The sequence below is a fragment of the Chenopodium album genome, chromosome 18 (assembly GCF_948465745.1).
Source record: "Chenopodium album chromosome 18, dcCheAlbu1.1, whole genome shotgun sequence".
Taxonomy (NCBI): domain Eukaryota; kingdom Viridiplantae; phylum Streptophyta; class Magnoliopsida; order Caryophyllales; family Amaranthaceae; genus Chenopodium; species Chenopodium album.
The window spans coordinates 29901142-29973230 of NC_137851.1; the positions used below are offsets into that span (position 1 = coordinate 29901142).

The window sequence follows — 72089 nt, forward strand, 5'->3', positions numbered from 1 at the left end:
CTCGCAGTTTAAATCCTTCGGGGAGTTTTATGTAAATATCATTATCCAGTGTAAGTCGTGACTACATCCATCAGGCGTAAATCAAGTCCTTCTCTTATCGCCAAACCGATTAGAAATCTAAAAGTAGTTGCATCCACCACAAGAGAGTATGTCTACTTATAATCAATGTCGGGTCTTTGTGAGAATTGTTGTGGAACTAATCGGGCCTTATATCTTACAATATCACCATTTTCATTTCTTTTTCATGCAAAGACCCATTTATATCCCACTGGTATTACACCTTCAGGTGTAGGGGTGTAGGGACACTACAAGTCCGAATACTTCTCTTTTTTTGAGAGATTTCAATTCAATTTCAATTGTTTCTTTCCATTTGGCCAATTGCTTATTTGTCTACATTCATCAATGGATTTTGGCTCATCATTCATGACATCTGATGCCACATTGCATGCAAAAACATCATCGATATGTCAATTTGGTTTCAGTTCCATATAATTTGTTGAAATTTCTTCATTGTCAAGTACCTGAATATCTTTTTCCATCATGTCTAAGGTCTCTTCTGGAGATCCTTCAATATTAATAGCTTCCTCGGTCGGCCGTCGTCAATTGTTGCTCCTTTTCTTTTCCGAGGATTTTTTATCTCTAGAACCAATGGGTCAACTATGTTTCAAGTGTGCTTTAGAATTATTTGCAACTTGGGCTTGTCCTTCTGGGACATCAGTTTCAATCGAAGCATTTTCAACTGGTATATGTGACTTTGTCACTTTCCGAGGTTAGTAAATGAGTCTGGCAATTGATTTGCTAAGATTTGTAAATAAATTACCTTTTGGCCTTTCAATTCACATTGTTTAGTACAAGGATCTAAGTGAGACAATGATAATTCATTCCAACTAATTTCCTTTTCTAGTTGTTTGTTTTCTCCCCCTAATGTTGGAAAAACTAACTCATCAAAATGACAGTCTATAAAACGAGTCGTAAATATATATCATGTATCTGGCTCTAAATACTTAATTATCAATGGAGATTCATATCCAATATATATCCATAGTCTACTTAGAGGGCCCATTTTAGTGCATTGTGGTGGAGAAATTGGAACATATACTGCACATCCAAATATTTAAATGGGATAAATTTGGTTCTTAGCACTACATAAAAAATGAGAATAGGCAACACTTAAGATTGCAACACTTACAAAAATGTTACTCTTAATAATCTAACGCAACAATATTTATTTGTTACCTTGAACTAAAGTTACAAGAAAAAAAAAAGTGTTGCTCTAGACTATATAAAGCAACAGTCGCTTAAAGTGTTACCTTTTTCTTATCTAAGACAACAAACATAATAATTGTTGCATGAAAAGATAATAATAACAAAACTATTGTTTGAAAATGTAACATTAATATCTTTGTTGCCATCTATGGTAACATTTATATTAAAAAGTCAACATAATTTAAGATGTTGCTTTTATGGCGAATATATATATATATATATATATATATATATATATATATATATATATATATATATATATATATATATATATATATATATATATATAAGTTTGGTGGAGTTGGTGGGAGTGGCAACATTTTGAAACATTTTTGAATTGTCTCCTTAGATGGCAACATTTTCATTTGTTGTCTTTGTAAAAGTATTGCCTTATGTATCATTTTACCTTGGCTTTCAAAATTGTTTCCTTTGAATAAAAATGTGTTACCTTATGAATAGACAACGGGGGCATATACTACGCCTCATATGTGTTGCCTTAGCTACAAGGCAACACTTTTTTTATATTAGGCAATGGTTTTGCACTATTACCTTTGCTTTATTTTGTTGTAGTGTGGCTAAAAACCAACTGTGATGGGGAGAACTTATGATAACTTGTTGGCCTGATGCGAATTAGTGCTACTGCGTGTAGTATAGCATGTCCCTAAGCAGAAATTAGGAGCTTGGATTTCATAAGCAATGATCTAGCAATCAACTGTAAACGTTTAATTAATGATTCTACAAGACTATTTTGTGTATGAACATGTGCTACTTGATGTTTAACACTAATCCTAATTGACATACAATATTCATTGAAGGCCTAGAATGTGAATTCACCAGCATTATGAAGACGAATAGCCTTGATAGGAAAATCTAGAAATATGCTCTTAATCTGATCAAATGAGCAAGTAGTCTCGCAAATACTAGCTAGGTTGCGGGTCGACTTAATGATACGTGTGACTATCTAGCTGATGCATCTATTAAAACCATGAAATATCTAAATGGCCTACATGAGAGATTAATTGGTCCACATATATCTCCTTGTATACGTTCCAGAAAAGTAATTAATTCATAATTTATTTTGGCTAGTGAAGGCCGGAGTATTAACTTGCCTATTGAGCAAGCAGCACATGAAAAATTATTATGAAGAATCTGTTGGCTCTCCATTGAATGTCCACATGAATTTTCAATTGTTTTTTGCATCATTATTGAACCGAGATGTCCAAACCATTCATGCCGAACTTTGAAGTCATTAGTAAACGTACTTCTGGTGTACTATAGCATGTGATTCAATTGTGTTGATTTTTGTATAGTACAAAACAGTGGAGAATGTAGGTAATTTCTCCATAATAAGTTTATTGCCTTGAGTTATACTCGTTATTTGAAGGAATTCATTATTTCTTTCACTAATTGTCTCAATATGGTATCCGTTTTGTCGAATATGTTTAAAACTTAGTAAATTTCTTGAGACATAATGTATCAATAATTTCCAATTTTGTTTCCCTTGGCAACAAAACATTTGCTCTTACGGAACCTTTTATTTTGTACTGGCTGATATAGTACTCACTAAAGGTGGGCATGGGCCGTGCCAGCACGGGCCCGGCACAATTCGGGCACGGCACGGCGGCCCACTAGTGGGCCGTGGGCCGTTCCGTGAACAAAGAAATTGAAATTCAGCATGGACACGGCGGGCGGCACAGTCGTTGGCCCGTGAGTCGACATGCCGGCACGGCCCACCAGCCCGGCACGTGGCACGACCCATGCCCACCTTCATTTATATAAACTTATTTAATTAAGTTTATTTATATAAAATTATTTAATTAAATAAACTTATTTAATTAATAAATAAATAAGTTTATTTATATAAACTTATTTAATTAAGTTTATATAAACTTAAACATAAATTATTTATATAAACTTAATTAAATTAAAGTTGTTCAAAAAAAATATATTAACATAAACATAAATTAATAACATTATTTATATAAACTTAAGTTGTTCAAAAAAAAATATATATCGATTTTTTTATATACATATATATTTAAAAAAAAATATACGGGTTGGCCCGCTGCCCGACACGGCACAGCCCGCCAGACACGTGGGCCGCGCCGTGCCGTGGGCTGGGGTGTGCCAAAATTTGGCACGGCATAGCACGGCCCGCCGCGAAGCCGGCACGGCTCGATGCCCATGTTTAGTACTCACACTAATCTCTTTCATCATCAATTGTGAAAAATATTTCTTATTCTTAATTATGGTGTGAGTGGTTGCACTATCAACTAGACATAAATTTTCATCATTAGTTGATAATTGAACTCCAAAGGGATTCAAATTCTACTTGAAATAAAGGAACTAAAATATGATTCACAAAATCAAATAACTTAAATTAATAAACGGATTTTTCACCATATATCCCTGAATTTTTTGTTTATGCACCATATACCCATGAACTTTTTAAATTTCATCATATACCTTTGTGTTTTCACAAAAATACACCATATATCCTTGATGACTAATGATTGTTAACTTTGTTAATCATTAGGGTTAATTATGACCCGAAACCCCCCTAAATGTATTCTCCTTCCTCCGAAATCACCCACATTTCTTTTTCCACCCCAAAATCATCCCAAATTTTCTTTTCTTATCCTCAAAATTAATTATACAGATATAGTTACGGATATTTGTAGTGGTTTCAGGAATTGGACAAAGGAGAGGAGTGGTTTCGGGGATGGGGGGAGAGATCTAAGTGGTTTCGATGCATAATTAATCAAATTCCACTCATCTTGTTGTCATTAGGGATATATGAAGAATTTTTATAACAACTCAGGGGTATATGGTGAATTTGATAATTTGCATGGGTATATGGTTAATAAACAAAAAATCAGGGGTATATGGTGCAAAAACCGATGACTATTAATGATACTCCCTCCGTCCCGTAATACTTGGGATGTTGGGAAGACACGTAGTTTAAGAAAATACAAGTGGGTTTATTTAAAATATTTGTTTATTATATAAAAGATTCTCTTTTCTGTTTTTATATTATAAGAAAATAAGAAGTGGGGGTGGGAATAGGGTAGGTAAGGAGAGAGAAAATGTGGGAAAATATCTTTTTATTAATGGTCTCATCCCATATTTAGTAACGTGTCAAGTATTGTAGGACAGACGAAAATGGGAACTGTGTCAAGTAATTATGGGACAGAGGAGTAATAATGAAATATCTGAAAACGTAAAATTGTCCAAAAACAATGTGGGATGGGAATAGGGTAGGTAAGGAAAGAGAAAAATGTAGGAAAATATCTTTTTATTAGTGGTCTCATTTCATATTTAGTAACGTGTCAAGTATTGTGGGACGGATGAAAATGGGAACTGTGTCAAGTAATTATGGGATGGAAGGAGTAATAATGAAATATCTGAAAACGTAAAATTGTCCAAAACAATGTCCCATAAAGCGTAAAGTCATAGTACTACGATAAAATTATATAATAAAATAAATGCAAGCTAATATATTTTCTAGGTAAGCTGTAAAGAAATCAGTTGTTTCTAGGTAAGCTGTAAAGAAATCAGTCGTTTCTAGGTGAGTTGTATCACCGTAATCGAAATCACCTTCGCCATCCTCGTACACCAAATTTGTTTCCACTTTCTTTCCTTTATGTTTGATTGATTGTTGATAAAGGTCTACATGATGTTTTAGTGTGCGACACACACGAGACCAATGGCCTTTTACTCCACAACACTATGGTAGCATATATATATATTTTCATTTTTATCCTTCTCATTCTTATTTCCATCTATATTGTCTCAAATCTGGTGAGCGTGGTCTCTAGCCTTTTGCTCTTTCCCACTATGGGATGTCACATTCACTTCAGGGAAAGGAATAGAGCCAGTTGGGCGTGATTTGTGATCTTTCATTAATAGTTCATTATTTTGCTTAGCCACAAGGAGACAAGATATCAATTCATAATTTTTTTGAAACCCTTTTCACGGTATTGTGTTTGCATGATAACATTGTTTGCATGAAAAGTAGTGTATGTTTTTTCTAGCATTTCTGCATCCGTGATTTTCTCTCCATATAATTTAAATTCTGATGTAATTCTAAGAATGGATGAGTTGTATTCACTAACAGACTTAAAGTCTTGTAATCTTAAATGTAACCAATCATTATGAGCCTTTGGTAATATCACAGTTTTTTGGTAGTTATACATTTCCTTCCTCAAAAAGACTTGTGGGTCTTTAACAGTCAAATACTCATTCTTAAGGCCTTCATGAAGGTGATGGCGAAGGAATATCATAGCTTTAGCCTTGTCTTGGCTTGTTGTTGTATTATTTTCTTTGATAGTATTACCAAGTCATTTTGCATCTAGATATATTTCAGCATCTAACACCCAAGACATATGGTCTTTTTCCAGTAATATATATCAAGAGCAACAAATTCGAGTTTTGCAAGGTTTGACATGTTTCACTGATATATAAAACGATATTATAAATTAGGAACTAAGATATAAAATGATATTAAAAATTAGGAACTAAATGGAATAATAAATATATATACATTCCAAGTTTCAATTAAGACAACTAATATCAAGTAATTTATTATAACAAGATTTCCATATTGAAACTTAAGAAGATTACTGTTCATGAGACCACAATTAAGTCCGCTAATCAATTATCATAACAAAACATGGAAAATATTGTGAAACTTTGACTCTAAAACTCGATACTAATATTTTGCCTAACTTTAGCTGATGTTAAAGTCTTTGACTTAAAATAAACCAATCTGACTTGTTTGGTAATTCATTTTTAATAAATCAAACCCAAGATTAATGGGTAATTGATACAACTATACAAATATTTATAACTATACAAACCTTTGATCAAACAACAAGGTAATGAATGAAGTGTAAAATAAAATATACAAATTGTAATATAATTGGGCTAGTAACGTAATGCATTGACACAAAAATATAATATTATTTATTTATATATTTATTTTCAATCATAAAAGATAATTATGGGTTAATCTATAAAAGATATGCAATCAAACAACCGAAACATGCTAAGTGCCTACATATACACAATCGATACTTAACCGAAACATGCTAAGAGCCTATATTTGAGGATTACAACTAGCAATTAGTAGCATGTGTTCAGACTAACTATAAGGAGCTAAATCTTAGCTTTCCTAATATACATAACAATAATATATAAAAAGATATTTACACATATATTTAACACAAAGTATATAGTAATAACATGCAAGTACAGTGGATATCAAATACATACATGATGACACGTGGTATATGATCATGAATATACAATCTGATTATGGATTGGTAAAGTAAATAAAGAGACAAAATAGCCATGAATGATCAAAAGTAAATCCTATGAGGTTATGACACACACATATAGTGAATGGGTTAAACAGACCATCAAGTAATAGTATATAAGGCCAATAATTATTTCATTTATTTGATTAATCATAAAAGTAAGCGATATGATTCAAAATCATAGATCTAATCAATTCAATTAACCAAATAAATAATGTACATATGAAACAAATACGAGTTAAATAATAGTGACACTATTAAGTTATTGCAATCAAGTAGTTAATACAAGTTAGGCAGATTGAATTATATAGTGCATCAAAAATCTTATATGAATTATCGGTTGTCGTATATTGTACATACGTTCCAATTTGCATACATGTTTATATATCAAGAATAATTACAATATGATGAAATAATCAACAAATGTGCGGCAATCTTGTTTATTACTATAGCTTCAAAATTCATATTTTCAGAGAAATAGAACAGGCATTTAGGGTACCTTTTCTAGCGGAGGAACTGTAAACTTGCTAATATTAATATGGTTGAATTCCTTTGTACGTTTGTTTAGTCGGCTATGATGCTATCGTGCTGATAACGTATTAAATATTGAAAAGAAACATAGAGAGATATGAGGGAAATGTTGTTACGTATATTATTCCATCTAATACGGGATATGTATGTTTGTGTATATATATATATAAATATATATATATATATATATATATATATATATATATATATATATATATATATATATATATATATATATATTTATATATATATATATATATCGGTTACCAACTCTAGGATATTCTAGATAGTACATATGGAATAAGTAATTTGAGCAAATTTTATTCTAGACATATAGTAATGGAATTGCCACCAGAGTAACAATATCTTTTTACGTAGACAAATATACGTCGAAAATTAAATAAAGTGGAAATATTGTAATATTACGCATCGTATGCATAATGTGAATGGATTAAGAATACCGCCTAATATCACTGCTAAGCTTCCCATGCTAAAGTAAATATTGCCGCTCAGAACCTCATACTCGAGACATTTCACTACATGTTCAATATATCGAGCAAACACTATTTATGTAGGGTACTATATATCCCAACATAAATTTGAGAAAATTATACACAAAAACTATTGGAGTATCTAAAAGCTTTTTTTATATCTCTTGGAAATCCTTTATTGTAGAACACGTTATCAACACTAATTTGCTCAAATACTTAAAAGGTAGCTTTGCTTTTTCAAACTTGTAAATTTAAATTTGAATATCAAATTATTCATTACTAAAAATTGGAACACCAATATAATGACTTCAATACATTTTTGAATAATGTATCATTCTCAAATATATATTTCATAGTAGAGCGTAATGCCATACTTTGTGGTACAATACAACCAGCCCAAAGGAGTACAAATCAAGCCCGAACCACTAACCCCTCCGAAGCCGTCGAAATTCCCCAAGATGTTCTTAACCTCAACGACAATCCCCCGTACCACCAACCGAAACCGAAGCCCCTCCTCTAGACACTAATAAGAGAGGAAAAGATGATAAAGATACCGATACCACCGCTACTAGTAAACATCGTCACGACGACTATTTGGCCACTTCAAAGCAAATCAGCCACCTTTATGGAGAGAATATTGTATTTTAAGTCGCCTATATGGACGAAAAAAATTCACAAAAATATTCTCGATGGTCGGCTTACGTTTTATTTTTGAGAACAAGGCTACCAAAAATGGTAGGCAATTTATGGCCGGGAGTACAACGATAAATTTTTTTTATTACATAAATTTAATTTGCCTATTATTCTTTTATGAAGCTAATTTATTAAAGGCAAATGTTATACAAAGCCCTTTAGGGCTATGTATAACCATTAATAAGTCCAGATTCTTTTATATTTTCCATAAAAATAATAATCTACAGGTTTAATATTTCTTGGGAAGAATAAAAAAGAACAAGCTAGTAAATAATACATACCCGCACAAAAATGTTAATTCCCCATGAAACTAACGGTTGGCGCCTAAATTGGAATAAGATTTTTCATCTTGCTTATACCATGAAAATATATGAAAAAAAAAATCAGAAGTCTCCATCAAACCAACTTACAGTATTTCCTATTCGTCATTCGCATCTTTTCTATCTATACTAGTGAAAGAAAAAACAAGTGAGCAAGAGTCTTTCGAATTTTCTATTCTAAAACGGGAAATACAAGTTACTCATCCTGAGTAACAACAAATGTAACTCAAGGGGCACAGATGTAATTTCGTGCTTTTAAATTGGGGGTAAAAATGTCCACAGCCTATTTCACAGAAATGGATGAGTTTTTTGCCGTTAACGTTATTTTGAGGAAAATAAGAAAAGTTAGGGTTTGGTTTTGCTTATCGAATTCAAGAAAGAGGATAGTGGTGTCGCTGGTTATGTGAGGTTGAATTCGGGTGGGGGTGTGCAGTGTAACAGTGGTTTCGTCAGGGATGACAGTGTGAATTCGAGTGGGAGGTTGGTGTAAGGTTTGGCGAGGTCCAGATCGTAGGTGTTGGCCAATTTTCGGCTTTGCGAGCTCCGAATCGTTGTTTTTGAAGGTAAGTTGTTCGTGTACCTGTGTTGGTGTTTAGTTAATTTGATAAAGTGTAAATTTTCTACGATTTAACAATGTTATGAATGTTTAGTTAATTTGATCAAATTGATATGGTTATGCGATTTATGAATGTTTAGTTAATTTAGCTGGGAGCTCCAATATGATAAAGTGTTTAGTTAATTTGATCAAATTGATATGGTTATGTAATCTAGATTCGTTAAAGTGTTCATTTTCTAAGATTTATCAATTTTATGAATGTGTTATTGTTATTTTGTATATTTGTATACTGTAGTGAAAATCGTAATGTGTAAGGTAAATAAATGAAGTTAGTAAGTTCATTCATTACCTGAATTTGTAAATTGTTGGCCATTGAAGACCTAAAGTGTTTTGTTATCTTAAAAACTCATTGCCAATGGAATATGCATCTCCGTTATAGGGTTGTGTTCTCATTGATTCCATTTGATTGTTTGCCATTGAAGATGGAATATACATCTTTGTGGTGATAGGGTTGTGTTCATTGATTCCTTGTGATAGGTTGCTGAATACCCTTTAATAAGTTTTTGAATACCCTTTGGTATGTTGTTGAATACTGTGCTGATGAAGGATCGACACCCATTGGTCCCTGAAATGTTTCAGGTATTGTGTGAAAACTTGGTAACTGTTTCTGATACATTAGGAATCCTTTTTCATATAAGCATGCATTATTATTAACACGATGATAATTCGACAATTGGTGGAGTTGTAAAAGGCAGAGGCAAAGTTCTTAAGGAATTGACTAAGCCTGGGAGGAGGGTAAGAAACTTGTTTGATCCTTTTTTATGTTCTAATGAGTATGGTGATGCAACCTAAGGTTGATGTTTTATTAACAGGCACCCAATATCAATTGTCAGGTTGAGAGTTTTGGACGGATATGTCAAACATTTGATGAGCAACGGCAGCAGTAGGTTAGGGAAATGGGGTTCGGGAGCCTATTAAATCTTGTTGAGATGTATCTGCCTAGGTAGTTGGCATACTGGCTAATGACACGAGTTGATCCGTTAGGTAATGTACTAATTGCTCCTGATGGGATGCGTATGAAGTTGTCTCCTAATCAAGTTCATTTGGTTTTGGGGATTCCCAACGGTGGGAAGGAAATACCAACTTGGAAAACATTAAATAGAGAAATGAAGGACAAGGTGATGCAAATTCAGAAACAGTATGGGAAGACATGGGTGACTAAATCAAACCATGGTGGTAGGATGTACACATTAAATGGTATTCCAGTGACTTCAAAAGTATTGGATCGGTTAGAAGGCCGGTGGGAGGTACATGAGGAGGAAGAGTTCAAGACGTTGTTTCTGTTAGTTGTTTTGGAGATGATATTAACTCCAACGCAGTCTCCTCGGTTGTCTTCTAATCTAGTTCCTACGCTTTGTTGTGCTGTACAAGCTACTGAGTATGATTGGTGTGAATTAGTGCTAGAAAAGCTGATGGCTAGTGTCATGTCATTTGCACGTCGATTTTATCGTGAAGGCTATGCTGGTGGATGTGGCGGATGTGTAATATTTATAGTGGTAACTCCCGTTATTTAGCTTTTAAGTTTATTATTTGGTTGATAAAAACAGTAGTGGTTGATACTAATGACAGTGAAATTGCATCTTGAATAGGTTTTCTACCTTGACAGGCTGTGTAGGGAGCCGGTTAGGTGGGGTGTGTTCCCTAGATTGAAGGTGTGGAACATGAAACAGATATGGGCTGCTAGCAAGCTAGATCGGCCAAATACGGCGGGAGACTTTGGACATATAGGGGTAGGTGACATTGAATTTGGGTGGTGCTTAATATTTATAATGATTGTATTCTTGAGAAGCATATAGGGGTAGGTGACATTGAATTTGGGAGGTGCTTAATATTTAAAAAGTTTGTACCCTTGAGAATGTCATATGTACTTATCGCACAGGTGTTGGATGTTGCATATGGTGAGACTCATCCAAAAGATGCCAGAGATAGCAGTGGACCAGGAATCCAAGATGCTTCTTCTCTGTATGTGCCGTATGTTCCAAAACGTAGAGCACGCCGTCGATACACAAAGAATAAAATTGAAAAGGAATCCACACCGCATTTTTGCAACATGGATGGAGATGAACCTGGTTTGGTGGACACCAGCATAGTGAAAAAATGCTGCATCACTAGAATAAACAATGATAATAACTCTGACAAGATTTCAGCAACACCAACAGAGGCTTATACATCTAAGGATTCTGGGAAATTTCATGAAAACGGTGGAACGCAACCTAGTCCCCTAATGGATGTGTTTGTTAGATTTGATCTTGCTTCTGTCATCTCTATGAAATCCCATCTTTCATGTTTCATCTATATCAATATTGTAAGCAAACGGTGAAATTCTTGTACTTTTATCTTTCTGACCCCATGTTCTGCCCTTGTTCTTCTCAGGTGGATCTCAACAGATGCTCTGTCCCTGCTAACATCCTTGGTATGTCTATATGTAATAATGTTTATCATGTGTATGTACTAATTGTTTTTTTTTCATCCTTTAATGATCACTTTGACTCTGTATATGTAAGCTTTCTAAATGGACAACTGGTTCTTGTAATTGGCACCAACGAGAGCTCCTTCCAGAACTTGTACAGGTAAAGCAATTAGGTATCGTACTTCCCCTTTTACATTGAAGCTCCACAGATGTCATTGTTTATTTGTCGTTGACCTTTTCTAGCAAGAAGTCGTATCTTTCATCGGAGGGAGTGAGTCAGTGTCAGTGACGCAGTCATCCATAATGTGTTTTATGGAGGACAAAGGGTCCCTTGTCCTTGTGGTTGTCTCCGAGGTATAATTATGTATTGTTTAGTTCAATTTTGTTTCAGAGTTATGGAGGACATTTTTTTTGTTTTCAGTGTGGAGTTAATATTATTTTGGTTCTATTCTCAGCTGCATCGCGAACTAGTTGTTGGTGCTGATGCGTTGGGTGAAAATCTTTCTCAACCCATACTGTTTCGGATTTGTGTTGTTTGTAAAGCACTCCCGTCTTCTGAGTACTTGTTCACAGTGTTAGATTCTTTGTTAACAAGCTTTTACCAGAAGTCAAAGACGGTAAGGTATAAATTGTAGTAGTAGTCTTCTGATTTTGTCAATTGTGAGTATTGAAATGTTGTTGTTCTTGCAGATTTATCTCCCGAGACAAATGGAGGATGAAATCCACAAAAGTTGTATGCAAGGCTTAACTTTTTGCCAATTAACGAGAAACCTCATTCTTCTATGTAACAACAACTTATAGATTGAATCCATATGGACGATAATGATTTCAACGAAATCATGTAACATTATGTGACGAGTTTTAGAAATTGTGTATATTATGTTGTTGTATAATACAGATTAGGTCCAAAATTTAGGACCCATCCAATTTGTGTTCTATTAATTTTATGGGTTACCTTTAGCGCCTTGTTTATTTACAAGCCTTGTATGTTTTGGGTTGGGTGGGTTTTGCATGAACAATCCCCTGGCCCAATTTAGCATAAGGTGCAAACGGGCCTAATTTAGCATTAGGGCCCAATTAAGCATACGGGCCTTGTTTGATAAACTTTGTTCTTTAGTAATTGGCATCTATGGCCCAGTTTAGTTTCCCTTTGATAATTAAAGACAAGTGCATTATGTTGACCTTTTCTTTAACAATTGTTTTTATTTTAAAGAAAAGTATCCTTTTAACATTTTTAAGAGTTGATAATTAAAGATTTGTAAGGTAAAAGGTATGTTAATTAAAGCAAGTAGTTCAAAATTTACCCTTGCATCAATAAGTAAACAAGATGAAGGACCACAAAATATTTTATCAATTCTCCTTACATCAATAGTAAATATTACATGAAAACTAGATTAAGGATAACAAAGTTGTGCTACCCAAAAGTCCCAAAAGTCTAACAAAAGTCCAACTACGATAATCTTCGATACACATGATTAATCAAAGGTTAAAAAACGCAAAATACTCCGAATTCTACCCGCATTCATGAAAGATCAAATATCAACTGAAGATAATGACCAGGGTCGGGGGATCCATCATTGCCAACTTAATCACTGCTTATTCACCTTCTTCAATCTTCTCATCGTCAATCAGTTTCCGAATCCTTTTCTTGATGTCGCATTTGATGATTTTGTTGTTGTTGTTATTGTTGTTGTTGTTGTTGTTGTTGTTGTTTTACTTAATCCTCATTTTGGAATCCCAATGTCAATTATTTAAATACAACACAACTGGAGACCGGTTGTTAAGACCATGAAAATGTTCTCTTGCGAAGTCTAAAGGAATGTTCTGCATATAAAATCTAAGTATGGTTAGATGTGAAGTTTTTGTTAAAGAAATACAACAACTTGTGGTGGCTAATTGCTCTATGAGTCTATGAGGTAAAAAGAAGAAATACAAGCAAGTCCACAAATCGATTATAGACTTTATAATCGAGGTCAAAAGGCTTATTGAAGCTGGCAAATACTAAACAAGACATGCTGGCAAATACTCTAAATTAATCAAATAAAATCATAAAACTTTCATGACAAGAAAGATTGATAATTTCTTGCTAAAATTCAAGGGTTTTAACCAAATTTGACTCAATTATCAATTTAGGCTTCAAAAATCACACAAAATTCTTCTAGTTTAAGAATGTACACATATATAGCACACATAGCCCACATATTTAGCACACATAGCCCAATTCATTGCACACATAGCCCAATTCATAACTCTAGTAAATAAACATATATAAAAACATAGTTTATTAAACCCACACCTGCCCCAATCTCGGCAGAGCAAAAGCAGTAGCTCAAGCAAAATTTGTGCTACAATTGATATTTTGAGGCTACAATTCATATTCCGTTATTCTATTCGTAATTAAAATTGTTAAAGTATTTAACATCTACTTGGGAATAAAACACATGTTAATATTAACAATTTGAATAATGGAATAAAACACACGCTAATAATAACAATTAGAATAAGGTTATCAAACAAGTGCTAATTAGAATAATGGAATATCAAGTCAACACATTAGAAAACAATTCTTGATATAATAAAAAGATAGATTAGAGTGAAAAAAAGATAGATTAGAAGTGAAATCATACAATTGTGGGTTTGTCAATGTAGCCTTTGGTGAACGTGAAATGGAAAAACGGATCTTTATAAAGAAGGTCGATGGGCACATAATCGAAGGACTCGACGTCACTAATAGACCCGTCGTGCTCTATCACAGTGTGTGGGTCAACAACTGTTATTTCTTCATCACCGCGCCAAATCCAAACCCGATACAACATTTCATCTATCTCCTCTAGAACAAATTGTACTCGGTCTCCAATCTGCAAGTCGTTTGAGCTAACAAACTCGCTCCACCCTTTAGACAGAACCGTTTGAACTTCACCGTTGCTCCTCGTCCGTTCCCTCATCCTAACAAAGTATTTTCTATTCTCTGTACCCCGGTGAATGTGTAAAACACCCGCTTCACCCTTCTTCTTAGTCCATACTTCCTTCACCTCCTTGGCCATACGCTTAGGAAGCGGCTGCCAACCAAAATAGAGCAATTAGAAGGAATTATTGTATTTTTTTTTAAATTATCAAAATAGAGCAACCATAGCAACAACAACTTACAAGAATTCTTGTTAGACGATCACTGTCGATTATGAATTCATAGCGCCAGGCTGACATGCTTTACCTCCTTCACTTCACAACCAATGTGAACAATTATCAAGCAATTAGTGCCAAATTCAAAGTAAAGAATTATAAATATAAATAATCCAATTTATTTATCAAGGAATTACTTTGATTAGAGTATAAAATATATTTGGGCCTCAACCATCAATTATAAATATAAATAAGCCATTTTAGTTGATAAAACCATAGCTACCTTAGGATTTCATTACAGTAAAAGAAGCAATAAACAGAGACAACAACAACCCATTTATTATAGAAGCCTATAAAACCACAATAAATACCTAATTATGAGCAAAATCTCCCACCAAAGCTCCCCCAACAAGCATATTTCACAATCAAGAGGCAACACAACAGTACAATCATCATAAAGGCTTACACACTCTGTACATAGCCTCCATGCATCTCAAAACCACTAACCATCCCAAATTAACCTAAAACATCTACATTTTTCACAGAATAAAACCACTTCAAACAATTACCATGAAAATACAAAACAACTAACGAGTTTCTTAAATCTATCCACATCAATTAAACATAAAACATACCCTACTTGGAGAATTAAACCCTAAATATATACAACAGAGATTACCACACTAGAAATGCTAATTATACCATAACGAGTATAATCTACATCATCAATGTCAAGAGAACCTTAAATTTATCATATATTACTTAAATTATTCTAAGCTTAACTTTATAGAATAATTTTCCGTAATAAAGTGTTTAAAAAAATCCAAAATTAAGTTGAATAAATAGAAATTATACATGAACTATGTACTACAACCAACAGTAGAGATCAAAATACTAAACTAATTTAATAAAATGAAGCAACAATGGCGGAAACTAACCTCGACAGAGCTTGGCTAGAACTAGAAGTTGGAGAGTCAACAGTGTTTGGAGTGAGAAAAGGCAAAGTTGATATTTATAAAGGGGATCAAATAGTAGGTTATGTGTTCACACGTGGGCCCTTTAGATTTAGTATGTGCTGTAATAAGTAAATCTAAGGGTCCTTAAGTTTTATGTAATAAGAAAACTGCTCTGTATTTTAATATGTTTTTTTAATTTTTTTTTTAAAAAATGATACTACCAAAAACCATTGTCCTAAATGCTCCCTTAAAAAAAATCGACTAAAAAAGTATATATTAATGTACCTTCATTAAACTTTTGTACTCCTTTAGTATTATTAATTGTTTTTGTAACCCCCTTTGTAACTCGTAATCTAAGTTTCGTTAAACTCTATCACAATTAATTCTAATCTAAGGTATTTTGACTTAAGTCATATTGCATTCCGAGTTTGATAGTTTAATTCTAATCTAAGGTACCTCCATTACACTTTTGTACTCTTTTAGCATTATTACTTTTACTTATTTTTGTAACCCCCTTTGTAACTCCCTTATAAAGGTGAATTTTGATAGCACTATATATTTACAGTTCTAAATTTGCAATGAAAAAGTTTTATGGAAAACAGAAGCGATGATAAGTTGTAACTCTTCTCCTAAAGGTGACGTTAAAGTTTCTTCATGAATTTATAAATAAAGATATTTTAGTCAAACTCGTTCATAAATTGTTAATTAAAGGTAAAACCTTATTACTGTATATTCAATTTCAAATGCTCATGTCTTTATGTTAAGTGATTAAATTAAGGGTCTATTCGCATACTTTTATTTTGAATTCAGTTCAGGTAAGTTTAGTGCAACTCTAATAAGTTGACTGACGGACCTTTGACCAAAATCAGTTAGACATACCTCATTTAGATCGAAATCATTCTTTCAGTAGCTACCGTGCTAATCAATACGTTGATTTATCAAGCAAACTAAGGACATTGAGTCATTCTTACAAAATCCACTACCTTTATTGATCGATCCAAATTAGGAAATTCATTCATTCTTGCAAAACCGACAGAATTGATTGATCGAACAAAATGAGGAAATTTATTCTTTGTTACAAAATCGACTACTTTGATTGATCGAACAAACGAAGGAAATTCTACCAGTCTTGCAAAATCAACTACTTTGATTGATCGAACAAACTATTCAAATCCAACCATTCTTACAAAATTAACTACTTTGATTGATCGATCAAAATAAGGAAATTCATTCATTCTTGCAAAACCAACTACTTTGATTGATCGAACAAAATAAGGAAATTCATTCCTTGTTACAAAATCGACTACTTTGATTGATCGAACAAACGAAGGAAATTCTACCAGTCTTACAAAATCGACTACTTTGATTAATCGATCAAACTATTGAAATCCAACCATTCTTACTAAATCGACTACTTTGATTGATCGATCAAAATAAGGAAATTCATTCATTGTTTCAATTGCTGTCGAACAAAATTATGAAATTCAGGCATTTTTCATTTTTCAATTCAATACTTATCGAACAAGAAAAACTTATTATAAAATTAGTACTCTAAATGAGTGTGGTGCTACTAACCGAACTACCAATAAACCTTCGACCGAATAACCTTTGACGGGAATCAATTAGACCGAATCCATTCTTCATATAGTCATTGTAAAAAAATCAATGCGTTGATGTTTTAATTCATTAATTATTAACAAAATGATTTTGATGATTTATCGAACAGTTATTATTATAATTTTTAAATCATAATTATGATTCATATTTTTTAACTTATAAGACTTTGCAATTGGATGTGGTCCTTTGAATTAATTTATATTAATTTTCCCGAAAGTATTTTAACATTATCGAATTGAATATGGATTGTGTCATTGAATTGAATATGGATTGGGTTCTAAAATTAAAATTTCATTTCCCCCCCCCCCCAAAAAAAAAGTGGCCACATGTCACATTTTCATTGGGCTTTATAACTATAAAAGGTGCTTTATAACTATAAAAGTTACTCTTCCCCTTCTTAAATTTTTTTCACATTTCAAAGCCACTCACTAATTATGCCTCCTGTATTAAGCTTCACCCCTTTAGGCGGCCCTGTTCTACTGTACTACACCACCCCACAAGGTGGTTTGAATGTCGAGTTTGACATGAATGAGATGGTTTACTACACCCAAACCAACCTCAAAACTAGCCCAACTGAAATTTCCTACCTCTAGAAGGCAGTGTTTGACCCCTCAATCCGTTTCGACAATGAACCTTCAAACTTGAAAATGGCTCCTAAAGCTAGTGGTCCACTACGACAAGCCCACCTCCCATCCATCAACGACTGGCTGGCGAGAATTTTAAGATCTTGCTCGACTGGTACTTCATCAAAGCACTAGAGAAGGATACACAAACCCTATTGTCGTCGTTCTTGATGCATTTAATAGACCCTGAGCGTGTAATTAATTTTGCATCCCCCATTTATTATGCACGATGATGATTTGCGCCTCCGAATGGCTTCCTTCTGTGATGCTTTCCAGGTGGTCAACCTCCCCTCTGCACCACGCTTTATACATCTCTATGTCATTGAGTCTCTCCCTCTTGAAGTGCCAAGTTATACTTGTGCAGTCATTCAACCAATACGGTGCACTCGAAACGATGCGCACATGCTCCCAATGCCTCCTGCAACTAAGCTTGTTTGCTGGAATGTGCGAGGGGTGGGTCGACCTTCCTTTGTTCGAAATTTCAACTTCGTGTTACAAATGCATCATCCTGATGTTGTTATTCTGTTAGAAATTAGAAACAGCGTTGGTAATCTTGTTGAAACGATTGCAAGGCTTGGTGGTAATTTCAGCTACGCACACTATGTTCTTAACTCCTTTGATGGGGGGGCAGCGCTGCTATGGCGGTCTGAAGTCCTTCAGACTCAGACCCACTACCAAGGTCCGGGGTCGCTTTGCATCTTAGAAGCCTTTGTTCAGGTGTTGGGTCTAGTTATGTGAATTAATTATCGTAAATTTTTGTTAACTTAGTTAATTATTAAATAACCTCTGTTTTGTCACAGGGCTATCTGGGCTATCCCCCAGCAGCGAGGTGAATGAGCAAGAATGGTTGCCAATGGCGTGGAATGAGCTAGAGTACTTTTGGTTGATTTTGTTGTTTTTGGTTGTATTTTGAGGAAGCCATTGGTGGTTGTATTAAGCTAAGATCGGATCCATGTTATCCTGTTTTAAGAACTTTGTTTAGGTGTTGTTTTAATTAATTAATTAGAACTTGGTATCAAGAACTCCTAGTCCTATTTTGTAATTTAGGGGCCTATTTTGTATTGCTATCATACTATTTTGCCCCATTTATTAATTAACAATGCTTTTGTGTAATTTTGTATGTTTAAAATTAATTATTAGTTAGTAATTAACTGTACTTGTGGTTAATTCTAATTAAAGTAGGTAATTATTAATTATTATTCGTAAGGGTCGAAATTAGACATACATAAATTAATAGTTGAAGTAGTTAAGTAATTAAAATAATTAGCTAATATAGTAGGTGATTAAAATAATTAGTTAAATATTATTCTAAATAACTATAATCTGTAAGATTATATTAACTAAATTGACCGAGAACAAGGTAAATAAAATATGTCCACTTTTTGTATAAAGCAATTTTCCCAAAATCTAACTATGTAATTGAGATACAGTTACAATTTACAAAGTTTGAGCATTAGACTAGAATTGTTTTATTAGTTTAGACTAGAATTGTTTTATTAGATGCCTATTGGATGCGTATTGGGTGCCTATAATTTTAATTTCAATCAACAAAACACAATAATTGTACGCAAGATTCTTTTATTGACCGGTCTCGTCGTGACTTACTTTTCTATCCTATAAAAGGAAGATGGACAAATCTCATAACTCAAGCATATGGGTATTAGCAACAAATTACCAAAGGCTAAAAATCTATAAAATTTTATAACAGTTTTAGCAATAATTTTGATATGGTATTGTTTTCAATGCGTAATCTCGTGTCAATTTCGTCCGTATGATTTGTTAGGTTTTAAATCTTAAAAATTTAAACAATTCATTATAAATTTTTTGCAGGCGACATGGAATTACCTGTATTTTGTAGTGGAGGTAAACGAAAGAAGGCTTGTTGGCGTGGTAAGTTTTTTTAATATCTTAATTAAACTTGGTTTTTTTTTAATCATGGTTTTTTGGACACCAAATTATAGCGTATTTCGGGTACTTTAATTGAAGGAGTTTAAGGTGTAAATGGAAATCTTGATGTATTTAGGGGATATGCTAACGCATCGTGGAACGTACTCCTCCGAATCGTGGATTTAGGATCCAAGTGGAAGTATTCTTTGGAAGACGGTTGGGAAAATTTTGTGACCGAAAACGACATAAGAGTTGGTGATGTCTTAAAAATTTATTTATGTCATAACACATGTGTTCGTATCAGGGTGTTTAGAGCCGGTCTAGAGGTTGTGGATCCTATTGACATAGCCCCAAATGATATCCCAAACGTTGTAGAAGAAGAAAGACCGTGGTTTTTGTCAACTTTTACGAGGTCTTACATGCATCTAGGCGTAATGGTAAAAGGCTAATTCTAACTTTAATGTATTTGTCTTAAAGCGACTCATATAATTCTAAATGTGTCTAACTTGTTTTTGGTTTTTACATTATTGTGAAGAGTGTTCCAATTGAATTCGCTCGGGAGCACTTCATTGATTTTCCTGAGGACACCGTAGCTTTATTACGATTTGGAGATAACGAGTGGGATGCGAATTTGCAAATAGAACGTGATGGTTGGAATAAAATCATTACTTGTTTCATTAACAAGGGGATTATGGATCTGATTCAACAAAAAAATATCTGGGCTAAGCAAGAATTTGTTGTAGAATTTTACGACGACAACCCTCCCATATTTCACATGTATTACCATTAGGATTAAGTTCAGAAACTAGTCTCAATCGTGTCTTTTGTTAAAAATTGTAAAAGTCATGCTACTTCAATTAAACTATTTGTTGTTGGACATTGTTAAAAGCCATTGTACTTGAACTTCTTAATGTTTTGTTAATAAATTTAATATTAATTATTGTTATATTTTGCTCTTTATGCATTATAACTTTATAAGAGTTGCATTGTCCAATCAATGTAAGAGTTCTGAGTTGTCCAATCATAGCTATCATCTTTACAACTCAAGAGTACACTTGTAAGAGTGTGAGTTGTCCTATCAGTACTTTCCCTTACAACCCTTGTCAATTCTAGTCTACACCTAGGTTTTGTAGTCTACAACCTGGTCATGTAGTCTAAATCAAGTTGAGACCAAATGCCATCAACACCTAATACCATTCAACTTTTTCCAATTTTTCCAAAACCTTTTTTTTTTTAAATAAAAAAAGATCACATTTTAAATATTTTTATTATATTTGTAACAAAATAGTCGTATATTCTAGGTACAATTTTTTTTTTTATAAAATTTGTTACATGAAATAGAAAGTTAATTTTTTTTTAATCTTTTTGGTTTTGTAAAACAAATTTTGTTGTTTTAAAAAGCTATTGCAAAGTAGATTATGTCTCATAAAGTAATTTATTAATTTATGTGCCAATTGGGTGTGATGATTGGTTTTTATTTTTTTTTAATTTTTTTTCTTTAAATCACTGCTTTATCTGTTGAAGTTGTGTTGGTTTTAGCAAAAGGTTGTGTGTTGATTTAGCAAAAGGTTGTATTGTGTTGTCAAATCGACACTTTTCTTATTTTTAAATCAGAACTTTTATTACAAACAAGTACAATATCTAGTCTAAAGCCTTTCCTTGTAGTCTAATAGATAACTGTCCTAATCTACTACGTTTAAGTATAAATTTTTTTTTTTAATACTTAAGTTTTAAAAAAATTATTAAATTTAAAAAAAAAATTACGTAAAAAGTTGATTGCAAGTTACCAAGACAAGTGCCATTCACTTTATTTTATTAATTTGAGCTCACATTTTAATCAAAATGTTGTTTGCATTGTGTTGTCAAATCAACACATTAAGTTATTGAGATTGAGATAAACTTTTTAAAACTTTGTAAGATTGTAATTCTAATCAAAACTTTTTAAATTGAGATGAACAATTTCTAGTCTAAAGTCCTATTTTTTATTTTTGTTGATAATTGGAATCCTAGTGTACATCACAACTATTTAAATTGAGAAGTACAATTTGTAATGTATAGACCTTTTTTATTTTTAGAAGTTTATAGTCTAAATTCTTTTGTTCTTGCAGTCTTAGACTCCTAGTGTACTACTTTTAAGCATACTACTTACAAGTATGAAAGTTTTTAAACAAAAAAAAAATAAAACAACAAAAGTAGATTGGAAAGGTGCAAAGCCAAGTGCATTGTGTTGTCTAATCAAAAATATTTTAATAGTAGTACATAATCCCTGTATATATGTTGTACTATTATGTTAAAAATATTGTTTAAAACAACACTTTAAGTTATTGAAAATTAGAATTCTAGTTTAAATGAAGTGCATCATATAATGTTAAGTCCTTTTATGAAGTGTAATTAATAATACTTATATGTATGAAATATTTTTTTTTAAAAATAAAAAATCAAATAATAAAATAGGGTGTTATTATAACTTACCTTTATGCTAAATTTATGTAAGGATGTACATATTATAGGTAGTTACTCAATTTTAACAATTAACAAATAGATACCTTATATTCAATTTATCAAAAATTCACATGCTCTATAAGGATGTCCAAATTATAGACAAGTGCATTGTGTTGTCAAATCAACACACTTTTTAATACTAGTACATACTCCCTATGCATGTGTTGTGTTATTATGTTAAAAAATATTTTTGCATTGTGTTGTCAAATCAACACATTAAGTTATTGAAAATTGGAATTCTAGTTTAAGTCACAACTTTTTTTTTTTTATTGAGAAGTGAAATATCTAGTCTAAAGTCCTTTTATGTAGTCTAATTGATAGGCAGTTTTAGGCTAGTACTTATAAGTATGAAATTTGTAATAAAAAATTAAGCTAATATAATTGACCTCTAATTATGTAATTAAAAAAATGTAACATTTAACAAAAGAATTAGGCCATTCACATTATTATGTACTCGTAATATAAAACCCGGGTTAATAATTACAAATAATAACAAAATACAGGAAGTAATTTTTGTAACATTTATAGTCTGAAACTTTTTTAATGGATGATTAAATGTAGAAGGTAAAATACAAGAAGTGCTAGTTTAAGGTTGGTTAGGTGGAGTTCTAGTCTAAATTCTTGTCTTGTAGTCTAATAGAGAGAGTCAGTCCTACTCTACTACTTTTCAGTTTTCACGTCTAAAACTTAAAGTATGACATTTTCCTTCCAAAAAAAGAAAATTGTCTTTACAAGTGTCAACAATCTAGTAGAGTACCTTTACAAGTGTCCCAATATTATCAACCCAGATCTTTATATAAATTGAAATTTTAAGCAACACACTCCACTCCCTACCAAACCTACTCCCAGTACCTCACCTAAATTTTTTTGCCAAATCAATGATGAGACTTGGGTGGGCAGGCAAGTAATTAATGATCTTGCCTACCCACCTGGTGTTGAACACACCTTTGTGTGGTTGTCACCCACCCAGATTCACTGATGTCCGAGTTTCAACAACAATTACAAATCCGAGAAGGGCATATTTTTGTTGTTCTGCTTGTGGGTATTTCAGTTGGATTAGTCCTGCTGATGTCATTTATAAAGGTGATGTGAACCTCATAAGTGGCGAACAACCTGACGTGACTTGCCCGCAACCACAACACAACGTTGGAGCAGGCTGTATGAAGTGGGCGGCTCTTATAATCTTACTAGCTCTACTGTTGCTTATTAAAGGTTGAAACCTGTGTATTAGGGTGATACAAGGGTGATGTGAAGTAGATTATAATAATCCTATATATTTGTTATTTAAAAATAAGAGTAAATCTTATTAGCTATTAAGAATTGTACTTTTTTTAGTTGATGTGACTATAACAAAGTACCCCTTGGGGTAATGAAGTGTTGTGCACGCAGATGTAGAAGTGGTTAATATATTATTTTCGATTCAAATGCGATTTAAATTTAGCAATTGACATAGAAACAAATATCTGCAAAGGAATTTGATTATAAATATTGAATCAAATGCAATCGAAATAAATATTGAATCAAATTTCACAAATTACAAACGTTTACAGATAATGTTGTAATTTTAAGTAATGATATTAATATTAAAATAAATTGACAATATTATTTACAAGTAATGATATAAATATTTAAATAAATAGAAAATATTATATATTATTTACAAGTAATGTTATTAATATTTTATTTAGCTATGGTAAATAAGAATTGGAACATATTACAAACTTTTTGAGAAAATGTTATATTAGTAAATTTACGACATTTTTGGGTTTATTATGTGTAATAACTAATTATTATATTTACAGGTAATGTTATAAATATTGTAAAAGCGATTATTATATTCATAAGTAATGTTATAACTGTTTACATTTTTACATGGGTGTTAAAACTGTAGCCTCCCGGGCTAGGGGTGCTAATTGAGTTGAGCAGCTCGCGAGCAACTCGTACTCGACTCGGTCAACGCTCGGACTCGAGATGTTAACGAGCACGAGTTGAGCAAGCTCCAACTCGACTCGATGAGCTCGTGAGCAACTCGATAATATAATATTAATATAGAATTTGCAAACAAAGTTACTATCTTTAAACAAATTTGACACCTATTAAGTCTTAATTTATATCATAGAAAAAGAAAGAGTAAATGTTTAATAATATCTATATATATAATAAGGAAAACAATATAAATTGAACAAAAAATAAATAAAGCCATATAATAATAGAAGGATCAAAATTTTAACGAGCAAATCGTGAGCTACTCGACTCGACTCGAAACTTTAACGAGCACGAATCGAGCAGGTTTTATTTGCTCGAAACTTTAGCGAGCACGAGTTGAGCACATGTAAAAAGTTTTCGAGTTGAGTCGAGCACCCCTCAGCTCGTGATCGACTCGCTCGATAAGCACCCCTATCCCGGGCTAGGGCATTTATAAAATTTGCATGAAATAGAAATCAGTTCAGTTCAGTTCAGCTCAATTCAGGTCAGTTTAGTTCAGTTCAGTTCATCGTAAAATAATATATTAGTAATTTTACGATTTTTTTTGGGTTTGGGTTTACGTTTAAGCATTAATGTCATGACGATTAATACTTTCTAGGTTATTAGAAAGCAAAAAGCAAGATGACCTTTTTATTTTATTTCTAATAAAAAACTATGTTAAAAATCCTTACGACTCGAAAAAGTGTATCGCCACTTCGTACAAATGAAATTATTACAGGTATTTGAAAATTTTAATGATCGAGTGTTAAATTGAGTGTGAAGTTGAGATAATGATGTCATCAAAAATCTTAAGATCTAGGGCAAACTTAAATTGAGTGCGAAAGTGGAGTGTTTAATTTTTTAGTTTTAATCCCATTTGGGCCTAGGTCATCGGTAATGCGTTGGTCTCGTACTTAAAATTCTATTCGATTGCAATGATAACTCGTCGATAGGGCATTATTACAATTGCACCATATTGCACCATAGCAGAGATAATTATCGTCATAATAAAATTTATGTGACCGGTACATATCATCGATAGATCATTATTAAAATTTCACATGACCCGTAGATATCACATGAATGTAAATACTCATAATACAGATAGTTATCACCGATAGATCATTATTGAAATTGACTTGTTATGAAAAGCGACAATATTGATACAGTTGGATGTAATATCGCAAATTTAATAAATTCATTTTTGCTTACTTTTGATTATTAAAGATATGTAAAATTAAATTAATTTAAAGTATATGATTAATCCTTTGTTTTACTCCAATTAATCTAAAAACTTTATGATTAATCATATGTTTGTATTCTACATTTTATGGTTAATCTTTTGTTCACAAATTAATAAATGGGAAATTGCTACATATGACCAAAACAAGACAAGTGTCAAGTGGTAATTTGGTAAGAAGCCAAGGTATGTTGTTGTTCACTTGTTTTGCTATATATAAACCACCTGTCTTCTTCTTCTTCGTTGTCTAGACCTTTCACTAAAATAAACTAATTATTAAATTTACCACCATGGCACCATCCAAGAAATGTTCCCCCCTCAGTTTGCCTTCGATAACTTGTAAAGGTGAGTATTCAGGAAGCCAGCCGCAAGCCCTCCTTCTTACACTGCCTACGCTTACCTCCCAAGGCCAGCAGCAACCTGCTCTCCCACTTCGAGCACCTCCGAGTAGAAAGAGGTACAGAAGAAGACGAACTCGTCGGATACCGATTGTTGCTGGCTTACCTGCTTTACGACCGAGAATTCGCTTCATCAGCAGGCAGGAATCTATGCGACTCCCACGAGCCTTCATGATTCCTAGCTTTGCACGGTCAGTATCTCGTCGAATGAATGTTGATACTACGGGTATCCCTGTTGAAGCTGATATGTGGGTCTACAATGGGGATGTCGATACTACTGACTTTGATGATGAACCTAATATCAGGGAACCCATGCCTGATATTGATATGGACCTTCTTGAGCATCCAAATATTGAAGAGGAAGTTCCACGACATTCAATATTGGTGAAGAGCGAAGAACCAGGTGATGTTGGAGTTATGTATGAGATTGCTGAAAATGAAACCTTCATGGGAATCTACAGAGACTACTCATCAAATATAGACGTTATGCCTCATCAAATTAACTTGTTCAAGCTGGGTAACCTTATTGCGCGCCATGCTACACCAGCAACTGCGGGTGTTCAAAGTGGGGATGTGTTGTTGGTCCATGGACTGGTATTTCTAAATATTTTGTTTTTATTTTATTACTCCGTATGTGTTGTTTAAATTAATTGTCCCAAAATTGCACTTAGCTACATTTTTATTATATTTTGTTTTAATCAATTAAGTCAAAATTGCACTAAGCCAAGGTATGTTGTTGTTCATTATTTACACATATTTTATATGAGCAGGTGGGCGTAGTCAACCTTGATACAAGAATCAAAAAGTTTTGGATTGTTGATATATCGAGGGATCCTATTGAACAGAGGGTGAGAGGTCGTATCCACACTTCCATGAATAGGGTGTTCTTCGTGCGGGCAAACAGGATTGGAGCTGACCCATCAAACATCACACTTATGCATGAGAGGAAGTACTTAAAGCCAAGCCAGACCGTGAGCGATGCCAGGATTTGTAACAATGATAAGGTGGTGGCTTTCAACAATGCTTACTAAGTTGGTTGGGGACTAGGTCCACCCTTTTGGAAGTGTTAAGGCAAATGAACCTCGAGTACTATGGACTCCATTGACATCCACCTTCTTTTGCTGTATTAAATGGTGGGTAGTATCCTTGTAGGTGTGAAGTTGATTAGATGATTTGTAGTCTGATGTTAGTACACCCATAGGTGTTAGTAGTCAAATTTTGGTTAATTTGGATATTATGTCTTGACTTTTGTAATATATTATGATGGGGTTAATTTAGATGGGATGTTACTCTATATTTTGATAACTTTGCCTTTTGTGATTGTCATTATTATGATTTTGTTTTAAATATTTTGAATCTTATTGTTAATATTTTCATTTACATTATTCATAATTGTAACATTAAAATTTTAAATGAAATCACTCAACTATGGAGTAACACAATTGATCTAAATTAAACCCCCAGAATTTGAAATAAGTACACATCATATTTTTGTGGTAAATTATTTCATTATGTAATTGATCTCGTTAGAATTTGAAATAATCATTTACAATACTTTGGGGTAATAGTTGAGTTCCAGTTAATATGGTTAGTTTGAGTACATATCATATTTTTGTAGCATATTCGTTAATATGGTTAGTTTGAGTTCCGGTGAATATGGATTGTTTGAGTACATCATATTTTTGTAGCATATTCGTTATTTAATTGATCTTGGTAGCATATTCATTATTTAAATGATCTTAAACTAATTTTGGATTGTTTGAATACATCATATTTTTGTAGAATATTCGGTATTTAATTGATCTTAAACTAATTTTGGTAGCATATTCATTATTTAAATGATCTCGTAAGGAATTTAAATAATAAGTGATCTCGTAAGGAATTTAAATAATCATTTACAATATTTTAGGATAAAAGTTGGGCCTTTTGGCATTTGGCTAATCTGGTGAAACGGGTTTAAAAGCTATGGCCCATTATGATTTTGGCATTTGGCTAATATGGTGAAATGGGTGTAAAAGCTATTTGGCCCATATTTAAATACAGTCCATATTTAAACATATCAATTTAAATACAGTCCATATTTAAATACAACCCATATTTTAAAATATTTAAACAAATGGGTATAAAATGATGAACAGTCCATAGTAGTCGAAAATGTTGGGAAATCATTTTGCCCATTACAATGGATATATAAGCCCATTACAATTAAACAATAGCCCATTACAATTAAACACCCCATATGGCCACCACATCAGAACTCAAATGAATGGGTTGGAGATGACACATCAATCACACGTTTATATCGTTTCCTTTTCACGACAATATCTTCATCCTTTGTTGCGCGCTTCCTGTTTCCATTACAGGCTGCAGCAGCCTTTTTTTTGCCCTGAATTCATAACCACAAAATAAAAGGCAACAAAATCATAACCCAAATACATACACATAACACACACAAGCATAAACATAATAAACAAAATATTAACGAAGCAACTGACTTGATTCTTGGGAAGCACATTTGGAACTTCATGTCCACGGGAAACATTTCTTTTGGTAGCACCCGGTTTACATTTAGGCAACTTGAAACCTGTCTCTACGAAAGACTTGTTCCTACTTCCCTTAGGCCGACCCCGTGGCCTCTTCAAAGTCTTTGGATCCTTCACAATATTGGTGTTGGACTGGAAATCTACCTCCATCACCGAAGGGAAATCTGATCCCGCAGCCTCATGCCCTATCACGAAAGCTGATGTAGGAGTACTATCATGTTGTTTCTGTTGACTGTTAGATCCAATTTCAGAAGGTGGAGGTAATTCCGAATAGTCAATTAATTGTCTGTTCCTAAACTTCTTCCTGCTTTCCTTGACATCAATTTTTAACTTAGCTAAATTGTTCATCACAATGTCAACTGTTGCATCATCGGCCGTAGCTGCATCGTCAAAGACGACCTCATACTCAGACAACATCAAGTTGAACCTCTTCACTTCGATACTTTTGGTGGGGTCATGATATGGCACTACGACCCAGACATGCTTCCTTGGCAAGTCTTTCCTCCACCGATCAAGGATGTACTTCTTAGACAAATCATTGACGTAATTTTGATCAAGTACACAAATGCAGTGTTTGCAAAGGATGCCAAATGTTTCAAACTTGTAACAGTCACATTTTACTTCTTTTATGACAGAATTAAATGTCACAGAGTACAACCTTCTCATCTCCGTCAGTTTTTCCTCGCTACAACCTTCGGGAACAATCCAGACCCTATCCTCCATCACATACTCCCAATTAGTTTCATCTAATTGTCGATGAAAGTGATGAACAACGTACAACATGCGTGCGCACTCCTGTTGCACTTCTTGAAATTTTGCATCGGTATAAAGTTTTTGGAATAACTCTTCCAGCCTAAAACCACTTACTAGCCTCCTCACATAATTCATCCCCTTGTCATCTGCAGTTGTTTCATCTTCAACACGCTTCTCCATAGCTTTGCAATACTGTTGTGGAAATTCAAATAATTTGGTTTTCCTTGTAACAAATCCATCGAAAAAACAATTAATGCTTTCCACCCGTTGGGTGGCCTTCATACCTGCCCAAAAATAATCTTTCATGAAGGCTGGCACCCACATGTGTCTCTCATCATACAACCCCTCCAACCAATCATTTCCCTCAAGGTCATACTCTTTCATGAAAGAACACCAACTACTTTCAAACTCTTTCGCCATAAAGCTCTCGTATATGACGGCCTTCAAGGGATTTTTGAAATCATGGTATCTGCTCAAACATTACAAATTTTATGTAAAACCATGACATCATTGGAATAGATCTGCATCTATGCTCTACGTTTATCCCTTTTTGATTTTTAGATTTCAAGATTAGCCTCATGAATTTATCTATTTCCTAATTGATATTTGATACATGTTAGATCAAAATCTAGATTAGCCTCAACAAAAAATGTATTTCTTTCTAGTTCATTTATGTGTACTTAAAAAAGACAAATGTCAAATGCATGTTCTTATTTATGTATTATGACAAGTTAAATTCTTTCAAGTTTAATAATGAGCATACAACTATAGCAAAGACCTTAAAAACATTAAACTCTAACTCACAACTATAGCAAAGAATGAACCTAAGACCTCTCACAAGAGACATTGCAAACAATAAAGTTACCAGCAACCATATAGGGATAAGCAATTTTAAACTAAACTAATAAACATTAAAACATACACAAACAAGGATAAGTGAACAACTTACAACTCAAGCTTCCTAAGTTTCTCTGGCAGTTTCTTCAAAATATGCCAAATGCACCATTTATGCCTAGAACCGGGCATAACTTCAGCCAATGCTCTACGCATTGCAAGTGCTTGATTAGTGAGTATTGCCCAGGGTGGTTTGTTGTTCATGGCCAACAACCACTGCTCAAACACCCATATATAAGTCTCTGTGGTTTCATGAGAGACAAGAGCACATCCAAGCAGGATGGATTGGCCGTGATGGTTGACCCCCACAAAATTAGCAAATGGCAACTCGTACTCGTTCGTTAAATATGTTGCATCAAAGCACACCGCATCACCAAATTCCTCATAAGCAACACGGCTACGAGCATCAACCCACATAACGTCTTTCAATCGACCCTCTTCATCTAACCGAATAGCATGATGAAAATTTTGGTTGTCCCGTTGCATGTATTCAAAGTACCTCATCATGGCTGCAGCATCTCCACCTTACATTTTAAGCCTCCTCTCCTTGTACACCTCATGTTGGAGGTCCTTAACATTTTGCATGTTTTCAGCACCGCCTTTATCCACAGCTAAGCAACCATGGATCTTTTTAACAGGAACCCCTACTTCATAATAATTGAGGCACCTCCTCCTCAATGTAGCGGTATAATTCTTCATACAGTATTCTTTGACTAATTTAGACAAATCAGGGTTCACCTCATGCACATGATTCAACTCAACCTTTCTAACCTCCCAAGAACCTTCTGCAGTAACATCAGCATATAACATTACAAGGCAAAAGCATTTCTTGGACTTCCTTTTCCCACGGGCAAGCTCATCCTCACCAATTACACCATTCACAACACCTCTAGTACCACCCTCACCCATGGCATTCGCCCGTTTTTTGCTTCCCTTCTGGCCCTGAGGTTAGGTGAACCTCAACACTCACACCTTCAAGTACAATAAAGCTTTACATTCTTGTCTTTCTTAGACGAAGACCACTGACACCTAGTCACCCCAAAATCTACTTGTTCAGCATACTCTTTATAATACCTTTCCACATCTTCCCAGTTTTTGAAAATCATACCTACCTTCGGAGGCTCTAACACAAGGACACCCCTATTACTTGAATGTATGGTGTCAACTGTTTGAACAGTACCAATGGGTGGTGACATGATAGTGGTGCAAGTTTCTACAAAATCTGGAACCAGTGAAATTCCATTCTGGGGAGTAATGCATTTATTTTCAAGAATCGAAACCAATGGGGATGTACTAGGACTGCTACCAAAGTCATTTTGCGTAAAGGCCATAGAATCACTCAATTCACTATCAATTGCATCCATTTTACCCTACATTCACAAATTGAAAACCATAACTAAACCAGAAACAAAATCAAATCCACACTGCAATTGCAGACCAAACCAACGTCCACGAAAATAAAACAACTGAAAATTTAGCTATTGCATCCAAAGAAAATTGAGGTCAAGCAAAATAAGAGCACAATCAAACATTCTGCAAGTGCTTCCAAAAAAAATTAAACTCAAGCACACTAAAATGGAGTGCAAAATCAAACAAAAAGAAAATAAAATGCAAACTCAACTAATTGAAACACCAAATCATTAAGAAATTGCAATGGAGTGCATGATCAAACAAATATTCAATGCAAGCTAAGCTAATTAAATCACCAGAACAAAACAAAACCAATTCAAAGCAAACTAAAGCAAACTCCAACCAAAAGCAAACCAAACCAAACTCCAACCAAAATCACCATCAATTCAGCGATTAATTCACCAAAGAACCCCAAAATCAGCAATTTTAAACTTCAATCAAACAATTACAACCAAATATGTCCGAAAAAATTAGAAATAAATAAAGTTAAAATTTTTCGGCTACCAGAGATCAGCAATTACGCACCTTAAACTAAGCCGTTAATAGCAGACAACCAGAGGACATTCGCCGATCATTAAGCTAAGCTAAGCTAATTGAAACACCAGAACTACCGCCGTCGTCGACCTACTCTGTTATGACTCTTACCCCTCTCTTTGTTTTCGCTCTCTTCGTCACTTCACGATCTACTCTGATTTCTTACCCTTCAAACCTTCTAACGACGTTAAAAAAATTATTGTACATTCCCACTTGCCAACTCACCTGGGCAAATTTAAAAAACATATATAATTGTAAAGCAATGCACTTATTTACGCTTAATGCCATTTGAGTAGCATTTGATGTTACTCATGATGAGTAACCTGGGCAAGCTTATTCTAAAAGGTATGTCTTTTTGTCTTTTATGAGATAAATATTTTGTTTTAATGAGTAATTGATCATCAATTCATCACCGTTAGTATTTTGGAAATAATTTAGAGGATGTTGCATTGTGATAAGCTTATTGCCCACAACCTGTTTGATGAATTGTCTTTTATTAATTTTTTTTTAATGAAGTAACGTAAGTAACGTATAGTTGTTTGATGAATTGTCTTTTATTTTTATTTTTTAAATGAAGCAAATTACAATCATGCTAGCTATAATGTAAAAAATTTTGCTTGTTTAAATTAGTAACATATAGTCGTTTTAATACTTGTAATTCTACCCTAACCATATCGTCCATATGTATACAAATAGGCAAAATGTTAGATTTTGACTTGAATGATACTCTTTTTGAGGAGGATGATCATGGTCCTTTTATTGGCCAAACTTTTGAGAGCCAAGAAGAGGCATATGTTTACTATAACAACTATGTAAAAAGGCAAGGCTATGTTGTTCGCAAAGATAGATCAAACACTAAACATGGAAGGACTATGCATGAGATGCAATTTTGATGCCATCGTGGAGGGAAAAACCTTTGAAGGTTATTTATTTGTCCAAACCACAGAGACATAAGGAATCTTCAAGATGTGATTACAAGGCTCATATGCGTATAACTCTGAAAAGCATTTTTGATATATGTAGGGAATATTTCAAGCATCCCACACTTGAGCCCCACTGTGATCATACACTTAAGCATGGTGGCGTCCAAAGGGAAGGAAGCTAGAGTAAAAGAGTCGCCAACAAGTTTTAGGAACTTGTAAACCGTTCACAGGATGAAGGTTACACCCCTTCACGATCCATGAGATCGCTAACTCAATAGTGGTCTGGAACCATGGCTGGATATTCAGGGATGAAGGTACAAATCCAACCTAAAAGAGATTGAACCTGCCCTAAAAATAGGCCTCTACTTTATTCTTCTGATATCCATGTGCGCTTTTTGACTAACATGCAATCAATAGGTTAACCCTAAACCTGTTTAATCTATGTTGGTTGAATATTAATGCACAAACAAAACTATTATTGGCGATCACTTGAATTAAAATCACATTAGCCTAAACAAGATTATTAATTATCTTATTAAGCTTGATTACAAGTACAAATTCCCTTTAAACATGCAAGAGAGGGCGTGATCAAGCAATATCAAGCAACAATAAATAATCATCATCATAATATTCAATAAAGCATAATAATATTAGCAAGATCCTAGGCATGATAATAACAAGATTAATAACAAATCTTAGCATGTCACTAAACACTAAAGATCAAAGCTTTAGCCCTAACATGATATTAGAAAGAATAGGAAGCAACCTAAGCATGATACTAGCAACATACATGATATTAGAAATCTTAGTTATTACCCTAAATATGATACTAGGAAGCATAAAGACATCCTAACATGATACTAGGAATTAATATAATCAAAGCATGATTTCTATATCAAAAGAATAACAAAGTAATCGAATTACTTACTTGGATGCCTCGTATCTCTTTCTAATAACAAAATACACACGTTAGTAACTTCAAGGAAAATATTAAATTATACAATTAAATTAAATAATTGAAAAAGAGATTTGGGACCAAACCCTTAGAAATTATCAACCTTTCATGTCTAGGGCGAAGGCAACTTCGAACTTGGCTAGGTGTGTCTAGAACTTGTGAATGAGGTATGATGTATTTTGAAAAGGGCTAGGCTTAGAAAAAGAATAGAGAGAGAATAAGCTTCTAGCTTTTTAGAGAGAGAAAGAATATAATTAGATGGTTGTTTTTAATCCATAAAAACAGGGAAATACGGCCCTTATTTATAAGAAAATAGTCCGGAATCGATAGAAACAAATCAGAATTTGAATCGGAATAAAACTGACCCCTGTCGTGAGCGACAGAGCCCAGCGCGAAACGACAAGGATCACGCATGGCGATAGGCTCTGTTGTTTGGCGACAGGCTTGTCGTTTGGCGCTGGTTTAAGATAAAACGCGCTTTTGTACGGAATCCTCTTCTTAATATAATTAAGCAATTAAAACTCCGTTTTAATTAATTTTAAATCAGATTTTATCATAACAAAACACTTGTTCTATTTCAAACCAAATTCATTATTTTTCTAAAAGATTAATTATCAATCCTAATGCCATTAGAACTCAAGATAACCTTCTAGACTATTCTAGAAGACTATAATCAATCCTAATTATTTTAGGAATAATAATTAATGGGCCCTCCACTAGATCATTGGGCCATAAAACAATTTCAGACCTAATTTAGTATTTGGACCATAACTTCCTCATTATTCATCGGAATTGGGCTTATAATATATCATTGAAAAGCTCTTTACAAGACTGACCCAAATACACTATTAATGGACCCTTATCATGGACCAATCTAAATTGGACTGGCTATTTTCATAAAATAGAGAAGATTTTCCAAAACAGAAAGAAAGATTTTATTAAAACAACCGCATCACAAGACTTTTCACACTTTTACCTCATTCGATAATCAAGCGACGCGAAAAGTATTCATCATTGGGTTTGGTTTTTGGGGAGACACATTTGGGTGTCTACAATATATATTTCCAGAAGAATGGCATGTCACTAAGTTTGTCAAAGAGCATAATCATGAACTATTGTCATCTAAAGAAATGCGTTTCTTACCAGCCAATCGTACTATTAGTCAAGAGGAGGGGAAACAAATTTTACTGCATAAAGAAGCTGGACTATCCGTAAGACAGATCATTCGAGTCATGGAGCTTGAGAAAAAAAGTCAGACATAGAGAGTTATCATTTATTGAAAGAGATGTTCGTAACCTTTTCGTTAGAATCAAGAGACAACTTGGAAATAATGACGTCAAGAGCCTTAGGGTATATGCAATCTGCAAAATTAGAAAACAATTCATTTTAGTATGCATACACAATGGACGATGAAAGGAGGCTCGAGCATTTGTTTTGGTGTCAAGCTCAATGCTTTGAATTGTATCAAAAGTATGGTGATGTAGTTGTTTTTTATACTACTTACAAAATAAATGCATATAATATGCCTTGTGGAATTTTTGTTGGTGTCAACAACCATGGCAAGACTATTTTATTTGGTTGTGCTTTCCTTTGCAACGAAAAAAACATATACTTTTAAGTGGTCGATGAAGGTAGAAAATAATTTTACTTCATTTATATAATTATTTACTCATTTACAATTTCTAACTTACCCCTATTATTACTTAAATAAAGCAGATTTTTGTTACTATGATGAAAAAACCACCAAAGACCATCGTAACCGATCAAGATCCTTGGATGACGGAAGCTATTGAAATCCCTATTATTACTTGAATAAAGCAGATTTTTGTTACTATGATGAAAAAAACCACCAAAGACCATCGTAACTGATCAAGATCCTTGGATGTCGGAAGCTATTGAAACTGAATTGCCAACTACAAAGCATAGCTTTTGTATATGACATATAACTTCAAAGTTTAGTTGTTGGTTTAGAGCACTTCTCCGTACTACACATCAAGATTGGTGTGCTGATTTTTATGTTGTTTATATAAGACGACTATAGTTGAAGAGTTCGAACATAAGTGGAATGTGATGGTTCATGAGTATGACTTACAAGGGAATAAACATATTCAAGGCTTATACAATGTCAAATATTTTTGGGCCCCGGCTTACCTTCGTGATCATTTTTTCGGAGGGAAGTTAACTACAGGTAGATTAGAGTCTATAAATAAATTTATCAAGAAGTTTGTTTCTTCTCATGTTAGTCTTACAAATTTTGTGAAACATGTATGTATGGAATTAAACATTGTTTTAAATTTATGTATCCATTAAGTTTTCGTTTTCATTATTAAGTATATATATATATTGATATTAGTTAAATTGTTTATGTGTAATGTGCATGTGATGATGACATTATAACCCACGCTTACATATTTGGAGTAAAAAAGAAAGATACAAATCCTAATTGACTTGCTTATATCGTCTACCTAAGTTCTGGAATTGCTATTGATGCAATATATTTTACTATTTTAATTATAAAATTTCTTTAATAATGTAGTTAATATTTTACTTCTGAAAATTTCAGATTGATATAGTTGTATAGGAGATTGTTCAAGGACGAATTTGTAATAATATGACTGCCATACTTAGACCAATTCTAGTGAAATCAAAGTCTCCTTTTAGAAGAACAAGTTTTTAGAGTTCTTACATCATACGTTTTTAAAAAGTTTTAAGAAGAATTTATTAGAGTAAGTCAGTATTCGGTCATACATGATCAAGATAATACATTCATCGTAAGATATTTTGAAGGGGTGACTCTAAGAAATCATAGTGTTTTTTGGGATGGAGTAATGTCATCATGTAGTTGCAAAAATTTTGAATTTTGGGGCATACTATGTCGTCATATACTTCGAGTTTTCTCCCACACAAATTGTTTCAAGAACCCATCATTGTATCTACCTGTACGATGGTACCATAATGCAAGTGAAACTACTAGTGTTGTTCAAGAAGGGGACGCACATTCTACTAGTAATCAAGGAGCGTTGTATACTACCGATGCGGTTCAGGAAGGAGACGACGTTGAGCTAGGAGAAGAATCTAATAGTATGAATGTAATACCCCGTATTTTTAATTAATTAATTATTATTAGTAATTTAATTTACTATTTGAATTTTGGAGCCAAAATGATATTTGAATTATGGCGCCAAATGTATTTTGAAACCTAATTATTATTTTTATATTTTTGGATAAGATTTATTATCCATTTAACTTACTTTAAAAATCAGATTATTTATATATATTTCGGATATTTAAATTAAATAAAATTTTATTTTATTATTTATTTAAGATGGCCGAAAATTCCAAATTTAATGACTATGCTTTTCAGATTTTCTATGTATAGAAAATATTATTTTCTTAGTTATTTTATTTACTGAATATTGGTATTTTATTAAATAATTATTTTATACAATAAATATTATTTACACAATTATTTTTAATTCCTTAAAACTAGCAAATTAATTCCCTTAATATTTAAAGGGAGGTCCGAAAATATGATCCCAGGAAAGCTCAAATTTTCGGCCACCACGATGGATTTTTGGGTGATATATTTTGGTAAATTGTATTTTTAATTATCTCCTTAAAATCTCTTATTTTCCTTAATTTTATTTCTCTATCTCCTAAATATTTGATCATCTTATTTTCCTACCTTATATCTTCCTTTATTATTTCCCAAGTAATCTCTTTTTCCATATTATTTTTGATGACAACATAATTTCCTTAATTCTATTACTCTTAATCACTTAATATCAAAACTTTCCATATTTCTTTATTCTCTTCTCCAAGTTATTCCTTAACTCTTTTTACCATAATTCTTCCTACATTTTCCTACCATAATTCATGCATGAGTTAGCCTATAAATACCCATTGATTCATGGCTAACACGCACACCAATTCTCTTAATTTTCTCTTAACTCTCTTCTCCTTTCTTCTCCTTCTCTTGTGTCAAGCACCACCACCACCACCGACTGCCACCTATTGCCGGAACCAACCACTACAGCAGCCACCTGTCAGACGGTTGTCGGGGCCTTGCCGCCACCTTCTTCTTCTCTTTTCCTTGGTTTTCTACCTTTTCTTCTTCTCTTCTCTTATTTAATTAATTATTATTATTATTATGGGGATTTATAAAAATTATTATGAGTGGTTTTAATTAAATAAAATCAGATTATAATTATGTTTATGAGAAAATAATTTATAAGGTTCATGTACATGTAGTTGGGGGTTTTTAATTTAATTATTGTGATTATTTGTTAACCTTATATTAATTAAGGTTATATTTATTTGTAGGGTGTGTTCAATCAAGGTTATTGAAGTTTGTTTGTGTGATTTCTAAATGGTGTGATTTCAATCAAGGGAAGAAGACTAAATGTTGTTCCATATGCAAACAACTTGGTCACACCCCCACTTGTCCTAATAAGGAAAATATTTTCGGCTTAAAAGAGATGGAAGAAGGTACTTCATCTACATTAAATAAATGACTAAGGAAACCCAGTCCATGAATTAGGGATAAATCCTGTATTTACTTTGAAGTTTTAAGTAATACTTCAGTTTTTTTTTTTTTTAATTTTCTTTAAAAAAAATTTTTTTAATTTTTTGAGGACCAGTATCTGTTGTTGATTTCAAGCATTGTCAAACTGTGGAACTTTTGTAGGCCTTAAGTCATAGTGTTTAGTTTAAATTTTCTTAAAGTCATTAAAATAATTTTTTTTTTTGTCAAAAAAAGCCTTACTTTTCCCTTTTTAAATTAAAAAAAATTCTTTCAAGATGATTTACAGATTTGCAGTACAATAAACGTATGATACTTTAGAATGAAGTGAAGTATTTTATTTCCTAAAATAATGTGCAATATTTAATAAGTGGGTGGAAAATAATATTTTAACTACAATTTAATGAGAATTAAACGATGGTCTAATTATCAATATTAAGTTTGTCACATATTCCATTGGAATAAGATATATATCATTAGTTAGAGAAATTTGCTAGTTTTTATGCATAGCCCTTAGGGCTATGAATAACAAAACCGTTTATTTTTAGCCTTAACTACATGCAATTTTCTTCTCCTAATTAATTTGTATGATGTAAATTAAAATAATAAATAATACACAGTATAAAAGGACAAAATTTTGTCAAAAATACACAAAGTATGTAGTATGCTACAATCGCAACTCACAAGTATGAATTTGGGAACTTTAACTTCAATTTTTTTAAAAAAAAAAATAGTAGGACATATATTCTTATAAGATGGGTTTTACTCCACCTTTTTCTTTTCCAGATCATTTTATTTATAGGTGTTGGAAAGAAGAACATAGATTCCTATAGTGGATTTTACAATAACTATAGACATACTGGGACTTTTATTTTCTAACGACTTTCGGCAGCCGCTGGCCGGCCGGTTGCTGGCGGTGGTCGAGCTATTGGTGGTCGTGGTGGTGGGGTCCCTTAGCCTCAAGTTATTGAACTATTTTTTGAAAAAAAAATTATAAGCTCAATTTTGGGAGTTCTTTAAAGAAGAGAATGAGGATGTTAGTAAGAAGGAAGAAAGATGATAAGGATGTTAATTTTTTATGGTGAAATACCAACCTTGTTGATATCGATAGTTCTTTGGTTTTTTTGCTTTCTTCTTTTTGCCACATATAGAGTATGAATGTACCAAAGTTTTTATTTTGTAAATTGTCGTTGTTTTAACACTATATAAATCTATTAATAAATATAATAATACAATGTTAATCAACTAAAGTCTAAAAAAAATAATGCAGTCTTATTTTATTTATTTTTTTTTTTGAAAGAAATATAATGCAGTCTTATTAATTTGATGAAGCTAATTTATTTTGGAGCTACTAGTTTGACCATTGGAGCTAGAAAACTCAATTAGCTTGGCTAAGCTAATTTTCTTGGGAATTAAACTTGCCAAAATAAAATGCTTATTGCACCAATTAAGCTCTTTCCATGTATTTTCTATTCAACAACTACTACTAATCTATTAGCTAGCCAATGGAGCAAAAAGTAGCTAAAATAATAATTAGGTTAAAAGTTTATGTGGCATGGTGAGCTAATTGTCAAATTAGCTTGCCATTGGAGTTGCTCTTAACTCCTACATGCATTTTTCTTCTCCTAAATAATTTGTATGATGTAAAATTAATAATAATGAATAATACAAAGTATAAAAGGACAAAAGTTGGTCAAAAGTACACAAAGTATGTAGTATGCTACTGTCGCAACTCGCAAGTATGAATTTTAACAGTAGCTTTAATTGTTTTTTTAAAAAAAAAAGTAGGACATAAATTCTTAAGATGGGTTGTACTCCACTTTTTCTTTTTCAGATCATATCTGCTTTAAAAATGTTGGAAAGAAGAACATAGATTCTTACATAATGGAGTTTACAATAACTATAGACATATGGGGAGTTTTAATTTCTAACAACTTTCGGCAGCTGCTGGCGGCACGACTGGCTGGTCAGTTGCTAGCGGTGGACATGGTGGTGGGGACCCCTAGTCTCAAGTTATTGAACTATTTTTTGAATTTTTTTTTATGAGCTCCACTTTTAGAGTTCTTTAAAGAAGAAGGAAGAGGGAGAACGAGAATGTTAGTATGTAAGAAAGAAGAGAGAGGATTAGGATGTTAATTTTTTACTCTGAAATATTGTTGATATCGATAGTTCTTTGATTTTTTTGCTCTCTGCTTGTTCTTCTTTTTGCCACATCTAAAGTATGCATGTACCAAAGTTTTTATTGCGTAAATTGTTGTTGTTTTAGCATTGTATAAATCAATTGATAAATATAATAATTCAATATTAATTAATTAAAGTTTAAAAAAATAATGTAGCCTTTATTAATATTTCAGAGTTTATGCTTTTACCAAGTTTCAAACCTCCAACCTCTTATAATTAAATTAGGTACTCGAACCACCACGGCTTGCATTCCATATTGATACTACCTTTTAGTTTATAAAATCTTATATATAAAATACTGAAAATATTTGACTTTCCTTTTACTAACTTCTTAAATTTATGTGTAATTAAAAATGGCTCGAATTGCAAATAGAGACTTTGAAATTTTAGACATTTCCGGAGAAAGATACCTGGAATGGCGGATGAAGAAAAAGCCTGCCTAAAGGCACAAAGCCTGGAACATGGTATCACCAAAGAAGGAAATCCTACTCCTCTGGAACAAGCTAAAACTTTGGTGTACTTTAAACACCAAATTCATGAGGAATTAAAAACTGAGTATAATCTCATTGAGGATCCCATAGAACTTTGGGGTTGCCTCCAAGACAGATTTGAACACTTACGAAGATTAATTGGGCCAAGGGCCCAACATAAATGTTCTACCTTGAGACTTCAAGATTTTAGCTCAGTATGGAATATTACTCTACTGTACTCTGCATAACTTCATAATTGAGATTATGTGGAGAACCAGTCTCTAAAAGAGCCATGATCGAGAAAACTCTCACTACAATGCACGCAAATAATATGGTATAGCAAGAACAATACTAAGAAAGGTGTGGTGACAAGTTCTATGACTTAATTTCCATACTGTTAGTGGCAGAACAAAATAGTTAAATCCTACTGCCTAATCACAATCAAAGACCATCAGGTAATAGTGTAGTACCAGAAACAAATGCCACAAAAGTTGGTAAGCATTGGAATAACAATGTTGTACAAGGGGGTTTTTAAAATAGGGTCGTACCACAATTGGGGCAGCAGAAGGGGGAGAGGACGTCAAAACTGGCATCAAAATGATTCCAATGCTCCCTCCTAGAGAGGTAGAGGCAGAGGCAGTAGATGAAGGGACAATTTTCAAAAGTGAGCAAAGCCATATGAGATGTGTTTTAAATGCAGAATACAAGGCCATTAAGCCAAGGATTGTTGTACGGTGAAACACCTCGTGGACTATGTTGCCTTAAAAGGGGGCCAGAGGAAACAAGTGGAAGCTAATTTTGTCACACAAAGTTCCTATAACCCAAAACTCGATGTAGCCGATTACCTTGTTGACGACATAGTAAATGTCTAGACTACATCGATTATGTGCGTGTCCTCTAGTGTTTGCTTCATCAACATTGTCATATTTTCAAGTTGTTTGTCCATTGTAATTGTTTTTTTTTTCTTTTCATCCAGAGTCCTACGTTTTTTCTAAGCATGTTTTTCCTAGTATCAAGTGTGATTTATTTAATCTTGTAAAATACGCTATAATAAATATGTGTGTATTTTTCCTTCTCATACGTGTTTTGTAGTTGACACACTTACTAATCATTTCTCTATTCATTTGAAGACAATGGAAAATAACAACACAAATGCTGAAAAATGCCTGATTGATGGCGCAACTACACACAACATTTTGAGCAATAGGTCATACTTTACTCATATCAAGCCAATAAAAACCAATCTCAACACAATTGCCGGCACTGTCAATATGGTTGAGGGCTCATGAAAATCTTGCATAATATTACCAAAAGGTACAAAAGTAACAACAAAAAACGCGTTATATTCTAGCAAAACTCGATGAAATCTATTGAGTTTTAAAGATTTACGTCTGAATGATTATCACATGGAAGCCATAAATGAAAATAAGGAGTATATGTATCTTATCAAAAGAAAATCTGGCAATAACGAGATTCTTGAGAAATTAGAAGCATACTCCTCTGGATTGTATTTTACTTATATTAGTCCAATTGAAACATACTTGGTGACTAACCATAAATGGACAACCATGAAATATTTAATATATGACATGACCGCTTGGGTCATCCTGCAACAAGCATGATGATAAAGATCATTAAAAGTTCAAATGAACATCGGTTAAATAAATATATGGATCTCACAATCAAATGAACTTCAATGTGAAGGTTGTTCACATGGCAAATTAATCATTAAACCTTCAAAAGGTAAACTTGAAGGTGAAAATCTTGTATTCCTCGAAAGAATACAAGGAGACATTTGTGGGCTAATACCTTTCGACATGTGGACTGTTAAGATATTTCCTCATGATAATAATTAATGCCTCAACACGTTGGTCACATGTTAGACTCCTCTCCACCAGGAATGTTACATTTGCAAAACTTCTTATGCAAATAAACACATTTAAGGGCTCAGTTTCCGGATTATCCAATCAAAAAAATTAGACTTGATAATGCCGAAGAATTTACATCTCGAACATTTAATGACTACTGTACGTCAATTAGGATAGACGTGGAAGCCCATGTTCATACACAAATTGGCCTTGTAGAAGCATTCATAAAGCGATTACAACTAGTCACTAGGCCATTACTCATGAATTCAAAACTCCCATCTTCTACATGGGGACATGCAATAATACATGATGTGGCTTTGCTATGACTAAGACCGAGTGCGACACATAAGTTGTAACACCCCCGATTTACTAACTGAAAATAAATAAGAATTATAGGAAAAATAAACAATCGTTAAATAACATTGCGGAAGCATAACCTAAATTGGAGGTATTACCGCCATACTCAACAACTTGTCAAGTGCTAAGACTCATAAAATCCCAATAACTACAACTCAATAAACTAGGTGAGCTATTTATACAACTATACAAACTCGTTATAGCATACTAATCGAAACACTTGAGCTCCTTTAGCTACAATCACGTACTTGATCAACCTGCTTAGACAAACTTAATTGCTCACCATTAAGGACAAATTCCAAAATAGATCGTCGCAGGGCCACCATAAGAAAAAGACATGGCCGCAAACACAAGTAGCACAACAAAACAACACACACGTCAACAAATAGCTGAGTAATCACCACATACAAGAATATAGAGATCAATAGATAAATTAGCATTACTAGCTCAATTAAACAATGTAGTTCAAAACTACATTACACATTGCGCTCTAAAAATAACCTTTATAAACTCAACCTCAAAAAAAAAATACGATCCTTTACTCAATTAACTCATCTATCCCAAAGTGTGTCATGCTCGTTGTTCTATACCTAGCCTTGGACATGGGTAATTCGAATAACAAACCAACAAGTATAAAAAATTGAATACTCTCAGTAACCAAAAAACACCTCTAACCATGACCAATATGGGTCAAATCCCAATATAGGGGACCATAGAAAAATAAACATAAAGATTGTACCTCATTCTTAACTCATGATTATCATCTCCTTACCAACATGTCAAGGACTAAGGTATATAACACCGAGCCTCAAACCAGGAACAAAATAATAATTCTCAACCTTTTAATCTCTTACTTTGATCAAATAATCATTCACATGATAATAAATAATATCTCGACAATGGCAGAGGTTCTCAAGTAATTAACACGACATTTCCGGTTCATAAAATATCTCTACTCTTATAGGGCAATAGAACTAGTTCCCAAATAATAATTAACTCACAACCCAAAAATAATATTCCACATTAGTAACCCTAAAACCTCAATATAACAATACTCCATAAAAGCAATAACATTAAAAACCCTAGCATAAATAACAGAATCAATTAATACGGCAATTAAATCATTTAATACAAAACTTTAATCACGTATATATAAATTTTGATCATAAAAATAACAAATCATAAAAATTTACAAACAATGATACTAAGTACAATCAACAAAAACAATAATCTATAATCAAACAGCTCCAACAATTAAGATTCGTGTGATTACTTTCGGACTAGTTACAATCGATGTAATACCCTGTATTTTTATACATATTTTATTTTAAATAAGTATTTTGTGAGGTATTTAAATAATTTGAAATGAATTATTCATGGCATTTTAATTATTTATTTTAAATAAGTTTGTAAATATTTTATAAAAGGAAAGTTTTATTTAATTAATTATTTTATTAAGTTGGGATTTATTTTAGAAAAGTTTTGTTTTAGTTAAGTTTTATTAGGAAAGAAATCAGGAAAGATTAAAAAAGGAAATTTTAGGTAAGAAGGGTTTCTAGAGAAAGGAGTAAAAATATTCACACTTGGGCAAACTAAACTTTGCCAAGAGTGGAGAATACCCAAGGTAAACTTTATCTCCCTTTTCCTTTATTTCGTTTTCTTTTTCTTTCTTTTCCCCTTCCCCTTTTCGGCACTCACCACCGCCGGCTGCCACCACCACTGGTGGGCCGCCGGCAGCAGCGGCACCACCAGTAGCACGGCAGCAACCAGTTGTGGTCCCATGGCTGCTGTCCGGCCACCTTTTCAAAAAAAATTTATTCTTTTTTTTTTCTTTTGTTTTATCCTAGATCTAATTATAAATTATGAGTTTGTGATGGTTTTATGATGATTGATTTTAAGTATGATGCAAATTAATTTTCAGAATTTAATTTTAATTAAAAAGCCCTAATTTTTAAAACCCTAGCTTTGTAAATAAATGATTATTGAAGGAATATGATTTAGGGTGGTTTAAACCTTTAATTTGAGGGTTTTAAAGCATAATTACAACAAGTTTTCATGAATTAATATTGCTGGAAATAGTAAGCTAAAAATTAAGTTTCTTGAAGGAATTTTAAATGAATATAGGATTTAAATGAATATTCAGCTTGTTTTAATTAAATTATGAGTGGTTTAATAAGAGCATATATTGCTGGAAATTTGTGTGAAGTAGATTTTAATGCCATATTATGATTTTGGATTGTAGGAGACTTTGAAGTGAGTGATTTCTATTAGTCATGGCGATTTTAAGATCGTATTCAAGGTACGTTCGCGTACTTGGTATTTATTTGGTGATATAGGATCATGCTAGACTTTTGAATAATAGATAGATTCCAATAATATTGTGATAGTTTTGGTTGGAATTTATGATTTGATTGATGTTGGTGATTGAATTATGAAGCATGAATTATTTGTGATGGATTATTGAATGGAAATAATTATTTTGGCATGTTATATACGAATCACACTTTTATTATTAGCATGATAGAGTGCATGTTTAATTAAACTAAATGCTTAATTTGGTTTGGAATATTAAAAGGAAATTTTATTATGGTTCATATAATTTTTATTGATGCTATAAGCATGAGAAATGAGCTGTGTAAGTGTCTATGTACACAAGGAATTAATTATATGTTGGTGCCTTAGTGTACTTAAGGTGTTTCTAACACCGAGGGATAGTAATTGTGGCGCATTACGCGTTTAAGGTGTCTTTGACACCGAGGTAGATTTAAAAAGGGTTCAACATTAAATATTATGTGGTCACTAATTATTCAAGAATTAAATTGGAGTGTTTAATTGTTTGGATAATTATAATGTTTGATGGTGTTATGGTTTGAGAGTCATCACCAAGTTTAACAATATGTAAATAACGTAAAGTGAAAGAGTTTACGCACCAAAACTCTTGGAACGTATATACCTTGAGTGTGAATATATGGGGGGAGTTGTGGGGTTTTATATTTAACCGTAACTTCTACTGGGAGTACAGGACGCTATATTTTCCTTTTATTATTATGCGTAGGAATTCCGCCACTTACGAGTGGTTATTTTATACTGGCATGGTTAGCTCTCGTGTTAGTACCCCTTTGTTGGGGCAGGTTAGGGGGAAACATGTTCAATGCGTAATCAATGCTAAATGAATCATTTAGTTACTTAGTTGAGAAGTCTTGTCGTATGTTGTGTGTTTGTAAACAGGTTGCGACGAGATAAGTTGTGTGTTGATAGGTGAAACCATGTTAGAGTGTTTAATTACGCTTATGTACTCAGCTTTGCTGATTGTGTGTTTATGTGTTTGTTGGCCTTGTCTTTATCTTGGCCATATGATGACCCATTTTTAATGGAGAGTAGTGGAAATAAGTAGAGAGAAGCTTTTTAGGTGATGAAGCATATTCGTGATGGGCATGAGTGAAGAGCGAATCATGCTAGTTTCCATAAGTTTATGATATGTTTATTGCTTTATTTATTTTATTATGTTTGTGAGACTAATGCAAAGATTTGAATTGGTTCGGTTTTGTTAAGGCCCTACAATGGTTCCGAGTTGTAGGTTGACTTTGTTTTACTTTGGTTTGACTTTACTTTCATTGGTTGACTTTTTAAGTTGAGTCGTTTTGAATGTTTTTAAAGATAGTCTTCCGCTGTTTGTCTTTGCTAGTTGCCTTAGCCGTTTTCACGGTGGTGGTAATGTTTTAGATTTTCCTATTTTGAGTTATAAATAGAGCAAAACAGGTATTTTACAAGAAAAGAATTTATAAGGTGTTACAAAGTGGTAATAGAGCCAGGTTGAGATTTTATTACCACTAAAGCCAGAAATGTGTTTTAAAGTGTTTTATTTTGAAACTTGGCCAAGTATTTATTTAATTGTGGATTTCTAAAGAGAGTTATTTTATTTAATTTTGTTTTAAGAAGATCAAATATTTTATTTGATTAATTTAAAAATCTGAATTTTTATTTTATGAGAGAGGTCCGAATTTTTTTTTTTTTTTTTTTTGATGAGGGGATATCCGAAATTTTTTTTTTTTATTATTTAAGGGTGTTCGAATTTTTTTTTTTTTAAAAAAAAGGGGCCTAAATTTTTTTTTTTTTTTTGGGTTTTGATGCTTATTTTCGAAAATTTTGTTTAAGAGGAGTCAAAAAAATTTTTTTTTTTTAGTTTGTTCATTTTGCAGGAAAGCAAGGATTGAGGTAAATATTATGTGTTAAAAGCTTTTAAAAGCATTTTGGTGAGATCGGGTAGGAAGGAATTTGGGCATATAAATTAGAAATAATCATGTTCTTGTGTGCATTAATATTTAGGTTGTGATGTTTAATCATGTGAATGGATTGCTTGTGAGCATGTAATTATTTGATTACAAATAAGAAAATTGTTTGATTGAACATTGAACCTAATTCAGGTAAGAACTGTATTAGTGTTGCTTTCTTTGGGAAAGAGAATTCTTTCCTAAGTCTTTTCCTTTACAGGATGTCAAACCTTCCTTCCAAAAACACCCAAATTGGTACTCTAGTCAAGAAAAACAATGAACACCCCAACGATTATGTGGAGAAAATTCGTTACTATTGTTCTTATATGAGTAACATTCTTGGAAACAAACTTTATGATCTTCCTGATCGTATCTCTGCTATGATTGTTCATTGCCTTCCGAATGAGCCTCCATATCTTGCTGTTAAGGCAAAGTTCTCTAATTTCTACCTTCCATGGAACATCCCAAACTAATCAAGCATAAGGATTTCTTTGTTCAGTAGTATCCAGATTACCGATTCTTTATTACTTATCTCATTAGGGTCGAGAAAGCCCATTGTCAACGTATGCATATTCCTTATCCAAACTACTACTATGACAATCCAGTGGGGAATAATCCCCCTTCTTCTAGCTACCAGTCAGGTAGTTCTTCTTCCTTGGAAAACCAAGCAGGGGCAAATGGAGAACAAGAGGAGGGAGAAGCAATGGAAGAGAGTAACAACACTGTTGACAGTTGCCTTATGGAGATTTCTGATCTAAATCCACCTCCAACCCCAATTATAATTGATATTTCATCTGATGAAGAGGAAGAGGGAGAGTTCGTTCAAGTGAAGCCTGAACCAGAGTCACCTGAACCCATGGAGGAGACAGATGATCCTGAGTTCGATCCTGGAAGTTACAAATAGTCCACTGATAAGAGGGACAATGTTCGAAAGGATTAAACCTTTGTGGTTTCTTTTCATTAAGGATTCTTAGTTTCATTTCCGTTTATCATTTCTTTCAGTTTTAGTAAAGTAATAAGTGGCATGACCACAGTGAGTCAGTAAGCTTATGTAATGCATAAGTTTTAAGAACTCATTTTATTTCAGTAATTCTATTCATTTCCTTTATTATTAATAAAATTCTATTTATTTCCTTGTCAATTAATTTATTTTATTGACAATTAATTCATTTCACTTCCCAATATTGTTCATTTCATATCACCATTCCAATGAGTTAATCCTCAATCAAAAGCACTTCAATAAATTATTTCTAAGCTATGGGAATCTATGGAAATTATTTTTATTTATCTATGTGATTCTTTATTAAATGTATGGTTGATTAGCAATCAGTAATTGATTGACAAAGCTACAAATTTAGGGAATATTTAGCTCTTGCTATCCCAATTTGTTAGCTTCAAATTTATTGCGAATGTTTTAAAGGTGTTAATTAATAGATGAGTGTATACCTTGAGAGCTAACCAAGACCATATTTAATATAGACCCTTGTTCTTAATTCAAGCGAAGAAAGATTGCTGGGGGAAGTGGTAACAACAATGATGGAGGAGAGTTGAGTGAAGTTGTGAGGCAATTGACAATTGTTGCCCAATAGTTGGCAAGAAATTCAACTAACAAAGGGGATGCTCAAGGAGAGCTTTTCAAAAAGGTGGCACGAAGCAAACCACCAACCTATCAGGGAGAGCCTGACCCTACCATACTGGAAAATTGGTTAAGGGAGTTTGAGAAACTGTTTGGGGCAGTTGGGTGCCAAGAAAATTCTAAGGTGGGTTGTGCTACGTATTATCTGAGAGGTGAAGCTGACCTTTGGTGGCAACAAAATGAAGCTACCATTAGGGCATTACCTGGATTCAATTGGACTAAGTTCCAAGAGAAAGTGAGAGATAAGTTTTACCCTAGCTTCTTACAGAAGCAGAAAGCTGAGGAATTCTTAAACCTTAAGATGGAGGAGATGTCAGTCACTGAATACTACACAAAGTTTATTGAGCTGTGTCGTTTTGCTGAAGAGTCTGTTGCTATAGAGAAGGAAAAGGCTAGAAAGTTTGAGAGTGGTTTGACTACTGATTTACAGCTGAAGTTGTGTGGGAAAGTGTTTGAAACCTTGGATGAAGTGTATGGGAGAGTCGCACACCTTTATGCACTAGAAGTGAAGAAGAAGAAAAAGCTAGCTGAGATAGAAGGAAAGGAGAAGAGGAAAGAGGTGGGGCAAAGTTCTGGAAATCAACAGGGTAACCAGAACAACTTTAAGAAGCAGAAGTACTACCATAACAACAATAACTTCCATAACAACAATAATTCCCAAGGTAACAATCGTTAAGGAGGACGAAACTTCAATGGAGGGGCTAGAAACTATAACCAAGGGAATAACAAGAATGAAAGGCGTTATTTTTGCAGGAGGTGCAAGAATAAACACCCTGGGAAGGATTGTGAAGGCAATCTGGTTACTAGTGGTGCTTGTAATAAGATGGGGCATAGGGAGTACGAGTGTTTCTTCAAAAATCCTAATAGGAACAAGCAGAATAATAATTCAGGAGGGACCCAAAGAAACTTTCAGGGGAACAACAATCACTTTTCTAGGAATAAAGGAGTGCAACAGAATAGAGCAAAGAGCAACAACAATAGCGGTGGGAATAATCAATAGAAAGGTGGAGCTACAAGGAAACTGAATGTGTTGAGTAGGCATGAGGCTGATTCCACGAAAGATGGCATCACTGGTACTTTTTCTATTAACTCTATTCCTGTTAAATTTTTGTTTGATTATGGTGCAACTTTTTCTTTCATTTCAAAGGGTATTGTTTCAAAACTAAAAGACTGTTTGAAAATAGTAGAAGTAGTAGACCTACCTATAACCATTCCTACGGGTGGGGTAGTGAATTGAACCAAAACCTTTAGAGACGTGCCTTTAGAAATTGAAGGGAAAGTGTTTCTTTCTAACCTTATCGAGTTTGGGTTGAGTGATTTTGATCTCATTCTAGGAATGGATTAGTTGAGCAAGTACAGTGCAGAAATCAGTTGTCGATCATAGAGAGTGAAAATGAACACAAGTGAGAATGAGTCAGTAACTTATTGGATGCATGGTGAAACCAAATGCCCAAGGTTGATATCCGTGCTAAAGTTGGCAAAGTACATTAAGAAGGGATATCCAGTGTACTTTTGCAGTGCGAGAAACATGGATCACGAGGAGGTAACTAAACCAGAGGATATAAAAGTGGTGAATGAGTTCCTGGATGTGTTTCCAAAGGAGATCCCGGGAATGCCACCTAAGAGGGAAATTGATTTCACTATAGATTTAGTCCTAGGGACAACACCAATTTCCAAAGCACCATATCGTATGGCACTTGTAGAAATGAGTGAGTTAAAGGAGAAACTGAAGGATTTGTTGGAAAAGGGATACGTTAGACCGAGCGCATCTCCTTGGTGGGGGGGGGGCAGTCTTATTTGTTTAGAAGAAAGATGGAAGTATGATATTGTGTATCGATTACAAGGAACTGAATAAGGTAATAATAAAGAACAAGTATCCATTACCAAGGATTGATGATCTGTTTGATCAGCTGAAAGGTGCAACGGTGTTTTCTAAGATTGATTTGAGGTCTGGGTATCACCAACTAAGGATTGCAGATGAGGACATTCCTAAAACTGCATTTAGGATAAGATATGGACATTATGAGTTTACAGTTATGCCATTTGGATTGACAAATGCACCGGCAATCTTTATAGATTTGATGAATAGGGTGTTTCATCAATTTATGGATAAGTTCGTCGTAGTGTTCATAGATGATATATTGGTGTATTCAAAGAGAAAAGAAGAGCATGAAGAACACCTAAGGGCAATTCTACAAACACTAAGAGAAAATAATCTTTATGCAAAGTTCTCTAAGTGTGAATTCTGGTCAGAGAAGGTAGCATTCCTAGGTCATTTTGTGTTTAAGGATGGAGTGGAAGTAGATCCAGCAAAGATCGAGGCAGTGAAAGGTTGGCCTACGCCTTAAACAGTATCTGATGTTCGGAGTTTCTTAGGTTTAGCAAGGTATTATAGCGCATTTTGTGAAGGATTTCTCAAAGATTGCTTAACCTATGACTACTCTAATAAAGAAGGACAAAAAGTTCGACTGGGATGATAAGTGTGAAGAAGCATTCCAACTCTTAAAACAGAAGCTGATTACAGCACCAGTGCTTACACTGCCAGACGATAGTGGAATCTATTATGTGTATAGTAATGCATCCAAGAATGGCTTGGGATGTGTGCTTATGTAAAATGGAATGATGATTGCATATGCATCAAGGCAGTTAAAGACTCATGAAATAAATTACCCAACTCATGACTTGGAATTAGCTGCAATCATATTTGCACTAAAGATTAGGCGGCATTACTTGTATGGAGTGAAATGTAGGATTTATACAGACCATAAGAGCTTAAAATATATTTTCACTCAAAAAGATTTAAATTCACGCCAAAGAAGATGGTTGGAGTATACGACTAATTATAACTTGGACATACAGTATCATGAAGGGAAAGCAAATGTAGTTGCGGATGCTCTAAGTGGTAAGACCAGTCATGGATTGAATACTTTAGTAGTGGCTAATGAGTTATGTAGAGAAATGAGGAAAATGAATCTAAAAGTTGTAGGATGGGGAGTGCCAACAGGCATACTTGCGAACCTAACCATCCAACCAACAATATTCGATGAAATAAGGGAGAATCAGGCAGGAGATGTGAAGTTGGATAGGATTCGCGAGAAAATAAAATAGGGCAAAGCTACAGATTTCAAAATTCATGAAGATGGGAGTTTAAGATACAAAGGTCAATGGTGTGTACCACAAAAATATGAGGAAGTTAAAAGAAAACTAATGGAATAGGGTCACAATACTCCATACTCGGTGCACCCAGGAGGGGATAAACTGTACAAGGATTTGAAAAAGGTGTATTGGTGGCCTAGGATGAAGAATGAAGTTGCGGAATTTATAGCAAAGTGTTTGACTTGTCAAAAGGTGCAGATAGAGCACAAGAGACCCCAAGGGATTGTGCAATCATTGGAAATTCCTGGATGGAAGTGGGATTGTATCTCAATGGACTTTGTGACTTCCCTCCCAAAGTCAAATAGTGGAAATGACACTATTTGGGTAGTGGTGGATAGACTTACAAAATCTGCAGTGTTCATACTAATGAAGGAGACTTGGAAGATGGAGCAACTTGCAAAAGCTTACATAAAAAATGTTGTGAGGTTACATGGAGTTCCAAAGGGTCTTGTGTCTGATAGAGATTCCGGGTTTCTTTCAAAATTCTGGAAAAGTGTACAGGAAAACTTTAGTACAACACTTAAGATGAGTACAACATTTCATCCTGCCACAGATGGACAGACTGAGAGAACCATTCAAACCTTGGAGGATATGTTGAGAGCTTGTGTTATAAACTTCCAAGGAGGATGGGAAGATAACTTGGATTTGATTGAATTTTCCTATAATAATAGTTATCATGCGAGCATAGGCATGGCTCCATTTGAGGCTTTGTATGGAAGAAAGTGTCGTAGTCCCATTTGTTGGAACGACATAAGTGAAACAATGATTCTAGGGCCTCAAATGATTGAGGATACAGTGAAGCAAGTAAAGGAAATTCAAGCTAAAATTCAAGCAGCTTAAGATTGTCAAAAGAGCTACGCAGATTTAAAGCGTAGAGAAGAGGAGTTTGAAGTTGGTGACAAAGTGTTGCTAAAGGTGTCACCAATGAAGGGAGTGCTGAGGTTTGGAAAGAAGGGAAAGCTTAGTCCAAAGTATATTGGTCCATATGAGATACTGCAAAGGACTGGTAAAGTAGCTCATAGGTTGGCCTTACCTATGGAGCTAAGTAAAGTGCATGATGTATTTCATGTGTCTCAATTGAGAAGATATATCCCTGATAAGTCTCAAGTGTTACAACCTGAAACCATTGAGTTAGATCAAAGCTTAACCTATGAGGAAAGACGTGTCAAGATTCTTGACAATAAGTGCGTAGTACACGCAATAAGAACGTTAAGATTGTGAAAATGCTATGGTCTAACCAAGAATATGAGGAAGCCACTTGGGAAGCCGAGGATGAAATGTAAAAGAAATACCCAGAGTTGTTTCAGGTATATTGAGTTACAGGGACTTAACTCGTTTTCTTTAAGGGGGGTAGAATGCGGTAGAATTTCGCGCTTTTTCCCTATATTTTTAGTTGTTTTTGTGCTTTTTGAACAATTTTAATGAGTATTTTGAGTATTTGCGTTTTCAAATAGACACAAAAAGGCAAAGGTATGACAAAAAGTACAGCAATATTATACAAAGTGAGGAAAAAGTTTGAATTTCATTTCCCAAGTTTCAGGACGAAACTTCTTTTAAGGGGGGTATAGACTGTAATACCCCGTATTTTTATACGTATTTTATTTTAAATAAGTATTTTGTGAGGTATTTAAATAATTTGAAATGAATTATTTATGGAATTTTAATTATTTATGTTAAATAAGTTTGGAAATATTTATAAAAAGAATGTTTTATTTAATTAATTATTTTATTAAGTTGGGATTTATTTTAGGAAAGTTTTATTTTAGTTAAGTTTTATTAGGAAAGGGGTTAGGAAATATTAAAAAAGGAAATTTTAGGTAAGAAGGGTTTCTAGAGAAAGGGGTATAAATATTTAACACTTGGGCAAATTAAACTTTGCCCAGAGTGGATAATACCCAAGGAAAACTTTCTCTCCCTTCTCCTTTATTTCTTTATCTTTTTCTTTTTTTTCCCCTTCCCTTTTTCGGTACTCACCACCGTCGGCCACCACCGGCAGCAGTCGGCATCAGCGGCGGCGCCACCAGCAGCCGGCTGTGGTGCCGTGGCTGCTATCCGGCCACCCTTTCAAAAAAAATTTATTATTTTTTTTATTTTTCTTTTGTTTAATCCTAGATCTAATTATAAATTATGAGTTTGTGATGGTTTTATGATGATTGATTTTAAGTATGATGCAAATTAATTTTCAGATTTTAATTTTAATTAAAAAGCCCCAATTTTTAAAACCCTAGATTTGTAAATAATTGATTATTGAAGGAATATGATTTAGGGTGGTTTAAACCTTTAATTTGAGGGTTTTAAAGCATAATTACAGCAAGTTTTCATGAATTAATATTGCTGGATATTTTATTAGTAAGCTAAAAATTAAGTTTCTTGAAGGAATTTTGATTACCCATTAATTGAGATTAAAGTAAGAGGTTTTAAATGAATATTCAGCTTGTTTTAATTAAATTATGAGTGGTTTAATAAGAGCATATATTACTGGAAATTTGTGTGAAGTAGATTTTAATGCCATATTATGATTTTGGATTGTAGGAGACTTTGAAGTAAGTGATTTCTATTAGTCGTGGCGATTTTAAGATCGTATTCAAGGTACGTTTGCGTACTTGGTATTTATTTGGTGATATAGGATCATGCTAGGCTTTTGAATAATTGGTTCCAAATAGTATTGTGATAGTTGTTGGTGATTGAATTATGAAGTATGACTTATTTGTGATGGATTATTGAATGGAAATAATTATTTTGGCATGTTATATATGAACCACACTATATTGGCATGATAGAGAGCATGTTTAATTAAACTAAATGTTTAATTTGGTTTGGAATATTAAAAGGGAATTTTATTATGGTTCATATAATTTTTATTGATGCTATAAGCATGAGAAAGGAACTATGTAAGTGTCTATGTATACGAGGAATAAATTATATGTTGGTGCCTTAGTGCACTTAAGGTGTTTTTAATACCGAGGGATAGGAATTGTTGCGCATTGTTGTGTGCTTGTAAACATGTTGCGACGAGGTAAGTTGTGTGTTGATAGGTGAAACCATGTTAGTGTGTTTAATTACGCTTATGTACTCAGCTTTGTTGATTGTATGTTTCTGTGTTTGTTGGCCTTGTCTTTATCTTGGCCCTATGATGACCCATTTTTAATGAAGAGTAGTGGAAACAAGTAGAAAGAAGTTTTTTAGGTGATGAAACATATTCATGATAGGCATGAGTGAAGAGCGAATCATGCTATTTTCTATAAGTTTATGATATGTTTATTGCTTTAATTATTTTATTATGTTTGTAATACTAACGCAAAGGTTTTGAATTGGTTCGGTTTTGTTAAGGGCCTACAATGGTTCCAAGTTGTAGGTTGACTTACTTTGGTTTGACTTTACTTTCATTGGTTGACTTTTTAAGTTGAGTCGTTTTGAATGTTTTTAAAGATAGTCTTCCGCTGTGTGTCTTTGACAGTTGCCTTAGCCATTTTCACGGTGGCGGTAATGTCTTAGATTTTCCTATTTTGAGTTATAAATAGAGCAAAACAAGTATTTTAAAAGAAAGGAATTTCTAGGGTTTTACAATCGAACCATAACATTCAAGACAAAGTATATGCAGTGTCGTTGCAATTTGCGGGCTTTGATTTTACAATTCCAATGGAGTTTAGAGAATGAAATATTGAATGGAGATTGGAGAATAATAATGAAAGAAAAACTTTAATGAAAAATCAAGTTTGGGGTTGGATCATGGAATTCACGCATAAAAAGATTACGGCAAACTTTTTTTTTTTTATAGTCTCAAAGCAACAAGAGTCCTACTAGATATAAAGTAGGGTTTAAAAATTTCCAAACTATAAATAAAATATTTATATTAGGAAAGTTAATTAATGATTAAATATACTTATATTTTTTTACAAAATATATTATATAAAATCGTAAAATATTTGGGTATTACATAAGTCATCTCCAATGCAGCTAGCAGTTGAAAAGGAACCTAGACAGGCACATCTAAAAACATTTGGATGTGCAGTTTATGTTCCCATAACACCCCCAACATACTAAAATGGTCCCACAAAGAAGGTTAGGAATCTATGTTGGCTATGAATCACCTTCCATTATACGATATTCAAACCATTGACCGGTGATCTTTTCATAGCTCAGTTTGTTGATTTCCACTTTAATAAGACAATCTTCCCAACCTTAGGGGGAGATAAAGAGGGCCCATGCTAGAAAGAAATATCATGGAATGTCAAAAATTTATCATACCTTTATCCAAGCTAATGCCAAATGTGTGCGAAAAAGAAGTACAAAAAATAATACATTTGCAAAACATCGCAAATCAATTGCCAGACGCGTTCACTGATATAAATGGAGTGACAAAGTCACATATACCAGTAGTGAATGCTCCTGCTAGGATTGAAATCTCAGCAAAGAAAATGGATAATCCACTTTCAAATTAATTTGCAGCATGCAAAAGACGTGGCAGACCCCAAGAGCTAAAGATCTAAAGCCGAGAAAATCTAATAGAGTGGAAATGTGGAATAAAAGGGGTGAAAACTCCTCAAATAAAGTGGATCAAATCCAAAATGATGAAAATATCATCAACCCGCAAGATGAACCTAAAGAGTCAGGTGGTACATCTGAGGGGGAGCGTGAAAACAAAATTGTTGACAATCGTGATGTTTCAATAAATTATGTATGTCCACACTAGAAGACAGTGGGATAGAGTAAAAACTTTTGTCAATGATGTACTCGCATACTTAATTGCCACAGATTTCATCACTAATGTTGAGGACACCGAGCCATCATTAGTAAATGAATGTCGACGAAGGATGGATTGGCCAAAATGGAAAGAAGCCATTCGAGTTGAATTAAAATCTCTCGCAAAACACGAAAATTTCGGTACTGCAAATCCTGCAATCCAGACTCCAAAAGGAGAGAAACCCATCGAGTACAGATAGGTGCTCATACAAAAAAGAAATGAAAAGGACGATATTGTAAGATACAAGGCTAGACTTGTAGTCCAAGGTTTCTCACTGAGAATCGACTATGAGGAGACCTATTCACCTGGGGTAGATGCCACAACACTAAGGTTCCTCATAAGTCTATCAACATGCAAAGGACTGCAAATGTGTTTAATGGATGTTGTGACTGCATACCTTTATGGGTCACTTGATAATGACATCTATATGAGAGTCGTCAAAGGACTTAAACTACTTGCTCGAAAGCTACATTCCATAAAATTGAAAACATTACTCTACGATTTAAAGCAATCCGAGATGATGTGGTTTTAACCATTTAGGTGACCTTCTTAAAGGAGGGTATAAGAATGACCAAAAATTTTCATGTGTCTTCATCAAAAGGATCAAAAAAGGATTTGTTATAATAGAGGTGTATGTTGATGATTTAAACATCATCGGAACACCTAACAAAATCGAAGAAATCGCTAAATGTATGATGAAAGTATTTGAAATAAAAGACCTTGGAAGAACAAAATTTTATCTCGAATTACAAATTGAACATCTAAGAGATGGTATCTTAATCCATCGATCCGATTATGCTGAGAAAGTATTTAAAAGGTTCTTCATGGACTAAGCACACCCACTGAGTTCACCAATGATTGTTCATTTTCTAAACATCAAATATGATCCATTTCAACCCCGAGAAGAAGGTGAAGATGTACTTGGTCCAGAGGTGCCATACCTAAGTGTAATAGGAGCTTTGATGGGCACTCTCGGTGAACTAGCAAAGCATAGCTCTGAACCTACAATCTGACACTGGAATGGAGTGAAACACTTACTTCGCTATATTCCTAGAACAATCGATTTAGGGCTCTTCTATTCAAGAAATGGAAATCCTACTCACGTGGGATATGCTGATGCAGGCTGTCTACCAGATCCATTAAAATCAAAATACAAAAAGGTTATCTTTTCAGCTATGACAATACAACGATCTCTTGGAAGGCAACCAAGCAGACACTAACACTGACTTCATCAAACCGAGCTCAATTGACAACCCTTTATGAAGTTGGTAAGGAATGCATATGGTTGCAATTGTTAACCCAACATATATACTCAAAGAGAGCGGCATCAAAACAACCAAAGAAAGCCCAACTACAACTTTTGAAGAAAACACTTCTTGCATTACACAAATTAAAGGAGGCTATATCAAAGGTGATAGAACGAAACACATCGATTCAAAGTTTTTTCTACTCATGATTTGGAGAAAGAAAGAAAGATCGATGTCAAGCAGATCCAATCATGTAACAACTTAGCCGATTTGTTCACACCTAGCGAATTTCAAAAAATCGTGCATATGACCGACATGTGTAGTCTTTTGTGATCTGTGTAAAATTAAGGGGGAGCCCTATATGTGTTGTACTCTTTTTCCTTCGTACAAGTTTATATCCCATTGGATCTTTCTTTTAATCATATATGTACAATATCAGTAAATTTGTTTTACCTAAATGTAAATTTTTTTAGAAGTCATCCTATAGAAATCCATTCAAGGGGGAGTGTTGTAATCCGCATTGTATGCGTAATATGAACGAATTAAGAATATTGCCAGATATCACCATTAAGCTTCACATACAAGGGTAAACTCATGCTTGATTAGACATTTCAGTGCATGTTTAATATATCGAGTAAACACTGTTTATGCAGGAAACTATAAATCCCTGCATAATCGGAGAAAATTATGCACAACAATTATCGAAGTATCTAAAAGCTTTCTTTTAATCTCTTTGAAATCTTTCGTTGTAAAATACTAGTAGAAAAAAAAGTTACAATTTAAAGTCCTTTGCCGGGAAATAGAGATATAGCCATATAGGTCGTGTTTTAATTTTTTTTTTCTTTTAATTTATTTATTTTGAGCATTTTCACTTTTACGCTGCACTTCTCTCTCCCCCATTGAAACGGCTTCCAAGCTTTCTCTTCTCCATTGAAGCAGCTTCCACGGTAAAATGATTTTATTTTTATTTTTCAATGCATTTGATTTTTAATTTCACAATCTAGTTTAGTTTCACACTGTCATTGATTTGATTTCGAGTATAAAAATTAGGGTTCTTCGTAAGTGGATTATTGGACAATTGATTATTGTTACTGAAATTATAAATGATTATTTCGAGTGATTTTGTTGTAGAATTCAATGTGCAATGTACATTGATACTCTTAAGCGAGAAGAATTTATTTATTTATTTTAATTGATTTTTCGAGCTTGATTTTATAATTGAATCAAATTTAGTTGTGATGTGTGCAATGTAAGTTGATGTTCTTAAAAGAGAAGAATTTTATGTGATCTTTCAATCATAATTTGATAATTGAGTCGAATTTTGTTGATATTGTATTGCAGGATTTTGTTAATAACCCTTCAATGTTAGGATGGAACTATGAACATGAATCTTTTCTCCCTGGGCCCAGGGCAACCGCCCCTTCTGCCCCGGCTCAGGGACAGGCCTGCGTATACTTTGCAACATCAATTACTTCCCACAAGACCAGTGAATTTGAATTGGTATCTCGGTTTCAATTATCAGCATCCATAAAAATGATAAAACTTAGTTCTAGGTTTATTAATTTTCTCTTTATGTAATACAGAGTAAATTATTTTGCCCATTTGAAAGCTCGTTTATTTATGTTGTTTTTCATTTTGTAGGTTCAAGGTGTATTGCATATTTTGCTGGGTAATTCTAGCCCCTTGTTTGCTTGGGATGATAATCAATGTCGATTTTATGTCAAAACTAGGATGTATGTTACTCACCTCTCTCAAACTAGTTTACATGATGTTCTCCATCAGTTTTTGCACGCTGCAACTTGTTTGAGGCTAGTAGAGCTTGTTGTAGAACGAATTGAGAAAGAGGGGAAATACTTTCCTACGTTGAGGGCATTCGGGAGCTCAGTTTCATCTTGGCTCAAGGTTCATTTGTTGTTTTGTTTATCTGCTTGTATTTTCTCAGTTGCATTGTTATTGTTAAAGTTTAAAATGCTCTGATTTTTGTAAACTAAATTGTCACATTGTAAACTTATATGAATAAGTAATTATATTGGATTCCCATCTACCCTTGTTTTGAATAATTAGTGGCAACACAGCACAAATTGGTAGTTGTAAACTTGTAATTGTACAATTTAATGTTTATATTGGGAAATGCATTATACTATCTGTGTATATACCAATTTTTTGGGACAAACCAATTAACTTAGTAAGATGTAAATAGTATAGAGTTCTTGTTTGGTGCTTACTATATTGGCTTAGCTAGCTTGTGTTTGGAACAGAGGCTGCGAGACATTGCTTTGAAGGAAGATGTAAAGATAAATGACTCTGATCCAAGGACTGTTCCAACACTTTTGGGGATGGCCAACTCTTTGTCCAGGTTGGCACTCTATCTATTTATATTGCCCCTATACTATCTTAAATGCAATTCTAGTTTCATGGTAAACTTTTTTTGTTCCTAGCTATGTGCATTTGTTGTTTGTTGTTGGTACTGTAAATGTACTAATGCACTATTTAGATTAATGGATGCTTAGCAAGAGGCATCTGTGGCGATTGACGTGTTATTGCCTAATGGCTGCTCAATATATACTTCCAACACTAAATTTTGTAAAAAAAGTAAAAAAATAAATTATTTTATGGTATTTAAATAAAAGTAAAAAAAAATATTATATATATATATATATATATACACACACACTTTGATCATATCATGGCAGAGAAACATTGCAATGTACTCCAAGAGTTCATTTTGTTTGTTCTAGGAATTGCGGATATTGTGTTGTGTTCGGCTTTGTTTTGTTGCTCATCTTTTGCCTCCAGTCTCGTTTTAATGGTGTTCATGCATGTAGGAGTGGGTTTATATGCTTCATTGTTGTAAAAATTCCAGAATCTGGATCTCCTATACCCTTTATTGGCAGTAGAGATCTTTTTTTAATCCTTGTATGAGCTGATGTGTATATGGTGTTTAGTTTGGAGTTGGGTACAATTATATCTTTGCTTTTGCATAGGGATTATCTGACTATGCTTAATTTATCTTAGCCTTTGTTCAGGGGCTGAATTTTTGTTACAAATGGTTCGTGAAGTTGTCCCGAAATTCTGGCTTGATTCTCAGCATTCTGCCCCTGCTGCTGAAGTGGCCGTCCATATCCTTGATCAGCTTTACAAGAAGCTAAATGAAACTTGTCTTGTGCAGGGTGGTGAGGTTGTATTAAAGTAACATAGTTCTTTTTTATTTTCTTATTTTAATGCTTGTGTTTTAATTTATTTTCGTTTTTAATGACAAATTATGCAACTTTTAGGAGGATGCGTACAGGATGCTTCTATATTTATTTCTTGGAAGTCTATTGCCATATATTGAGATCCTTGATTCCTGGATTTTCGAAGGAATCCTAGATGATCCTTATAATGAGGTAATCTCTTGAGAAAATGATTTTAGATTTTTTTTTTTTTTTATCAAATGTAATCTCAGGATTTTGTAGGCACTAAAAAATGATTCTTGGGAATTGTTGCTCTTAGGATTTAGCTTGGGATGGGTGAATGGATATACCCATGGGTTGTATCTTGTATGTTCTTTGATGCTGCCTTTTAAATCATGTCTGAGTTTAAGGTGGAGATATTTGAGTTTCATGGTGTACGTGTATTGTGGGATGATGAGATTTCACAGAATCTATTCTGCTGTTTGAAATAAAGGCTATTCTGTATGGATATTCATCTTCCGTAATATCATTACGTTACTTTTATAATAATATCATGCTGAGACATCTGTTATAGATCGTTATATTACATTATCATTTTGATCTGTCTTTTTTTTTGGCAATTAATTATAGATTTTATTAATCACCAAGGATAGAACATAGACCACAACACCACAGAGGCTAGCACAAACCGCCAGAACCCCACCCAAACAACCTACTTATAGTACAAGTCTAACAAAAAATTGTGTTGCTCATGCGAACACCTACAAGCAACCTTGAAACTAATATCACGAAAAGTAGTAGCTGTCGATTTACTCAGCTTACTATAAAATGAAATTATTCCTATACAACCATATAGCATTAATGCTTTCTACAAAAAGCATCAAAAAAAGTTTATGCTTGACTGTAACTCGCTTACTGCACTTAATAGCCCACTCCAACTCTTTAGCAAACCCCTCTGACTTCCTGGAAAAACTGAAGAGATGTAACACTTGCTGCCAAACTTGAGCAGAAAAAGAACAGTTAAAGAACAAATGTTCAGTAGACTCCAAGCCCTGACCACAAAGTTTACAAGTTGCATCTGTTATGACATTTCAAGAAACAAGCCTGTCCAGAGTTGATAATCTTCTCCAAATAGGTAACCAAACAATAAATATGCTTCTAGGAGTAGCACTGTTGTTGCAGATGACCCTTCTCCACTGGACCTTAAGGAAATTTCCACTAAGTTTCTGATAAGCACTTTTGATTGAGAACTTCCCATTCTTCACAATAGCAGACCACCCTCCAATATTGTCAATAATCTGCTGGCAAGCTAAAATTTTCCTCAAAAGCCAAGACATATCAATAGGGCATTGAAACTCACTCAGGGATCTACGTTTCATATAATAATTATCAATCCATCTAACCCACAGCTTATCTTTCTTGCAAGAGATATCCCAAAGTAGCTTGTAAATAGCAGCTTATCTGTCTTTAATTTAGCATATTGATAGTTTAATACAACTGAAGTAACATATTAGAGTATACAATAATATTACACACATTAGTAAATTCTTAGGACCTCTAACTTCTGCACAAAATAGAAAGACAAGGTTATGTAAAACTGTAAAGTATATTTCAACCATAATCTGTGTAAACTTGTAAAGTGTATTATAATTATTTTCCACTTATAATAATTATTCAAATTTTAATTTTTTTGCCTAAATTTTGAGTGTTAGTTTGTCACCCTGGGTTTCTTTTTACTACCCATGTTTTCTCTAGTTTCACTTGCCTTATTTTACTTTCTTAATTGATTTGTCCTGCTCCACTTTTCAGTGTTTTCACTGATGGGTTGAATGACATTTCATGTTGGCTGATCCCAATTCCTTTTGGGTTAAGCCTTGTTGTTGTAAGATGTTTGTGGTAACTGTCGGATCCAGAGTGGTTCATTTTGTTGCAAATGCTCTCAGTGAAGAAAATTTTATGCCACATTTAGTGGCAGCAAAAAAAATTTGTGGATTGGTTATTGGCTTATTGCTATGTTTTCTTGCTATTGCGGTGTTATATATTTAGATGTTTATAGGTGTATAAGAACATTATGAAATTTCCAATTTGCCGTTTATATATATATATATATATATATATATATATATATATATATATATATATATATATATATATATATTTCAGACATCTAGATACCTTCACACATGGAGTTTATTTTTCCCCATTTTGTTAGCACTTGTCCCTGCTCAACGAGGATGAATAATTTGTCTTACAATTTCTCTTTCTTTAATTCTTTATTTGTTGTTGTTTTTCACTTTTGATATTCATTTCTTTGTTTTTTCTAACAGTTGTTCTTCTATGAAAATAAATCTGTGTCAATTATAGATACTGAATTTTGGGAGAAAAGCTATCTTTGGAGATCCCTAACACATCAAAAAGTTGACTCTGAGATCTCAAGCATGGCTCTTAAGCAGCAAGCATGCCCATTATTTATTAAGGACATAGCTAAGGAAATTGTTTCTGCTGGAAAGTCTCTGCAGTTGATCAGGCATGTTCCAATGTCTTCAAGTATGACATCACCTTCAGGAGGGAGGTATCAGGACTTGGGGGGTTTTAGAAGTACTTGCGGTGTTAATGATCTTAGTGAATCCCATAGAGGGTACAGTACAGCAGGGTTGACATTGGTAGAGCTATTTTTTGTGTCTGTGGCTGGTATGATAGGTCATGGTGATCATGTGTACAAGTACTTTATGCAAAATGATTTAGCCTCTATGATTCCTTGTTTATTTCAATGTGATGTGGAGAAGCAAAATCTTAGAGGAATAGAGAGTGAGAGTTCTAATATGAAATGCCCAAGAAAGGCTTGGGTTGAGTTTTTGGATAGTACATTACAGGAAAGAGAAGCTTCTCGTCAAGTTGTAACTACGTTGCCTCATTGTAAAAGAGATGTTGAGACTGGTTTGGTAAAGGAAATCCAACTTCTGAAATCTTTCTGTCCTGAAAACCCAGTTATTACTGTTTGTAAAAAATTACTGAACAAGAATAAAGATGCCTTAGGAACCTTGACCTTGTCAAAAAATGCAAATCTTCCCCCATTAAATGATGAGGATTTACGGGAGGCTTTTTTCAATATTGAGAACGAAGGGTCTTTATTAACCAAGCAAACCAATTTCGCTTTTGGTTTTCAACATAGTGAGTCTCAATTGCTTCGTTCAATAGAAGAGACAAAAGTTTTAGAAGCTATGTTTCCCTTTCCTACAATTCTCCCTTCATACCAGGTGTGTTATTCAAATACTTGTTTAATGATATTATGTGTGCTTTTTTTTTCAGATCACCTCTCCATAAATGATTTGTTATTTGATGTCAGGAGGACCTTCAGATGTCAGAATTGTTACCTCTCCAGAAAAATAGTACTTTGCCCTCCAGAATTCTTCGCTGGATTCAAATTGCTGAACCAAAGGGTTCACCCCTTCCTACGGTTATATTGCATGAATGTCTGAAAGTGTACATTAATAAGCAGGTTCTTGCTTCCTATTTATTTAGAGAAATAAACATCAGTAGCAACTGTACAGGTTCTTATTCAATTTTTTTTCCCCCGCATACTTTAGGTGGATATTATTGGAAGTCACATGCTGTCAAAGTTACTCCAGTACTGGAGACTGATGGATGAGCTTGAAGTGTTGCGTGCTATATACTTGTTAGGTTCAGGTATTTTTTACCATTTCCAATCATTTATTTGAGTATTATGACCATGCTGATTAGGATTTGATTTATATGGTTGATGTGGATGCTTATCTCAGGGGATCTTCTCCAGCACTTCTTGTTAGTGATTTTCAATAAAATGGATAAAGGAGAATCATGGGATGATGATTTTGAGCTGAATCTAATACTGCAGGTGAGGGTTTTGAGAATCCTAGAGAGAACTTTCATTGACAAATTTGATTCTGAAGTTATACATATTTTTACTCTAGTCTATGAGGCTATGGCTTCTAGGAATCCACAAAAGATTGGGTGGAAGGATAGTTAATATGATAGTAGAAATAAGAATTGTAAAATGCTCTTAATTTCCCCTCCAACTTTGAATCACATCTTTTTTTATCTAAATATGATATCTTGAGGCACTATGTTGGCCTTTAATATGTAATCAACTTGCTTCAAGTAAAATAAGCAATAGACAAATATTCCCACATTTCCTCTTAAATATATAAGGATGTCTCTTTATATTGATTGCTCCCCTTCATGGCTATGGTTCCTGGTTCCCTGATGTGGATCTCCTTTGGATTTGGATACATTGATCATACAAGGTTGACTTAGATATTTGTAATAATGTATAAATAAAACGTCATGGAAAAAATGTTTGAAAATATATATTGAGACTAATCGAACAGCTTTACACAATAACATATTAACATTTGATTTTTACATCTTAGTAAAACATGTACGAGTAGTTAAAATAATATTTCCTCCGTTTTCTTCTTTGCACCATTCCCCGTATGGTATGCGTTCATAAACTTCTATCATGTGTTCACATACCAAATAGCCATTATACCCTTATCTACATTTGATAATAACCAAAATTATCCCCACCTTTTTTCTCTCTCCTTTGTTTGTAGTCACATGGGCATTTTTGGTATCTTCACCTTTTACTCCCTTTCTTGACTCTTGTGCCCAAAAAGGTGCAATTTGAAAAAATAGAGGAAGTATATGAATAGTGTCTAGATCAAACTGTTGCGGGTATTTAGAAATGGAGGGAGTGTTTGAATATCAACTGATTCAATCTTTTTTAATCTACTATTTGTTGAACCAAAGGCAAGGAAATTTTGAGAGAAGTTGAAAATGTGGAGATGTGTATGATTTATATTATTTATTTGTCCCGTTTTTTGTGTGCTTATTAATATGTCTCTCGGGCTTTATTTGGTTAGACATAGTTTGTTATGGGAACTTCAAGTTGCGTGGAAAAAGTTACTTTGTTTGATTGACCACCTATCATGAAACTTGAAGTTCCTTTTGTCACTTGGCTCCTATGATAGTATGGAAGCGGGGGTGTTGGGTATGTTGCACTTCCATCTTTCATCCGTCACCCAAAGTACATATTTTGTTTTTTAAATGAGTAGTTTATAATTGTTGGTTCAAATTATTTTGTGTTTTACATGCATTCATTAAACCTTATATGATATGAAATTCATTTCCATGGAAATTTTATCAGAACTCTATATTAATGGAGCTTTTTTGTAACATGTTATTCCCTGCGGAAATCACCAAACAAGGCTGTGATTTATTTCCATCAGCTTTATTGGAACTTGGTCTTGCTTTCTGGCAAATTAGATTAAACTTGTTTTCTTTGATGACTGAACTTGCTTGCTTTCTTTGGTTTCTTAGCATCTTTTTGTTGTCTATTTTAGGAGTCCATCAGAAATTCTGCAGATGCCATGCTATTGACTGTGCCTGACTCATTGGTTGTCTCTATCATAAAACCTCATGGTCTTGATGGTAGTGATCATCAGAATGCAAATGCTATTCCATCTACTCCTCGTAGAGGTCATGATAATATCTCGGGCGTTAATGGTCTTGATGTACTCAACTTCACCTACAAGGTCGGTTTCATTTTTTTTTTTTTATTTATTTATTTATTATTTTTTTTTTAATACTGAGAATGAAGTGACCATCTTCACAAAAACTTTAATCTCTTATGAAAAATTATCAACTTTGTTATATAATGGATCAGATTAAAGGTTAACTAAATTAGCTTTTATATTTGTTACACATGAGGCCTATAGTTTATTGATGTTTGGAAAACTCGGCTTAATATCTTCCTCTACAAAAACGTATAGCCTAGATGAAGTTGGAAAGAGTAGGCGTCTGACTTGTCGCTTTTACTCTAAACATTGTTACCAGGCACCCTTCAACTAATAGACATTCCTAGAGCTCCATAAAAAAGACTCCCTAAAACATAAAATTACCTTTGTCCTTAAGTCAATTTGTCTTATTGTTTGCTTGAATTGCTTCTTAAGTTGCGCGCAAGTAGGCAATTTAGCTCCTTTTTTTGTCCCATCCAAAATTTGCAGGGTGCTCATTTGTTTTCAGTGAATTTACGAAGTGTGTATATTTTAATGTCATAGGTTTCTTGGCCACTTGAACTTATTGCTAACACTGAGGCAATTAGAAAGTATAACCAGGTAAAACTTTGTGCATATAGTTTTATTTCTTGATTCAAATTGACATCAGTAATTGCTAATTTCTGAAAAACATTATACGTAGGTGATGCATTTCCTATTGAAAGTTAAGCGTGCAAAGTTTGTACTTGACAAAGTTCGGAGATGGATATGGAAGGTTATACTTTTTCTTCATCTTGTTGTTTTACCTAGTTTAGTGACAGCCTTGGCAAGTAAATATGAGCCATGCAAAATGTTAAGAAAAATCAACTTTAATCTTCTTATTTTTATATAAGAAATTTTTTTTAATCACAGTATTTATCAGCATCATTGCTCCATTCTCATTGGCAATTTTTTACAGAAAAAAGGTTTGGTGACAGTCAACTTCAAGCATTATTGGTTAGTAGAACAGAAACTTTTGCATTTTGTGGATGCTTTTCACCAATATGTGATGGATAGAGTAAGATATTTCTCTTTATAAAAGCCTGCATCAAGCAGACTTGTTAATTTTTCTATGCTACTTATATGTTCCTTGGTACTCTCCCTCTTTCCGTTTTCAGGGGAAATCGTAATGAATATATATTCGGCCTTAGTATTTCTGGACAATAAAGTAAAGTTTGGCTTGTTATTGACTTGTGGCATTGATTTCAATTTTTTTAAGCTGAAAATCTTCACAAACAACTTTTCCAACTTTTTATAAATTGAAAATTAAAAGAACAAAGAGGAGGTGAATTTGGGAAAAAAGGGAACTGTCATTAGAAGTCTCCGTTTCTTCTGATTTTTCCTGTCAATAGTTGTCGTTGGCAATGGAAAGCACTTCCTTCTTTAGGTACACACCTCACCCACGCAATTAAAGCCCATTGGTATTTTGGCTTGACAAGATTTTGTCAAGTTCTTTTGTACGTGTGTGATATTCATGTCCCATGATTGAAGATTAAGGTGTAGTTTGATGTATACCTTGCCTCCAATATTAAAACACTTTTATCTCATTGCTCCAGATTTTTTTTGTGACATGAATAGACCGTTTAGATTTTACAATGTGTTTGGATAAAGAAAGGGGAAGGAAAAGAAGGGGAGGGAGGTGAAGGGGAGGGAAGGGAAAGGGAGGGGAAGGGAGGGATAAATGACGAGTTCTTCCGAATCTCTCCATTTTTGGAGAGATCATTATCTTACAATATTTTCCTCCATTTCTCTCCCCTCCAGTTCCCTTCCTTCCTCATTTGTTATCCAAATGAAAGATACCATCCCTCGATTTCCCTTCCCTTCATTTCCCTCCATTTCCTTCAATCCAAACAAAGGGCTAGAAGACACATGATCTATTGTGCTAGCCTTGGTAGAAGCTAAATTTTGTTTGGGGTAATTGGTAAGCAATATATAAACCTCAAAATAGCATTATTGAAATAGTTTTCAGGGTAGTTCAGGAGCTGTACTATCAGCTGGTGTCTTGTTCATAAAAGCTTGGTTATTTGGCGAGAAGTGTGAAGACTAAAATTATGGGTGGTTAGTTAGTTAGGTCTGGATACTCGTCTAGTTTGGTGTGGGGTTGAGTGATGTTATTTGCTGACATTAGCATGCAACGTCCCACCTTATACCTAATTCTTCCTAGTGCCTCAACTTATAATATCTAGAGGAAAAGACTGGCTCTTGATGTCTAATAGTAGCAAACAATGTAATCATCTAGTCAGTGTTAACATGAGTTTCACAAAATGTCAATTTCATATCCGTTTGGTGATGCAGGTCTATCATAGTGCCTGGCGTGAGATGTGCCAAGGTATTGCAGCAGCATGTTCTTTAGACGAAGTAATTGAAGTACATGAAGCCTACTTGCTATCAATACAAAGACAATGCTTTGTTGTTCCTGATAAACTGGTATGTATCTTCTCATTTATCTGATATGTTATGATTTTATAGTGTCCACCCATTCTTAGTTCATACTACGGTGAAATTGTTTTAACTACAGGGGGCACTAATAGCCAGCAGGATAAACACTATCCTTGGATTGGCTCTGGACTTCTACTCGATACAGCAGACACTTAATAGTGGTGGAGCTATTTCTGCTATTAAAACGAGATGTGAAATGGAAGTGGAACGTATTGAGAAGCAGTTCGATGATTGCATTGCCTTTCTTCTCAGAGTATTCTTTCTCTCCACATCTTAGATAAATCTGTCTAAAGTCACAAGGAAGTGAAGGAACTTTTATTCTGCAGTGAGAAAGTATTAGTGGGAACTGGGAGGGTACATAGTGAAAAGAAACTAAGATAAATGAAGTCAAATGTTGGAAGTAAGCAATGGTGGTTTTGGGCAGGTTAATGTGCTTAATTTCACCACATTTGGCTACCATACAATGCTAGGTAGACAGTATTGGTTGTTTGGGGGGGGGGGGGGGGGGGAGGGTGAGGTGGGTGAGGGCGGGAGTAGTAAAAAGATATTAATTAATGAGGGTAAAGTAAGATGTCGTAAATAGTGATAGGGTATAAGCAGCCCTAAGGGTTGCATTAATATATTTAATTACATATCCTAAAATGGCATAAATTTGGGAAATTATGACAAAAATACGCATAAATCAGTGTAATTACTGCTTGGTTTTCGCAGCTTTTCTTTTTAGCTGCATATAGCATTTTCTGTCTTGCAGGTTAAGAAGGATGTAATGATAGTGTTATTTTTCTCAATGTGGGGCTTTACAGGTATTGTCCTTCAAGATCAATGTTGGGCACTTTCCACATTTGGCAGATTTGGTAACTAGAATAAATTACAACTACTACTACATGTCTGATAATGGAAATATGATGACAGCCCCTGGATCTGAATCAGTGAAGTCGGGAAAGGCCTTTCCAAGCAGACCTGGGTGATTGGAATCCCCACTTTTTTTTTTATTTCCAATTTGTATCAGAACAATCAGAACAATTTTGTTCTGTGTAATGCCTGTCAAAGGTAGAAGTTGTGCAACATGCCAACTTCCCTTCACAAGTTTTAATGTTCCAAGATTGCCTGAAATTTAGCTGATGATGCAGATACCCATCATACTAGCTAAAGCAGTCGAGCTGGTGAGGGTGAGGGTGTGGCCTAAAAGTTGTTCTGTGTAGCTGCAGCTTGTATATAGAATATCTAGTTCGCTGTAATTACATGGATTTTGTGTATGTGTGTCAGTGTGTGTTCCAAAGCACTGCACTGATCGTATGTAAATGATGTAATTTATTTTTTGTGGATTATATTTTAGGGTGTTGGTGTTCTTGCTACTCGTTTCATGTACACTCATTTTTTCAGTGGTATTCTTTTGTATAGGCCAGCTTTTGTGGTTCTTATCAAGCAGTTTATGCCTGGCAGGGTAGCACATTGTTGCCCAGGATCTGCCTAAGACAGTTTAGTAGAAAGGAAAAACAAAGAATTTGATTTGCCTAAGACAGTTTAGTAGGAATTTGATCTCAACATGTTGCCAGGACATTGAGTTAATGACGAGTTGATAAAAAAATATACAAGTAGTAAAATAAAGGAAATTTTGTATTTTATCACCTATAAAACACATATTTTGATATTACCACCCAAAAAAAATATATTTCATAATATTACCTCATAAATTAAATAAAATTTATATCACTACCTTTTACCTCATTTTGGTCATTTTTTTTAACTGAGGGGCCCATTTTTTTATTTTTTTTTATTTTCCTCTCTTTTTTTCTTCTGTTACACGAATTTCCTCTTACTATTCTATCCCTACTCTATTCTACTCTACTTTCATTTAATTCCTTCATCTTCTAACATTAAATCATTGTCAATCCTTCAACCTCCCCACCATTAATGAAACCAAACCCTAATTTTTTTTTCTTCATCAATTTCGTAACTACACTGCTGACTAGATTACTTGTAATTTCTTAAAAAGGGGAAACTGGAAGGACAAGTTGCCATCTTTGGTTGTTGAGAGGGGAACCCAAGGTAGGTATCTTTTATAACATCGCGGTGAACATCAAAGTTGACAGATGTACGCAATTTTGGTATTATTGATTCTTTTTTATATTTTAGTTAGTTGATGGTATTATTGCAAGTTTGTGAAACACAAACTATTGGGTGCAGGCACCCGCACCCAAATGTTTGTGCGGCTAGAAGGTAGCGGCATAGAGGAATTGTTCCTCCATTTCAGATCCAACCTTAAACCTCCATTCCTTGCGAGCTCCAACACCTGAAACAAACAATTTCAACCTCCATTTCAGATTCAACACCCCAAAAAAATAAAAACCAAATAAATTCAATTGAAGGTCGGCCTTTTTTGAGGAAACAATTGATTCGACCGACGAGAAATTGAAGTTCGGCTTTGACGAACGACCTTCTTACGGTCATCGCCACGACAACCACCGTCACCTAGAGGTGGTGCAA

At 33.8% G+C, this 72089-nt stretch overlaps 2 protein-coding genes across 4 annotated transcripts; one reads left to right on the forward strand and one right to left on the reverse strand.

Moving 5' to 3' along the window:
* Positions 1–28204: 28204 nt before the first annotated feature.
* On the reverse strand, positions 28205–30650 carry LOC145592046 (protein FAR1-RELATED SEQUENCE 5-like). The gene is made up of 3 exons (XM_081648512.1): positions 30199–30650; positions 28449–29718; positions 28205–28339 (listed from the first exon to the last, which is right to left on the reverse strand). The coding sequence occupies exons 1-3, from the start codon at positions 30648–30650 to the stop codon at positions 28205–28207; spliced, it is 1857 nt and encodes a 618-aa protein (XP_081504638.1).
* A 28568-nt stretch (positions 30651–59218) lies between these two features.
* On the forward strand, positions 59219–70957 carry LOC145592362 (uncharacterized). Of its 3 annotated transcripts, XM_081648805.1 has the most exons (17): positions 59219–59364; positions 59759–59917; positions 60059–60319; positions 60676–60773; positions 61433–61595; positions 61693–61803; positions 63918–64847; positions 64937–65089; positions 65178–65277; positions 65370–65464; positions 66972–67163; positions 67689–67745; positions 67828–67899; positions 68083–68181; positions 69459–69590; positions 69682–69855; positions 70406–70957. In XM_081648805.1, exons 2-17 carry the CDS (start codon positions 59780–59782, stop codon positions 70568–70570), a joined length of 2940 nt encoding a protein of 979 aa, XP_081504931.1. In that variant the 5' UTR covers positions 59219–59364; positions 59759–59779; the 3' UTR covers positions 70571–70957. The 3 variants fall into 3 exon arrangements, with proteins under 3 accessions (XP_081504931.1, XP_081504932.1, XP_081504933.1); XM_081648806.1 differs by lacking the exon at positions 68083–68181; XM_081648807.1 differs by lacking the exons at positions 59219–59364; positions 59759–59917 and having other exon boundaries at positions 60205–60319; positions 61444–61595.
* Positions 70958–72089: the final 1132 nt, after the last annotated feature.

What these genes read in the sequence shown, in the direction of transcription:
- LOC145592046 (XM_081648512.1), bottom strand. Translation starts at nt 30,650, where the DNA reads ATGATGAGGTACTTTGAATACATGCAACGGGACAACCAAAATTTTCAT. An exon ending in AAACTTAGGAAGCTTGAGTT is followed by an intron (nt 29,719 to 30,198) that starts GTAAGTTGTTCA and finishes ATGTTTGAGCAG; the next exon opens with ATACCATGATTTCAAAAATC. An exon ending in ATGTGCTTCCCAAGAATCAA is followed by an intron (nt 28,340 to 28,448) that starts GTCAGTTGCTTC and finishes TTATGAATTCAG; the next exon opens with GGCAAAAAAAAGGCTGCTGC.
- LOC145592362 (XM_081648805.1), top strand. Translation starts at nt 59,780, where the DNA reads ATGTTAGGATGGAACTATGAACATGAATCTTTTCTCCCTGGGCCCAGG. An exon ending in CAATTAGAAAGTATAACCAG is followed by an intron (nt 67,746 to 67,827) that starts GTAAAACTTTGT and finishes CATTATACGTAG; the next exon opens with GTGATGCATTTCCTATTGAA. An exon ending in ACCAATATGTGATGGATAGA is followed by an intron (nt 68,182 to 69,458) that starts GTAAGATATTTC and finishes TTGGTGATGCAG; the next exon opens with GTCTATCATAGTGCCTGGCG.